Source organism: Sceloporus undulatus, chromosome 3 (genome assembly GCF_019175285.1).
Source record: "Sceloporus undulatus isolate JIND9_A2432 ecotype Alabama chromosome 3, SceUnd_v1.1, whole genome shotgun sequence".
In the NCBI taxonomy this organism is placed as follows: Eukaryota; Metazoa; Chordata; class Lepidosauria; order Squamata; family Phrynosomatidae; genus Sceloporus; species Sceloporus undulatus.
Genome location: NC_056524.1, coordinates 217457807 through 217529895, shown reverse-complemented (window position 1 = coordinate 217529895; position 72089 = coordinate 217457807). Strand labels below are relative to the sequence as shown.

General features: G+C 40.6%; 2 protein-coding genes across 4 annotated transcripts in view; one reads left to right on the top strand and one right to left on the bottom strand.

The window, feature by feature from the left end:
- The window catches only part of LOC121926427 (nuclear body protein SP140-like), a 30240-nt gene extending 16880 nt beyond the window's left edge, over positions 1-13360 (bottom strand). Inside the window, exons 1-3 of the mRNA XM_042459412.1 lie at positions 13210-13360; positions 11401-11551; positions 1421-1583 (exon numbers count right to left, since the gene is read on the bottom strand). Of these exons, the coding sequence (XP_042315346.1) occupies positions 1421-1583; positions 11401-11550 (313 nt within the window). The 5' untranslated portion in view covers position 11551; positions 13210-13360. The remainder of the gene's footprint in view (positions 1-1420; positions 1584-11400; positions 11552-13209) is intronic.
- Positions 13361-19402: 6042 nt separating this feature from the next.
- On the top strand, positions 19403-71643 carry EFHD1 (EF-hand domain family member D1). Of its 3 annotated transcripts, none has more exons than XM_042459448.1 (5): positions 26205-26775; positions 26808-27040; positions 59397-59544; positions 68063-68197; positions 69948-71643. In XM_042459448.1, the coding sequence occupies exons 1-5, from the start codon at positions 26698-26700 to the stop codon at positions 70080-70082; spliced, it is 729 nt and encodes a 242-aa protein (XP_042315382.1). In that variant the 5' UTR covers positions 26205-26697; the 3' UTR covers positions 70083-71643. The 3 variants fall into 3 exon arrangements, with proteins under 3 accessions (XP_042315381.1, XP_042315382.1, XP_042315383.1); XM_042459449.1 differs by having other exon boundaries at positions 26205-26799; positions 26835-27040; XM_042459447.1 differs by lacking the exons at positions 26205-26775; positions 26808-27040 and adding an exon at positions 19403-19419.
- Positions 71644-72089: the final 446 nt, after the last annotated feature.

Here is a 72089-nt window from a genome sequence, read left to right as displayed (position 1 = left end):
GCACTAATGATCAACTAGGGAGCTTATTGTTTGGGCAAATAAACCAGCTTACCTCTTCCGACTTGAATTCAGGATCTGGGATGCCCCCGGATGTTATCATACCTAAATCACCACCAATCTAGCTGGGATGCTGTCATCTGGCTGCATCTTGAGTCAAAGCGTGACTCAGCCAGCACTTTTTTAAGTCAGGGAGCTTCCAACGTCAAAACTTGACCAGCTGAGTGAGGCTTCGACCAGGGATGCATTTGGGTGGCGGCATCCCAGCTAGATTGGTGACAATTTAGGTATGATGACATCCAGGGGAATCCTGGATGCTGAACTGAAGCAGGAAGAGATAAATCGGCTTATTTGTCCAAGCGATAAGTTCCTAGTTTTCCTGGAAGGCCAAAATGAAAATGGAATGACAAGCTGTATTCCAGTATTCTAAAATCAAACCCAAAAAGTAGAAAGATAGCAAGGTGCCATCTACTTAATCTTTTGCCTCTCTAAACTGACAGTTGAGTTGAGAGGTATCACTCAAGGGACCAAATTTGGCTCAGATAACTCTAGTTATACGCACTTTTCATTGCAGCAGAAGACATAAGATTGTTTCCCTCTGTACAGAGTACTTTGGTGCGTTACAGACCGCCCAGAAGGGGCAGTCTCACGCCACTGCTGGTTGCTGCGTCCAGGAACCGCAGCATCCAAACTGCGCGGTTCCCGGATGCAGCAAAGAAGAAGCGCCAAAATGGCACTTCTTCTTCCGCCCCTGGATGAGATGCTGCGAGGCGCTACTCGCGCACTCGCGGTGTCACATCTGGTGTGCGATGTGCGGATGCTATGCATCCAGCATGTATAGATGGCAGTACCCGTCTGTATAGGGCGCCACCATCTTTACGCCCTCGTCACGTGCTAGGGGTGAGGCCAGTGTGGACGCTAGGTCCTCAGCCAACCCCTAGCACGTGACGGGTGCACCAGGAGAGCCCGTCTGTAACAGGCCTTTGTTATTCTTCCTTGTTGTAACAGTATTGTTTTCAATATGCTGGAAAACTGAAGGGAATACTTGAAAAGAAAAATGACATTAAATTATAGCATGACACTGTAGTCAATTCTTCCTTGAGATGACTCAGAACCAATTACACTATGGGTGCTTCCAGACAGATGGATCCTAGTGCTATCAAAAGACTTGTAAGGCCTGGGTTTGATAGTAACATGTATACAGAGTATTTCACGTGTTCAAAGGAGTCTGTATACCTTTTCTGTAGTCCATCATTAATACCTGATTCTTTTTTTAAAATGTAAAGATGCTAGGCACTGAACATTTTGCATGCAAAGCATATGCTTTCTTGCTGAGACCATTTCTCTATAAATTTTGATAATTATTTGCAATTATCTCTAAGACTAGCTTAATGGGGTGATCATAGCCAACACAACTACTTACCATTGTTCACATCATGGAATATTGTGTTTAAATCTGGATACATCTCCAAATTTTTGTTGCAGAAGATCCCTTTTAGTGGTGAGATATTGTTTGTCTTTTTAAGCAAGTCACATACTAGTTTTCCAATATTGTCTAGATTTGAAATAGATTCGTTTTGGTATTGCTAGAAGGCAAAATGCACATTATCATTATTATTATTATTATTATTATTATTATTATTAACCTTTATTTATAAAGCGCTGTAAATTTACACAGCGCTGTACATACAATCTTTTTAATTGGACAGTTCCCTGCCCTCAGGCTTACAATCTAAAAAGACATGACACAAAGGGAGTGGTAGTGGGGAAGGGGCCTTTCTAGTAGGATAATACATATAAAATACGTACATAGCAATATAGGAAATGATTCAATAAAACAGGCACCAAAAGAACATCAAATAGTAAGCGACAATTATGCAATGCCTGGGAAGGCTTCTCTGAACAGGATGGTCTTCAACTCCGTTTTGAAGCTGGTTAAAGAAGTGATGGCTCTTGCTCGTGGGGGAAGAAAGTTCCAGGAGTGAGGGGCAGCGAGTGAAAAGGGGCGAATTCGAGATGAGGCAGAGGAAATCCTGGGCTGAGACAGCAGACTTTGCACTCAAAAAATATTTTAGACTGATGGCAAAAAGCAATAATATTACCACTGGCAGCAATGGTAATAGCTTCCCATCGTGGACTATAGCAGCTTTGAGGAGTACAGCTCTTTGAGCCTTATCACACTACAAAAATGAGATAGAAGTGAGTTTCTGTTTACATCTCCTCATGCTCTCAAAGCACATCTGTTCTATTTCCGACTGAGACGATCTTAAATGTGTGCTGTTTGTCCTGCTGGAAAATCCATTCAGCAAAAGCCATACATTTACCGCCATCTCATTTTGGAGGGAGAATAGAAATACTATGACATCATACGGGGAGGTAAGAAGAAATTCGCTTCTATCTCACTGCCTCATCATTCTTTCATAATGTGACTGTTAGGACTGCAGCAGGGAAGGTTAAAAAACATTCACCTACTTCAGATGTTTCCTTCCTGTGCAGCTGTGCTTTAGGTAAGCAAACAAATGGGCCCAAAAAAGTGGGTTATGGACACTTTGGGGGCATGGCATTCAGATGATACATGCCCCCAAAGTGGCTGGAAGCTGCTCTGAAGCTATGCTGAGGCATTAGGAATTGGAATTTCCAGGAGTGGATTAAATCTGCTCCTGCCGGTGGCCTAACACTGCCTTCCACAAAGTGCAAGAGATGTGTCAAAATGAACTTGTCCAGTTAAGAATACTGCAATACTTGAAGTGATGATTGAAGATACCCTTACCAAGCCTCAACCAAGACAACGGTTCCAGAGACTATATGAAGGGATGAAGATTCTTGATGTCAGTCCAAGAAAATGAGAAGGAGATGGTTGGAAGATTTTTGCATTCTCTTTCCCCCTCCTTAGATAGATAGGGATTTTCTGCATGCAAATTCCTCTCTCTCTCTCTCTCTCTCATTCAAACTACTCCCCCTTTTAGGAGGAGCTAACACTCTAGACATTCTCTCTCGCAAAGATTTTCAACTGAGCTGAATGTTTTCCAACTTCCTCTTCTCTCAGCTTCTTTGGAAAGATGGTGAGATAAAGATTTCTTTTATGTGAAGTATTCACTAGCTAGATTAGGATATAACTTTTATGTATATATAGATTAAAGCCATTAGTAAACTTTTGTTTGAACTACAAGCTACTTGTGTTATTTCTGGAGTTAGTCTCAGTTCTTAAAAAAGCTGAGGGCCAGTACACACTGGTGGCAAAATGCTGCCCCTCTTTACTACTGAAGCAACCAAACCACGGGGCGACATTGCACAGCAAAAAAGAAGCCACCTAGAGCGGCTTCTTTTTTGTGGCATCATAAGGGCTGTGATGCAGCCCTATGACGCCGCTTCCTCTAAGAGACGTGTGGGCGCTCAGATGCCCACACATCATCTACATGCCCCCATCTGGGCGTGTAGCCACACAATAATGGCACTACCAGCATGTCATAGGACTCGGAAGTGTGCAGTTGGCCCTCGCTCCCGAGCCCTACTATTGCTGCCAGGATGCCACTTCCTGGTGGTGTGTACCACACCATAGTTAGACAAAGGCTCATTTCTGCTATTCTGCTGATTTAAAGCTAGACCCTAAAAGACTTGCTTTGACATGTTTTGATATTTTAATATTTGTGCTTCCTTACCAAAGGCTGAAGCCTTTGAAAACCTAAATTGCCTTTCAGTTCAGGATTGCTGTGGCAGCCCGCCTTAAGAACAGGCTGTCTGGTTGCTGCAGTTCTGGCCCAATTGGGGCTGAAGCAGCCTCTGGCCACTCTTTCATGCTGGTCTGCTTTACACTATGTCCAGTTAGTTAAAGATAAAGGTAAAGGTAGTCCCTTGACATGAATATCTAGGCGTAACCAACTGTAGAGGGCGGTCCTCATCTCCGTTAATAAGCTGAAGGACCAGTGTTGTCCGAGGACTGCTCCGGTGGTCATGTGGCCAGCATGACTGCACCGACTGGTGTTACCTTCCCACTAAGAAGTTGTACCTATCTATCTGCTTGCATTTGCATGCTTTCAAACTGCTAGGTTGGCAAAAACTGGGACTAGTGACATGAGCTCACCCTATCATGCAGCACTTGGGCCTCAATCTGCAAACCTTCCAATCTTACCCATACTATATTGTTGGTTCATTGAGCATTTCCTTGGTATTTTTGAAACTGTTTTCATAGATTTGAGGACTACAAAACATGTTTGTCAAAAATAAGCGGAGATTCTAAGATTGTTGAAATCCAAACACCAGATTTAGAACACTGTGGGTAATCATGGAGTCACGGAATACACAAAGCACTGATATTGCACAGAACATATGCTTCACATGTTCTTTGTACTTTAGAGTTATGTGGTGCTATTTCCAGACTCTAGCTCTATTCATAATAGCTTGAATACAGGTCAGTCTCAATTTGAGTTGTCCCTATGTTTCTCTAGAAATAAATGAGTCTCATTCACAATGCACAGCCTGCTGGAGAGGGTTGAGCAGGATAGCTGCTGCTTCTCCAGTTGTGTGTGCTCTACACCTGCTGCAGGAGATCCAGTGGGAAACATGCTGCCTCCCTCGCTCTCCTTATGCGCACTGTACACCTGGGGAGCTTGCTGGAGAACAGTTTTTACCAGTTGCTTTCTCTCTGCCTGCTCCTCTAAGGAGAAACTGTCACCTAATTGCAAGCTAGTTCACCCAAGCCAAACCCCTTGAGATCAGCAGTTGCTGCCTCTTCTGATTCCTCTGGAGAGTATCTGTACATTTCTGTAGCTTTCAAAAGGTAAGCACTGAAGTTTTGTGTTTATATCGCTTTAAAATTAGTGGTGGGTTAAATTTAGCTCGATTGGAATGCATCCTCCTTTTTCTCTGTGGAACCCTCCTTTTACGTCAGTCTCAACTTACATCGCAAATAAAGAGGTTTATCAGACGCAAGTTTTGGACCCTCAATTCCTCTAAGGAAGTGAAACGAACATTGCGAATTGACCTTATAACGCGATGTTTTACCACATCGTTTGCTTTTCCATCATTCCCCCGAAACGTGATGTTAGCGCTATACAAGGCGATTTGCGTGATGCGAAACTATGCACAGTGGATCTGTTTACTACACCAGCGCCTTCCTTTTCTTTCGAACATTTCACATCAAAATCTTTGTGCATGCTCTTTGGAGGTTTTGGTCGAATTGTGACCTTTGTCCCCCCCCCCCCCCCCATCCCTAGGATCCTATTTAGCGGATGGGAGGGGGAGAAGGAAAGAGCCAAAGGAAAAAGGGGAATCTTGATGCAAAGGGTGACAGAAGGCAAAAGGGGAAATCTGGATGGCTTTAGGACTGCAAAGGGCTGTCATAGGGAGGTGGGGGGTGGAGAAAGTGATGGAGGAGGAGGAGGAGGAGGAGGAAGGAGCCGTGGGAATAAGGGAGCCATGGAGGGCATCCTATAATGGAGCAGGAGGAGGATGAAGGAGCCAGGGCAGCTCAGAGGGAAGGAAGGAAGAGGAGGAGGAGGATTGCCCAGGGAAATAGGGCTGTGGAGAGAAGCTGGGGATGTAGGGAAATGGATGCAGCAGAAGCAGCCTCTTTTGACAATTTATGCGCGTGATTTTTTGGGTGCTTGCTTTCCTCTTGCTCCTGGAACTTAAGAGCCATTATTATTGTTGTTATTATTGTTATTGTTTGTGTTATATGCGGATGCTACAGTCAGAATGCCTGCGCTGCATTTCCCTTTTATTCCCAATTGATTGCATGGGTCACTTGGAATTGACAGGTCTCTCTCTCTCAGCCTCAGTGGAAGGCAATGGCAAAGTGTAAGCAGGAGGAAAGGGGGCAGTTCAGGTTAGGTCAGGTCAAAGGCAGGGCACGAACAGAGCTCCCATCAGGAACTTTCCTCCCTTTTTTAAAAAAATATTTTTGGCAAAATGTGCGCATGTTTTGTTTTTTCTTGAAAAATATATATATTCTTGCCCTTTGCAACATTTTCCCTTTGCTGGAAGTCAGCAAATGAAAGGGAAAGGGAACAAGCTGCCAGCCATGTTATATATAGACTTTTTTTCCTTTGAGAATCCATCCTAAAATGCGAATGTTACATTCGAATGTTACATTTGTTGCTCTTGTCAATTAGGCAATTGGCAAAACGATACATGCTTTTGCAAGGAATTCAGGGATAGCTCTGAATTGCTTTTAAATGCATAAAAGAATGCATGACAATCGCATCCTTTTCTGGCATTTACGAGGTGATGAATTTATTATTATTATTATTATTATTATTATTATATGTGCAAGAGGCATTCTGGGGTAGCAAGGAGTGGGGGATACAGGATGCATTAACTTGCATTTTGGGGTTGAAAATGGGGCCAAGGGCAAATCATATTTGACAAAATGTGCGCACTTTGGGGCATTTTGTGCCTGGCTCTTTAAAAAAAAGGAGGGGGGAAGGGAATAGCAAGTATACACTATGTCAAAATTACAAGGAAAACTTCTTGAAGATGTACTACCACTGGTACATTTCACCGAATAAATTAAACTTAATATATAAGGCAGGCAACGCAAGATGTTGGAAATGTCAGAAACCCAATGCTAATTTTTTCCACATGTGGTGGGAATGTAAATATGCTGGTCAATATTGGAAAGAAATTCACTGTGCAATGTTAGATATGTTCCAAATTCCTATTCCTTTTGATCCCCTCCTCTTTCTGCTGAACATGACTACCACAATAATGGATAAAAGTTTAGAGAAGAAATATAGAAGAATAACTCTGTATACAGTAACGTCAGCCAGAATAGTATATGCCAGTTATTGGAAAAAACCTATAATACCCACAAAAGAAGAATGGTTTCATAAACTATTAGAAGCAATGGAAATGGACATTCTAACGGCACGTTTGAAAAACACCCAAACAGAAACAATATGTGAAAGAGAAAAGGAATGGCTATGCGTGAAAAAGTATATAAAGGGGAAAATAATCTGATAATAAATATGTGCTTATGGCAGAAAGACTAGAGAAATAGCGAACACAAATAATAAAGAAAGATAAGGGTAAAATAGACTGAAAGTTTGGTATAATAGTTATTCTGAATAGGAGGAACCTGCAGAGCGCAGACTTTCTTTTTTTTTCTTTTTCGATATATCATATTGATGTTGAAATACACTTTGTTATTAGAGGAACTGGTACAACAATTGAAAATTAGAGAAGAGGAAACAAATTTATACGAGATAAACAAGAATGGTGGAGATCACTATGGAAGTGTAAAATACATGATGTAAACTTTGATGTAAGATCTAAGATATGACTAACGGATGGATGAAAGCTGATATGTTCCTTTATTGTGTTGTAATATGTTTTATGTGTATGTCTTAGTTTGTTCTGTTATATGTATTTATAATTAAAAAAAAAAAAAAAAAGGAGGGGGGAAGGGTTAGGGTTAGAAGGGGCTGGACTGGATGGCCCTTTGGCACCCCTTCCATTTCTAGGGTCCTATTTATTCCTTCAAAAAGAAGAAGGGGCTGGACTGGATGACCCTTTCGGGTCCCTTCCATCTCTCTGGCATCCTTCAAGGCAGAAGAAGGGGCTGGATTGGATGGCCCTTGGGGGTCCCTTGCATAGATTAGATTTACCTATAGGTACAAACCCCACTCCCCCCCACATATACATATACCTATACATATACATATATAACACACACACACACATATATATACACACACACATACACACACACACACACACCTACCTCTTTATAAATACAGGCAGACAAGACAGATATACATATATATACACATATATGTCAGAGACACATACTAATAAACATCTCTCTCCATATTCACAGTATCCACAATAGCTGATAACACACACGCATTTTTTATATTCACATGTATTCCTTCAGGACAGAAGAAGGGACTGGACTGGATGACCCTTTAGGGTCCCCTTCATTTATAGCATCCTATGTATTCCTCCATCACACATCAAGGCAAAACACACACATATATATGCACGTTTGCATTCGCGCAAAGAATGTATCTCTGCACATATTCACTCAGAACACACATTTATTTATATATATATTTATATATATACACTCAAAAACCCCTCCCCCGGGGTTGCCCTGAAAAAGGAAGGCCACCGGAAGGGAATGGGGTGAAAAAGCAGCTCAGCATCATGGGAACTTTGCAATCAGTAACTTTGGCGTCGAGTTGCGTTACTCTCTATCACACCAAACCATTTCGCAACGCATTAGAAAGGATAACGGGAGACAAATGCCGGACTTTCCTTTTTTCCCATAATACCCAAAAAGGGGAGGAATGACACTAAAACTACGGAAGCATTGCGCAACGGGCTCCCATAGAAATGAATGATGTCTGGAAGAACATCGCATTATCGCTTTATTGCACAATGTTGGTTGCACAAAAGTGACTCTTTGGGCAGGAAAAATCACCAAAAACTTGCGTCTGATAAACTCCTTTGTTTTTTTACTTGTTAAAAGTACTTTTTTACTGATCTGGATCAGGCCCACTGTGTGTACATAGGGAAGATAGTCTATTGGAACTACAGTGGTGAAAGCACATAATGGGGTCATTCCCACCTGGGGTATAATCCGTGTTCTGATCTGGCTCTGCTCCGCTATGTGAAGCGATTCCCAAAAGGCCCCTCGTTCTCACTATGAAAAGGGACCTTTGTAGAATCGCTTTTTTTTGCTGGGAATGCTTGTCATTCCCATTAGATGGTGCTGGGGGAGGCGGCAGCCCTTGAGCCAGTGGCCCACCCCCCAGGAACCCTTTGGAAGGCTGCGACCCTGATCGGACCCTCTCTTTCTTTCTTTCTTTCTTTCTTTCTTTCTTTCTTTCTTTCTCTCTTCCTCCCCTCCTCTCCCCTCCCTCCCTCCCTCCCTCTCCCCCATCTTTTCTTTCCTTTCTTCCTTCCTACTTTCCTTCTCTCTTTCCTTCCTGCTGCCACTGCTTGCCCAGTGCTGGCAGGGCTTCCAGTGCAACTGCTGTGCTGCCACCGCTTGCTCAATGCTGGCCAGCACGGCCGCAGCACTGGAAGCTCGACCAGCACTGGGCAAATGGTGACGGCTTTCATCTTTAATGGGAGCTTGGCTTGGGCTGCATCGGCATTGCAGAAGAGGGAGCAAAGCAAGGTTGGGGGACCCAGGAGGAGAAGGAGGAGGGTGAGAGACAATTTAAAAAATAGAAATAATAATAATAATAATAATAATAATAATAATAATAAAGCAAGTAGTTGCTTTAGCAATATATTGATTTTTCGATCAATTCTATTGCCAAAAAAAAGGGGGTGAGAGAGAATCGATTCTGATCTGCACTTATTGAGCATGCTTCAGAACCTATTCCATTTTAAAAAAAAAAAACACTTTCAAACTAGTGTCAGTAAACCCCGGGTTATTAGTACTTGCCCTGCTTCTTTCCTCCTGGAATCGATCCAATGAGAATCAGAACCAAGGTCCCAAAGTCAGATGTATGGCTGATTAGTAGCTTCCATTCAGGTCTCCCCATCTGCATCATACCCACCATGTCACCCTATAACCTTTCACAGTTAGGAACGCTGTATGTTTTCTACCACAACAAAATCCATTTACACTGTGGCCTGCTGATATACCATTACTTGCACATTAAAAAAAGTTCACAAGGGAAGGAGGCTGAAACTCCCCCTTTCCTTCTACCTTCCTTGCTCCCAATTCCTGACTCATTTCGAGAGTCAGAATTGTAAAGGAAAGTAAGGCACGAGGATGATTCAACATTAGTAACAAACACTCTGTCAGCTATTGGAATGTAAAATTTCTGGAAATTTAAACCAAGGGGCGGGGGCATATTTTTCTATGCTAGGAGTGGTAGTGGATTTTTTAAAAAATTGAAAAATGCAGTATTGGCATGGCACAGTCGTTTGAGTGTTGCATTGTGACTCTGGAGACCAGAGTTCGATTCCCAACTTGGTCATGAAACCTGTTGGGTGACATTGGGCAACCACATGCTCTCAGGCTCAGGGGAAGGCAATGGCAAACCTTTTCTGAACAAATCTTGCCAAGAAAATCCTATAATAGGGTTGCCATAAATCAGAAACGACTTGAAGGAACACAACACACACACACACACACACACACAGAGAGCATCCTTCACAGACTAAAATTAACTTTGTTAGTTTAGGAACATAAAATGAATTATATGTAACTACCGTAAGTCTGGAATACAGTTATCGTATCTAATATTAAAAGTATAGTTTAGGCAGAAATCTATTATAAATTCAATATACTATTGTTATTTTTAATATGTGTGTGTGTGTGTGTGTGAACACATGAACTATAAGGAACCTCTTTGGTTTTGCCATCTTGAGGAGCAGGCAACCACAACAAACAAAAAGAAGAACCCATAAACATGGGTAAAACTGAGAAAATGACTCTATTATTTCTCTATAGTGTCAAGCAAAAATAACACACTGATTCCTATGCCCTTCCTGGCTGATAAAACAGCCACCCCTCTGGAAGGGCATGGGAATGGAGAATGCATCAGTCATGCCAGTTCCTGGATGCTCCTTGATGTGTCAAATCTGGCCATGGCAAGCCATGCTTTGATTATATCCCATTTGGACTGCTGTAACACACTCTATGTGGAGATGCCTTTGGAAACTGCTTGGAAACTTCGGTCGGTCCAAAATGCTGCAGCCATGCCTGGTTACAGGGAGCATATAATGTCCTTGCTGTGACAAGAACAAGCTCTGGCTTCATCTCTCAAATCTGTCTCTGAGCACAATTCAAAGTGCTGTTAATGACCAATAGAGCCCTATGTCTCTTAGGTCCAGACTATCTGAAAACGCAAATCACTCTGGTCAAGTCTTCCACTCTTTGGAGGAGGACTTTCTCTCAAGTCACACCACCTTCATAGGCTCCTTTGAAGAAGACATGGAGGAAAGCCTTTTGGGTGACTGTTCCTAGTGTATGAAATTCCCCTCCATGATTAGGTTACCCTCATTTCTTATCACTGGCAGGCAAAGACCTTTAAAAAAAAAAAAACGCCCCAGCTTTTAACTGGTTGGGGCTGAAGGATGCCCAATGGGTCTAATGTATCTTATGTGTTGAATGTCTTTTTAATTTGTTTTAAATTAATGTTTTGATTGCATTGGTTGTTTAATGGGTTTTTTTAATGTACTATATATTGCTTTGGCTTTTTTGTTTCAACTTATATTGTAAGCTGCTTTGGATTCTATATTGGAAGTATATATACATTTTATTCATTATTTAAAAGAAAAATATTGCATAATACAATATCCCTATCCCTTGCCTGAGGCCTTCATGTCTCTAGCAAACACAAGATCACATCAGGTTTTGGCCCCAACAATAGCCTAGAAGAATTCCCAAAGACCAAATTGGTCTTAAAAAACCCTGAATGGACAGCCTACAATAGTCACCTCAAATTCTTCTTCACTGATTATATTCTCATTTCGTAGACTTTGGAGAAAAGGAAGTGGATTGGTGATTGCAGAAGAAATTGCCACTTCTTTGGTTCTGAAGAATTCTTCTAAATCCTCATCTCTCAAATTTTCATTTTTAGAGTCCATGCTATTAAAAAAGAGCAAAACTTGGAATAACTTCAATTCAAAAATGAAAACTTAAACAACAGTTATTGAAATAAGAATTTCTAACATTATAATCATAACCAAAATCTAGAACTAGGCACTTAAACAGAAAGAAATGTATTTCCCAAAGTGAAAAACACCAAAAGAGGTGGAGGACAGGGAGTCTTGGAGATGCCTAATCCACAAGGTTGCCATGATTTGAAGTCGACTTCAAGTGCAGTTAACAACAACAACAATGGGCTCACAAAACCACAGACCCCTAAATTCCACAGCATTGAACCAGGGCAGTTAAAGTGATGTCAAGCTATTAATTCTGCAGTGTAGACACACCCTAGATCAGTGGCTCCTAAACCTTGACTCTCCATATGTTTTGGGCTTCAGCTCCCAGAAGCACCAGCCAGCCAGCTTTGCCAAGAGCCAGGAATTCTGGGAGCTGAAGTCCAAAACATACAAAGTTTGGGAACCATTGCCCTAGATTCTCACCAAGATTGCAAAAGCTTTCATGAGCGGCACTACTGAATTTCTGAAGTGGATTTAGATGCATTATCCTCTGGTCTTTCTTGTTAAAGGCCCTCCTATCGCATGACATGAGACTAGATTCCAGTCATGAGAAGTGTATTCTATAAATATAGAGCAGATTGGGGAAGACTCTGGAACTGTAGTCCAAAACAGCAACTGTGTGGGGAAGGAAACACATAGTTCTTCTTCCTCTGATTCTCAAGCTTGGACTACACCTCCTAAAAACTCCAGGCATCATGGCCACACATTGGGGGAGTTTAAGAACAGCTGTTCTAATCCGACTCCATGGAGGAAACAATCACTAGCAAAACAACAGAACAGCAGCATGATTGTTTAGTTGTTATTTGTTGTTGCATGCCTTCAAATCGTTTCTGTCTCATGGTGACCCAAAGTTGTGTTTATCACAGGATTTTCTTGGAGAGATTTGTTCAGAGGTGGTTTGCCTTTGTCTTCCTCTGAGGTTGAGAGAGAGTGACTTGCCCAAGGTCACCCAGGCTGCATCCATACTGCCAAAATAATCCAGGTTTCTTCTGAAAACAGGCCACTGAATTAGATTTATGTTGAGGTTACACAATAATCCGTGCTCAGTCACGGAAACCTCACTGGGGCTGCACCCACACTGCAGAGATAATCCAGTTTGACAGCGCTTTAGCTGCCATGGTTCAGTGCTATGGAATTCTGAGAACTGTGAAAATTGAAAAAGCATCTGAAGAAGTAGACTGAAGTTCACAAAAGCTCACACCACCAACTTCTTTCTTTCACTTAGTCTCAAAGGTGCTAGAAGATCTCTCTACATATCTGGGAGCTGTAGTTTTTGTAAGTCATCTTCTCTGTCAGAGAGCTCTGGTGCCACAACAAACTAGAAATTCCATAGCATTGAATCACAGCAGTTAAAGTGGTCTCAAACTGGATTATTCCTGCAGTGTGTTTGGGAGCCTACTTCCTTATAGGCATGGGGTGGAGTGGAAAGCGGTGTCAAACCGGATTATTTCTGTAGTGTGGATGCAGCCCCAGATACAAAATGGTGCGCAGAGGGTACAAAGGAACAATCCATGCCCAAAGTGTCAGAAGCTCCATAAATAAAATCAATTTTTTCTTCTGTGGAAACAGTCTGACACTTACCTTTTACTTTTGCTACAACGAAAAGTCCAAGATGGATTCAGACTGATCAAAAGGACTCGATCTTTTGGAGGAAGAGTCTCTTCTATGCTTTGATTTCTGCAGTGAAGAATCGAAAGGGAAAGTAATCTTTTCTTCTTCCTGTCAGCTGGAAAGTTGGCAGGGTGCCTAGAAAGGGAGGGAGAAAGCAACTTCGCTATTTCTAAAAAAAAAAAAAAAAGGCAAAAGGGGGCAATTTGTGTTTTGAAGGAAAATCAAATAGTCAAAGACCCAAGACATCCTCTTTTTCTAGGACATACCCTACATTCAAGCCCCCTGTCCTCCATTTTGAGTATGGCTAAGAAGCAAGAATTTATATGAATGCATCTAACTCAGGGTGACCAGATGTCCTCATTTTCCTGGCCACATCCTACATTTCAGCCTCCTGTTCAGGAGGAATTCCAAAATTTCCTCCATTTTGAGCATGACTAAGAATCATGAATTTATATTTATATGAGTGTTTTTAGCACAGAGTGATCAGAGGTCTTCCTTTTCCAGGACATGCCCTTCATTTCAACCTTCCCTCTAGGAGGAATTCCAACATGTCCTCCATTTTGAGCAGGATTAAGATGCATGAATTTATATTTATGTCATTGTTTCTAGCTCAGAGTGACTAGATGTCCTAATTTTCAATGCCTTTATTGCTCACTTTAAAATGATGTCACTATTTTTGTTTCCTTAATGTTCAATTGTAAACCAGCCTGAGCGTAAAAGCTGCAAAGAACAATAGCACACATTGACAAGTTCTCCCCTTTTTTCTTCAGTTAGTAGAAAAAGGTACCTAAGAGTTTGAAACTCCTGGTCAGTTTTAACACTATAGTGGAGAGGATTTCCCTACTCTTGCAGAGGTAACAGGCAATCCTGTTAGTTAGTTCTCATATTCAGAATCTTTGTGCATGCTTCTTTGAGCTTGAGTCAAATATTGCACATCCAAAAACATTTAATTTCCATCTAAATGCAAAAGAGTCTCTGTGTGTGTCCATCCAGCTGGCAATATAGTTTTCTCCAGCATAATACAAAAACTGAGCTTGGCAGATTATCAGGGCATTTATAGTTTCAGCTATTTTTGTTGCTTTGACAATTATACCAAAACTTTTTATTAGTGGAAAAAATGCAGCTGCTGCATTGTTCACAGGGTCTGGTCATTGGGAATACATTACTCCCATGCTCTGAAATATGTAGTGGCATCCTATTTTCTCACATACAATTACCATATATACACAACTATAAATTGACCTCATGTATAAGTTGAGGGCAGGTTTGGGGAGTCAAAATTAAGGATTTTGATATGACCCATGGATAAGTCGAGGGTAAAATTTATGGGCACGGAACAAAAGATCTAAAGGATGGAACAAAGGAAAACTATGTCAAAGAACTTACCAAATTCCAGCAGGCATAACTGTTTATGATCATCCTAAAGGCCTGAGAGAATAAAGAGGAGTCAGTGGTTCCAGTGCAGACTACATTCTTGCCTTTCACCAGGGGATGGTTCCTTTTTTAAAATAAGAGTGAAAGTACAGGACTTACATTGAACCGTGGATAAGTCGATTCAGGTTCTTGGGGTCAACTTTTTAATCTAAATTTCTAGACTTATACATGAGTATATACAGTACTTGCTTTGGCCTTAACATCTGGACCCAAGAAATAACTTCCAGGCTGACAGGCTCAAACTCAGATAAGATGTAAATCTGTCCACATTCTCTGATACTGTGAGATATACAAAACAGCTTCTTAGTCTTATTCTGTCTACTCTTAAGGGCTGTGCAACCCATCTGAACTCCTGTTAGTATTATTTATTTATCTTCAACACAGAGAGGCAAATACACACATGTATTGACCAATAACAAAGGTTATTTGGGTGCTGTGGTTTACAAGGAAAAAAATAAGCATTCTATATAACATCTAAAGAAGAGCCCCCAAAACTGAATTTAGGGCCTGGGAAGGAATATTTGGCAGGAGGTGACCCTGCAAATAGCTGGAACTTAAACCATTTGGGCAATAAAGGTTACTGCTAGCACTTTAAATTGGATCCAGAAACAGCCTGGAAGACAGTGCAGATGCCAAACCCTGGAGTAATATGATCATATTAACCTGTTACTCTTAACCATCTTGCTGCCATAATTTTGAACAGCTTTGAACAGATTTCTGGACCATTTTAAAAGGTAGCCCTGCCTACAATGTTCTGCAGTTATTTAAATGAGATGTTACAAGAGCACTGAAAACTATAGCTACGCAATCTTTGCCCAGATTTTATTTTATCCTTGTACAGGACCCAAGGTGGCATACAGCCAATTAAAAATAGGATAAAGCTAAATGAGGCAGTATAGTGGTTTCAGACTACAATTCTGGGAGCCAAGGGTTCAAATCCCTGCTAAACCATAGAAACCCCCTGGATGTCCTTGGACAAATTACACAAAGGCAATGGCAAATCTTACACTATGATAGGTTCTAACCTTGGGGCAGGGTGACCAGATGTCCTCCTTTCCCCAATCATGTCCTACATTTCAACTTTCTGTCCAGGAGGAATTCCAAAATGCCTTCCATTTTGAGCATGACTAAGAAGCATAAATTTATATCTATATTTGTGGTTTTAGGCTTTATGTGGTCATGGCCTACATTTTTTTTGAAATGTCCTTCATTCTGAGGTGCCTTGTCCTTCTTGGGGGTTACGACATCTGTTCACCCTGCCTTAGGATCACAATGAGATGGCAACAAAGGCATGCAGCAACAACAGCTAAAACATTATTTGTATAAAATTTAAACGACAAACAGCAATTTGGAAAAACGCAAAGGTAAAATAATAATTTATCACACAGGGGACAACTGGAAGTAAAATGGTGATTAACCCGTGATAATGACACAATTGCGCTTATGGTTTCACATGACATCGATGTTTATCACACTATGCTCTTAAAGAGGTACTATTCCAGTGTGACTCCTCTAGCAGCCTCCTGTTGCATGCTGGGATTGGCAGTTTTAAGGAGCTGAACTTCTCTGCCTGAGAATTCTAAATACCCCTCCTTAAAACTGCCAATCCCACCATGCAACAGGAGGCAGATAGAGGAGTCACACTGGAATAGTACCTCTTTAAGAGCTCGTCTGATAAACACCATCATGTTCAAAGTGATATTATCACTATCAATAAACCATTATTATTGTGCAATTGCGCTAATGGCTTTCACACAACGTTGAGGTGAAGCGTGATTAAAGTGCCATTAACCCATGAATAAACAGGCAAGAAACAGCAGCAAATCATTCATAGGATTTTCCTGTGGATAATTTTTGCTGTTTGTGGCCTGGTTATTCCCTGGTTATTCACAGGATAATGGCTCTTGTGCTAATCTCATTTTAATGGCGTTTTTAATGTCAATTGTGTGATTTTTTCAGGTTAATAAAGTCTCAGTTTCCCCCATGTGATAAACTCCTATGAAATAGGATTAAAACATAGTTTAAAAAAAAAGATAAAAGCACAACTGTCATTAAAAGCCCATTCTGCCACATGAACTGTATGCCTAAGTCCTGGTTGAATAAAAAGGCCTTCTTCACCTGTTGGTGGAAGGAGAGGACAGAAAGGATCAACCAAACCTCCCATGGAATACAATTCAACAACCTGGGAGCATGCACTGAAAAGGCTATTCCCCATGTCCTCCTCACCAAACATTTCATTTAGTTTATTAGTCTTAGGTAGAAGGGTGACAGTGATGATGCTGGATCTAAAAGCACACTGAACTAGGAGCCTCTCCAGCAGATCCAAAGAATTCGCCCTCCATTCAATTAGGTGGACTGCCAGGAAGTGACAGTATAATCTACACTGAATATCAGTGTATTTGCCCTGTATTCAGTCCATACCTAGGCCTAGCACTTTTTCAGAATTATTATTGCCTCCCCTAGATTTGATGAAAAGTCAAATGAAGTGTCATCTGTGTACTATATATTATTTCAGTGTTATTTTTTTAAATAGACAGTAAATAGAACCAAGGATAAAAATTAAACTATGTGAAACCTTGCAACTTAACTGCAAGTAAAGCATTAGCCTCCTTGATTACTACTTTTTGGAACTGCTCATCTGAATAGGAGAAGAACCACTGCATGACAGTACAGTGGTCCCTCCACATTCACTGGGGTTAGGAGAGAAGGACCCCGTGAATACAGAAAAAACGGCAAAACACTATTATTTTTATCTAAGAGAATATCTCTTTAGGAATCTCCAGATCAACTCTGTGGTCAACATCTGCCAGAAGCTGATCACAGAATCGTGCTGGAGGACCTACAAATGCCTAGAGAAGTGTTTTCTCTAGGAACATCTAGGTTCTCCAGCACAACTCTATGGTCAACGTGTGGCAGAGTTGCACTGGAGGACCTAGAGATTCCTAGAGATAACATTTTAAATCAAAACCACAAATAATCAAATCTGTAAAAGTCAAAGCCTCAAAAGTGGAAGCTCAACTGTACTTCCAACAGCAAATGAAAGCTGCCTATTAAGGATACCATATTCCATAAGACCAAACCATTGAGAGGTCAAAAATAATTGACAAATGTCATCCCACAGGGATATAAAGAAAAGTCATGATTGAATATGCTATTAAAAATCCCAGAATGAACAAATAAATCCAAACATATGGTTGGCCATCAAAATGGCAGATAATCTGAATGTTATTTTTATGTACAAATGCATTTTACACAGGACTTTTCTAACATTTTAAATGATTATTAAGAACTCCCCATTAATTCTTGCTTATGCTCACAACAATTTTGTGCAGACAACATCCAGCAGAGGGCAGTCCTATCCTGCTTCAAATTCAGGCATAAACCTCGCAAAAATTAATGCTTTCCTGCAATTAATGTTGTATGCAGTTCTTACTTCCTGTGGCTGCCATAAATTGTGTCTGAGCTTATGAAGTTTTAACATACACATCGGAACAAAGTCTGCTTGTAGCATGTTGTGTTTCATTTTACATTTCTGTTGCTGTTTCAGCACTGACAGCTGTGTTTACATATTAGTTTGGTATTCCTTCTGCGATTTTGCTTTGGCACCCATTCAGCTTCTCACATTCACCAGAAAGCATGAGCAAGTATACTCGTTGTTTCCTACAGTAAAATAAATAGTTGGCTGTTCATAAACTTGGCCTACATACATGGTAACTTTTTTTTTGTTGTTCCAGGCTTATACCCTAGAGAAGGGAGGGAAGTATTGGCTCTAAATTTTTTAAGCGTAACATTTTCTTTTTAACTACCCTATTGTTTCCTGGCTGCACCTACAAACAATTGCTGTTATGTTTCAAGCACATTAAATAATTGGTTTGGAATCCCAAGACCATGTACTGTATTCACAAAAATCCCCTTGGAGACTCTAAGGATATGTTCCAGGGTCACCACACAAAATGAGAGCATGTAGCGTTCTTATTGCAGTGAGCTTTCAAATTGTTTGTGACTTATGGTGACCTGATGGAGAAATTATCACAGGGTTTTCTTGGCAAGATTTGCTGAAAGGTTTGCAATTGCCATCCATTGCAGTGGGTTTCCACCGCTGAGCTGGGATTTGAGTTCTGGTTTCCTGAAGTCCTAATCCAACACTCAAACTAATACACCACACTGGCTCAAATTAGTATTCTAGCAGTATTCTACCAGTCATAATTGCCATCCGGTCCTTCAAAATCACTTTAGAGCGGTACAAAAATCTCCTTTTTATCATTCTTTAACTATTCCAAATCTGTGTAAACAATAGGACAGTTAATGAAGGGGAGGAACTAATAACTTTTCTTCAGTGATCTTGTAAAAGGTCTCATCATACTGTTCAGACTCAAAAGACAATCTGCCCTGTGGTTAGGGAGAAGTGCTGGGAGTATTTCAAGCCAATTTACAGCATTGGGACAACTAAACTGGGTTATGTATTGGTAGAATTCAAAGGTATGTGGAAATCAGTTTGCAAAGAGATTTTGTACCACCTTTGAGACTAACTGAAAGAAGGTAGCATGAGCGTTCATAGACGTCAGCCTACTTCCTCAGATAACATGCTTCTCAGGAAGCAGGCTCAAGTCTGCAAAAGCTCATGCTACCAACCTCTTTCTTTCAGTTAAGCTCAAAGGTGCTACAAGATCTCTTTGGAGACTGGGTCATGTGGAGGAGTGACAGCTTCTGAGCAGTTTATGAAGGCAACACAGAAATAAAATTGAGGTAGAAATTAAAAGAAGTCATAATTAATTGATCATTTGAAATGTGAACAATTGATATATTTGCATTTGGCGGAAACAAGTTTGGAACAAACTGAACGATTACTCTGCTTTTTTGTTCTTTACACAGGCATCTGTTGACTAGCACTATCTTAAAGCCATTCCCTATTAAGAGAGGAGGAGGAATCCCTCTTCCAATATGGCAGCACCTATCAGTATTTTCCCCAAGCACTTTTATTCAATATGATTTTTAAAATTCTGCTGTTTAGCTTATTATCTATTGTTCTTTTTAATAGGGTGGTAAGGTGGCCTCAGATTCCAGTAGAATCCTAGAGGCTGGTTAGCCATCTTGTCTAGATTTCTGTAAGCAGTACAACCTACCCAGATCATAAACAATCCTGGACATTTTTTTCCAGCTGCAAAGTACAGGTAGAAAGGTGCTCAGTTAACCTGAAAGAGCTCATGCAAATAAGTATTAGGAACAAAATAGATACTGGCTCAATATAATTTGTTAAAAAGGGGTGGCAGAGCCCAAGATGACATAAAAATCTCACCTTCTGGCCTAAAGTGATAGACAGTGCAAAAATTATATTCTAACAGCACCAGTTGCATGAGCAGGAGGGCCTGGCTGTTGTTAATCTGTGGTGTCATGTGTTCCGACATGTTCAGTGGCTGTATCCTTTGCTGTTGTTTTAAATATTCCAGATAAGCCCTCCAGTGAAAAGGGGTTTAGAGCTAAGACAGAGAACTCTGACTCAAACTATTGCTTTGTTTGGCTTTTCTCATATGCTTCTTCTCCATCTTGTTGTGTGTGGGGATGACAGAATACACTACGAGCTTTTCCTGCATGCTCTGGTTAGTTCCAGAGCTAAGCTCAGGCATATCTGGAGCATGCTATTGCAGCACTGGAACATTTCTGTACTTTCTGAATTTTTCCAGAACAAAGAGCATCAGTTCTGGAGAGTAAGGAATGGTAGAAGCTTGGTAGTAACAGGTAATTTTATCTGATGAGGTAAATTGTATATGTTTCTGTACAGAGGGTGGTGCGGAGCTGTGAGGCGACTTTAATTACAGGGTGAGTTCACCAGTGAGCAGCTATGATTTCTAAAAGTGATTTTTCTCACCTTGGTTTTTAAATTTGGGATGCTGTCTTTGCAATTCTGTGCATATGTTGCCTGGAAACATTAACCAGTAAACTCAATAGGACTTACCACCAGTACACATGAATACAATTCTGCCGTAAATGCAGTCTTAAGTATCCTTGACTACTGTTTGTACTGAGACTTTAGTTTTTCAAATATAACATTCTGTCTGTGTACTTTACAGTTATTTACATCATGGAACAGATATAATGTGCTCTTACCTGTGTTTCTGGATGTACATTGCTATTTGAGTATTTAAACTTCTTGATTAACATGCTTCAGAGTTGCTGCTAGATGAAGATTGTCTTGTGGGCAATAGTTGCAGTTTTGCCCTCTACAAGTTGGTGGTTTTATTCACAGGTTCTCCCTATGCTCTTTTCCGGTTTCTTACCTTGCATATCTTCCACTCGTTCTCAGTTCTTGTTCTCTCCTGGCTCCCTCACTCCTCATCTTCAGAATTTCCTGTGACAGCTTCTTAGGGACAAAATGGGTAGAGCTCTATGCAAGCTGTAGGAGGCTAAACGTTACATGGGGCCCTTTCACAGTACACAGTTTGGGTGGTATGATTCCACTTTACCATCCTAAGTAATAGCACCATCCTAAATAATCTTGGTATTTGCATTTGCATGTTAATTGTTGTTGTGCCCTGCTTTGATCCATGTGGAGAGGTGGATAACAAATCATCATCATCATCATCATTTAGGGAAGAGTATTTAAAATTCTCAGCTAGACAGCTCTGGTGCCTCACCAAACAATAAATCCATGGATTCTGTAGTGACAGTAAAAGTGCATACCCTCCACATGCCATAGTTTGTCAGGGACAGCCCCGTTGATATTCTGTTCAGTTTCGCTCTCCTTGCCTTTTCCTTTCTGATTGATTTACTTCAGTGGCTGCAAACTGAGTGCCAAATGCTGAAGTATGCTTTATTAACTCAGCAAAAGTGAGAAGAAATGTAGGGGAAGTGGAGTCATGCCTTTCTTAAACTCAGTGCATGTATTCCCGGGGTTTCTCTTCTTAAAATAGTCATTTTGTGTGTTTTTCCACATTAATAAATTTTGCCCTCTTAGAGCCTGGCCACACCTTTCTGAGCACTCTGTGACCTACCTTGGCCAGACATTATCTAGTTTTTGTGAAATACTGGATTTTATGAAAGTGGGATCATAATGCTATAATTGTGTAGTATGAAAGTGCCCATGATTACTTAAAGTGAGTGAACATGTGTCAGTAAATTCACACAGACCTAACCTCTTTTACCCAGGTACAACTATACACTTGATTTGTACTCTGCATATAAGAGGGGTTTTGTTGCTGGATACAAATCAGGAATTATTGTAGGTACAGTATAGAGATTCTCAGAAATATCTGGAATTGTGTCTGTATAGTGTAATGCATGAACATTCCTTTTATTGCTTTGAAATAGGTAACCACATGTTGCCACACTTTTCCTTGCCACCATATCTCTCTCACATTGGAATTTGACTCCCAGGCAGAAAAAGCTTTACCAACCATGATCTAAAGATCACTCTAAGCAAGTGTCACCATTTCAGACAAAAACCAGGCACTGTGCAGAATTTAGGACAAAGGAATTCCCTTTTGATGAAGCAGTTTGGCTAGTTCCCATTTTGACCAAAAAATGCACTTAAGGAAAGGATCACAGAGTCTCTTATCGACTGATCTCTTTGGGGAAAGGGTGGGGTGAAGACATAAACAAGAGTCATGGTCACACCCACACTGAAAGAAAACCTCTGTTGGTTCCTTCTGGGAGAGAGCAAGTCAAAGCATAGTGTTGAACTTGGGACTTTGTTCTAGTTTATTTTAGACCCCAGGAGATATGTGGGAGGAGGTGTGTCCCAGTAAGTTTAAGGAGGTCCATCTCTTCTGGGATGGGCAAATGGCAAGATCATGCCTTGCATGGAGAGGAAAATCCAAACAGCTTCTCTCAGACCTATCTGAAGCAGATTATAGTAGTTTGGTTTTGCCAATTGTGGGAGGAGTATGTAAAAACTGCTTGTGAAGAATTTATAGTGGGCTCTTGGTAGGTTTGATTCCAGGTTTCCCCATGTATACCAAAATCTGTGGATGCTCAGGTTCCATTAAATACAATGGTGTTTCTTATATAAAATGGCAAAATCAAGCTTTGCATTTTGGACTTTATACATATTTTTAATATTTTCAAGCTGTGGATAGCTGAAACCTTGGATACGGAGGGCTGGGTGTAGTCCTATACTGTAGCTACCTTTATAAAATTAGGTCATTTATTGGCCCTGTCACCTCTAAATCACACATTATTATGCCCACCCCATATAGCAAAACAATTACAGCCAGCTCTCAGTATCCATGGATTCCTTATCCACGGATTCAGCCACCCATGATTTGAAAATATTTTAATATATATATAAATTTCAAAAAGCAAACCTTGATTTTGCCACGTTATAAAAGGAACACCATTTTACACCACTGTATTTAATGGGATTTGAGTATCCATAGATTTTGGTATCCAAGGGGGGGTCCTGGAACCAAACCCAAGCAGACATCAAGGGCCCACTGTATAATGCTATGATTCCATTTTAATTGCATGGCTGTTAATGGAATCCTGGGATTTGTAGTTTAGTGAGCCTTTAGAGCTCTATGACTTAAAATCCTAAATACTCTCCCATTACAAATCCTAGAATTCCATAGGATGGAACCATGACAGTTAAACTGGAATCATAGTGCTGTAAAATATGTAGTGTGAAAAGCCCCCAACACGCTACTTTCCAAAACACTTTGGAAGTTTAAAAGAAAACCCACCCTCTGTCTTTAATTAGCCTATCTACTGGTTAAAAGATAGTAGAAAATGTTAAGTTATACTTTGCTAGTTACTTTTTTTAGGTGTCAGCTTTTGGAATTCATCTTCCAGATCATTTAAGACAGCCTTTGCTTACTATAAATAACCTAAAGACACCAGATCCCATCTGTTCTTGGAAGCTAAGCAGGGTCAGCCCTGGTTAATATTTGGAAAGAAGACTCCAACAAACAGCAGGTGCTGTCAGCTATATTTCAGAGGAAGGAACTGGCAAAACCAGCTTTGAGTATTTCTTGCTAAAGAAAACGCTATGAAGGCACACACAACTACTGTTACATTATTTAATTAACCACCTGCAAGTTAGAAGGGAGCCAACGTGGTGTAGTAGTTTGAGCATTGGACTAGGTCTCTGGAGATCAGGGTTCAGATCCCCCTTCAACCATGGAAACTCACTGGGTGACCTTGGCCAAGTCACACACTCTCAGCCTCAGAAAACCTCATGCTAGCTTCACCTTAGGGTTGCCGTAAATTGGAAACAACCTGAAGGCACACATCAGCACACGGGAAAAGTGTAGTAAATGGTGTAGCTTTCAGTCAGTTCAAATGCACTCGCAAAAAAAATTGTGTCAATGATTCCAAATATACAATTTAGGAATTATTTCAGATTAATTTGTTTAATTTATAACCTGCCTTTCTCCTGCAATGGGATAATTTAATAACAGAGATTTAACAACAGTGTACAAAGCATTAACTGGAATGAATTTAGAGAGGTTATAAGTGGATCCATTGATTCAGACTACTTCATATCCTAAAGGCACCTGTCTAATCTTGGAAGCTAAGCAGGATCAGCCATCCCTGGTACGTGGATGGGAGTTTGCCAGTGAAGACCAGGTGCTGTAGGCTATATTTCAGAGGAAGGAACTGGCAAACAACCTCTGAGTACCCCTTGTCTAAGAAAACACAATGAAAATTCATGGGGTCAAGTTAAGTCCACAACCTGAAGGCATGTGGGCGAGATCATGGCTTCTAAAATTTCTGGCCAGTTGACTGGTTCTTCAGGTTAGGTAGCAGTTTCCCAATAGAATCCCCATCCACTTATTTGTAATATCAATACATCTACCTGAAAGGAGCAGAACTAACTTTGGAAGAGACCTGTGTTCAAGCTATTTGCATTAATTATAATGCCAATGGTACAAATCCTTCAGCTTCCAAAACAAATGTGCTGTTTGTCCTTATCCCAGGGCCATAATTAAGGAACAAAAAAATTATCACGTTTCAGCCTCTGGAAATAATTACAACAAACTTTCTTAAAAGTACTGCACCAACTTTGTAATTTAACTCTAAAGATAAGAGGAAGCTGTTGAACATTAAAATCTCTCCTACCAAAATCTGACATGACGCCACTGACTTCAACCAATGTTAGGCAGAGTGAAGTCGAAGGCTTTCATGGCTGGTATGCATAGTTTTTTGTGTTCTAGAAGAGTTTATTCCTGGGTATATATTCACACAGTATACACACACACACACAGACACACACAGACACACACACACACACACACACACACACACACACACACACCATTCATTTCCATGCCAGTATTCTCTGAAGATGCCAGCCACAGATGCTGGGGAAACGTCAGGAATAAACTCTTCTAGAACATGGCCACATTAGGCAGACTATTTGTGAATGTAATATAAAGATGGGGAGAGAAAGAAGGAATGGCAGAAGTACTGTAAAAGCATGGCCATTTCTTGTGCCACTTTCAGACAATGCCTATATTTTCATTTGTAAACAGGTAAGAAACTTGACTTGCCAAAGATTCAGGTCAGTTTATTCCAGGAGCTGAGGGTGGTCTCAGAGGGTTTCATGTCATTTCTGACTCACGGTGACCCTAAGGCAAATCTATAATAGGGTGGTTTTTTTGGCAAGTTTCTTCAGAGGACATTTGCCATTCCCATTCTCTGAAGCTGAGAAAATGTGAGACTTGCCCAAGGCTACCCAGTGGGTTTCCATGGCTGAGCCCGGATTTGAACCCCTGGTTGCCAAAGTCATAGTCCAGCATTCAAACTACTGTATCGTGTAAGTAGTTGTTATAAAAGAATATAAGGTTGGGTGCTTGGCTCTTACCAACTGAATGGTTATTTTATTTTCTATGGCTTGTTGCTGTTGTGTAACTTCAAGTCATTTCTGACTTATGTCAACCCCAGGGTGAACCTATAATGGGGTTTTATTGACAGTTTGTTCAGAGAGGGTTTGCGATTCCCTTCCTCTGAGGCTGAGAGTGTGTGGCCTGCCCTTGGTCACCCAGTGGGTCTCCATGACTGAGTGGGAATTCGAACCCTGATTTCCAGAGTCATTGTCCGATGCTCAAACCATTGTATCACTCTTAGTCACAGGAAATACTGAAGAGTTATAAAGGGCAATGATGCCCCTGTTCTTGTCTACTTAAATTTTAATTGGCCATTCCTTTCTCTGCCCAAGTCGCCTTAAGGGACAGGAATGTTCCTTTTCAATATCAAGAGGGAGAGCTGCATTAGTTTCTTGCATCAAAGCCACACATTCTGAAATCTTTGAAGATGAAGATCCTCACTTTGAATTCTTCAGCCATTACTGTATCTCCAGACGACAGACAAAGTAGTAAGAGCCACTGTGGGCGGCATAGTGCTCTGAGCACTTGACTACGACTCTGGAGACCAAGGTTTGATTCTCAGCTCGGCCATGAAACCCACAGGGTGACCTTGGGTGAGTCACACTCTCTCAGCCTCAGGGGAAGGCAATGGCAAACCTCTCATGATTTTCTTGGCAGGTTTCCTCAGAGGAGGCTTCCCATGGCCATCCTCTGAGGCTGAGAGAGTGTGGGACTTGCGCAAGGGATCCTGGGATTTCCTTGGCAAGTCCTCAGAGGGGGTGGCCATCTTCTTCTCTGAGGCTGAGAGAGTGTGGGACTTGCGCAAGGGATCCTGGGATTTCCTTGGCAAGTCCTCAGAGGGGGTGGCCATCTTCTTCTCTGAGGCTGAGAGAGTATGTAGTGCGTCAAGCAGGAACGCTTTATTTCATACTTCCAACACTGTGTGTGTGTTGTGTGTGCCTCCAAATCGGACTTGACAAGAGCCCTGTGTGTGTATTTGTGTGTGAAGGGGCCGAAAAGGCGTCCCTAGCGGGCGGCGTTCCCTTGCCAGTCGGAGGAGGAGGAGAGAGGCCATTCCCCGGCGCCTCCTTAACTCCGGGCCCGGCCTCCTGCTCCCTCCGCCTCCGGCCCTCCTTCCCCGCCAAAGTCCTAGAATAAAGTTCTGAGGAGCCGCCGAGTTTCCCTCAGAGAAGAAAGAGAGAGAGGAGCCGCTTTCTTTCCCCTCATGGCCTCCGCGGAGTTAGCCGAAAAGCTCCAGCGCCGCTTGCTGAGGGACGGCAGCACTTCCGAGCCCCCCCCGACGGCGACGGCGGCCAGGGGAGCCATGGCCCCGAGGCAAAGCATGCAGCGCCGGCAACGGAGGAGGAGGAGGGGAACCAGGAGGAGGAGGAGGAGCGGGCGTCGGTCAGCGCCTCCGCAGACCCCGAGCTGAGCGCCAAGCTGAGCCGCCGCCACGAGATCCACTCGGGCGCCGCCCGGCCCCGCTTCGCCCAGGTCTTCAACCCCTACACCGAGTTCAAGGAGTTCTCGCGGAGGCAGATCAAGGACATGGAGCACATGTTCCGACTGTAAGCACAGCCCCCTTCCACACTCACAACAACAACAACAACATTCATCCTCCAAAGGGGTTTCTTGCAGCAACTTTCACTGGGAGAGAGGGGTTGGGGGGAGGAGGAGGATTGGTGGACTTGAGTCTGCTCCCTCAGGTGCATGGGCTTCATGCATAATAATAATAATAATAATAATAATAATAATAATAATAATAATAATAATAATACCCAGTAATATAATATAAAACAATCCCCAGTCTAAGAGAGAGAAGTTAGTAGCAGGAGCTGTTTCCTAGACCTAAGCCTGCTTCCTGGGAGGCTTGGGGTTTGCTAGATCCAAACCAGTCCCTAATCTGAGAGAGAGAGGTTGGTAGCAGGATCTTTGGTAGACTTGAGCCCATTTCCTCGGAAGCATGGGGAAGCAGCCTACTTGAGGAAGTAGGCTCAAGTCTACCAAAGATCCTGCTACCAACTTCGCTCTTAGTCTCAAAGCTGCTGCAAGATCCTTTTGCACACTGGTTTTCCAGGCTAATACACTGCTATGGCTTTGAATTCTAATTTGCAGTGAGGTGGGATTTCCCAAATCTTATCTGGAGCTGGGTGTGCTTGTTCTGGAGCAGAATCCGGTGGCATGTGTCTTTTTAAAATGATCCAGAGTGCAACCTAGTTCTTCTAACTCCTTTTTTTTCCTAGGTCAGTGTTTCCCAGAGTGGGCAGTATGCCCAACCTGGGGCAGTGGAAAGATCCAGAGCAATGGTGAGGGGCAGCATGGGGGCTTTCAGTCAAAGTATTGTTGTGTGCAAGAAGGACAATGGGAACCACAGCCTTAAGATCATGGTGGGAATGATGGTTGCTGTTGGATTGCTGCTCCCAGGGTGACCTGGTACAAGGGGAGCAGGGATCAAGTAGATGGCTGAGGAGCAGCAACTGAGAAGCCTCTTGCCTACACTGGCCTTTGCCACTGGCACAGGTGAGAGGCTTCTTGATCACTGCTCAGACGGCTGCTTGTTTACTGTGCTGTGTAAATTTACAGCGCTTTATTTATATAATAATAATATTAATAAGGTTAATAATAATAATAATAACTGGGTGCAAAGGGAGCAACGATTGAGATTGGGGATTGTTTTGAATTTGCAGTAGAACAGTAGACCTAATATTGAGAGAATATTAGCATGGCATAGTGGTTTGAGTGTTGGGTTACAACTCTGGAGACCAGGGTTCAGTTCCCAGCTCTGCCATGAAACTTACTGGGTGAACCTGGGCAATTCACATGCTCTCAGCCTCTGGGGAAGGCCATAGCAAACCTCCTCTGTACAGATCTTGCAAAGAAAACCCCATGATAGGGTCACCGTAAACGACTTGAAGGCACAGCAGCAACAACAGCAGAGTGCTAAGACTGTCACTCAAGAGGAAGGAGGGTGGTAGCCCAAAAAAGTTTGGGGGAACACTGTTCTAGGGGATAAAACTAATGTTGATTACAGCCTAGTTTACAGCCACCTCCTAAGGGAGTTTGGCTTTTTATTTATTTATTTAGAGTATTTATATCCCGCAAGCCACAAAGGCTCTCAGACTGATTTACAGCTTGCTAATATGACTGTTCTCTGCCCCCAAGCTTACAATCTAAAAAGACATGACACGAAAGGAGAAGGAGATTAAACCCAGCAGATACTGCTAGTTCTTCTCTCCCTCCAAGGCCAGGGCAGTGGCAATTGGAATGAAGGGGGGACCTTTCATCTGCCTCTGGCAGATCTTGCTTCACGATCTTGTGCTTATTTTCTTTGATCAAGGATGGGGAAGGATGCCAGCTTTCATAAGCAGGAACTGCACTTGCATTGGGAGTATTGTGATTATTAATGTCTAGCCCAAATCCTGGTGTTCTGAGGACAGAATAAGAAGTTTTGAAATCCTCCCTCCAGAATGCTGGCCAGGTAGGTGGTGAAAACTCAGCAGTTGTTAACTGCCAGCAAGTGACCAGTGGCATCACTGGAGGGGTGTGGCCTGCACTGGGTGACACCTCAGAAAAGGGGTGACACCCAGTCAGCCCTTCTGCTACAGAGTGAGAAGAGGGGATCATGCCCCAGCGGTCTTCACAGTGGCTTCCTTCTGAGAAGGAGGTGTCTGCCACAGTGAAGGAGAGGGCGAGCATGCCCACTTGGTCACTGCTGCCCACTTGGGTGATTCCCCCCCATGGGTGACAGCTTTGAGTTACGGCAGTGAGAGACAGTGTCTTCCTGTTATCAACAGCCCTACTCAGGTTCTGCAAACCCAGGGCTGTGGATTCCACATTACACTGTTGTAGAGCAATATTCAACTTTAACTGCCATGGCACCATCCTATGGGATTCTGGAGTTTGTCGTTTAATGAGGCTCAAGGGCCCTCTGGCTGAGAATCCTAAATGCCACTTCCTAAACTGCAAATCCCAGGATTCCACAGGATGTTGCCATGGCAGTTAAAGTGGAATATAGCATTATAACAGTGTAATGTAATACAGAGAGTCTGTGCACCTGTAATGTGGTCTTCCTCTTTTCCTGCTACCTTCTACCTTACCAAGCATTAATGTATCTTCTCAGTGAGTCATGTCTTCTCATGATATGGCCAAAGCAAGACAGTCTCAATTTACGATAGTCATTTTGGCTTCTATGGAGAGTTCAGGCTTTATTTGCCCCAGGGCTTATTTATTGGTCTTTTTGACAGTCCATGGTATCTGCAGAACACCCCAAAGCAATCTTGTACTGTAATCTAAAACATGATCTATCAGGAAGCAACTTGTGTTGGATTCAGTGGGATTTAGTTCATAGTAGGAACCAATACTATACTATAGTGGCTTGAGCACTCCAGAGAACAGAGTTCAAATCCCTGCTGTGCCATGAAACCCATTGGGCAAGTCACACTCTCTTATCCCCAGCGTGAAGGCAATGGCAAACCCCTTCTGAAGAAACTTTCCAAAAAACCACCTGTGAGACAATGTAATCATAAGTCAGAAATGACTTGAAGACACACAACAACAAGATATGGATAGGATTTTATGGCAGGTTTTTTTTTTTGTATCACTATTCCTCAAATGCTTTTATGAAGGAATGTGAAAGGGTACCATTGTAGATGCTTTTGTATGCTTATTTGGAAATAAGAAACACTGTTCTAGTAGAGCTTACTCTTGAGTAAGTATGAAAGGAATTGTTGCATAAAATTTGGAACTGCTTCTGTAGAATAAGTGTAAAGCTAGGTTTCTTAAGCACAAGTTCTTGAATTTTATCTCTTTCCAGGAGAAGCTTATTTCTTTGTTAGGTTGCTTTTTACAAAGCCAATTTAGGATATTATTCTAATCTGCTCATTCTGAAAACATGAGATTTTAAAAATGCCCAAGGGAAAAGATTGGTAGTATTCATGTGTCTGAACGTCTTTCTTTTACTAAGCTTTGCGCACATACTCTAATGAATGGGAAAAGGTGAGACTGGATTTGTACTTTTTTGATTTTTTTTAAAAAAAGTTTACATTCACTTGATAAATTAAAAACAACTTGTAGCTTTCAACAAGCAGAAATATATCACCTTGTAAATCTCACCTCTTGTAAAATATGTCATTGTGTGCCTTTAAGTCATTTCTGACTTATGGTGACCTAGAGCGAACCTGTCACAGGGTTTATTGACAAAATTTATTCAAAGGGGATTTGCCTTTGCCTTCTTCTGAGGCTGAAATAGTCAATTTGCCCAAGGTCATCCAGTGGGCATCCATGGCCAAGAAGGGATTCAAACTCTGGTATCCAGAATCATAATCCAGAGTCAAACCACTACACCACGTTGGCTTTAGAGGTTTACTTTCCTATGTATGTAGGCTTGCAGCAGTTTATGCTTGGTTCGTAATATTCAAAAACTCACACTGCAACAAAAACCCTGACCTTCCCCATCTTTGCAAAGTCAACTACAGTTATATTTAGCATGTTCTTTTTAAGTCATGAAAGATGACTGTTTCTCACGTGTTCCAAAGTTGCTAAACCGGCAATAGAAAAGAGATGTTCGAGCTGCCTTCTTTTAAAACTAGTCCTATGCATTGACTGCAGGAAGACACTGTGGATGCTTAAAGCTGCAGCCTAAATCAAAATTGTAGTCTTATGCACAGCTGATGAGGAAGGGGAGAAAAGCCAGCATGGTATAGTGTTTTGAGCATTGAACGATGACTCTAGAGACCAGGGATCAAATCCCCACTCAGCCATGGAATTGCACTGGGATACCTGGAGGAAGTCACACACTCTTAGCCTCTGAGGATGGCAGTGATAAACTCCTTCTGAAGAAACTTGCTAAGAAAACTCTATGATAGGTTTGCCATAAGTTGGTAATTACTTGAAGGCACACAGCAACAACAACAACATACAGAATTGATCCAAGTGAGGATTTGCTTTTAGGTAAGCATGGAAAAGATTGTGAGGGTCTTCTGATACTCTATGAGTGTACAGGTGTTTTTCTTAGCTGAAATAATGCACATTGAATCTATCTCCTTAATTCAGAACAGGGCTGATATGAACTAGGGCTATGCTGGTTAAAACTCATTCACTGGTGCAGGCCTTATGTAAGATATTTATATAAACCTTAATTTTTTCAGGTATTTCATTTGCTAATACTGTTGTTTCTGGCTGATGTTGATCTCATAAACATTTGCTTCTAAGAGACTGAAAAACCAATTTCCTTGTCTAATGAGTGTGACAACTATAATAATGTCATATTTATGTAGTGTTGCAACCAAGGCCCTGTGGCCTTGCTTTCTCCTTGACTTGTTGCATTTAGGCGATTTCCTTTAAGGAGTTGAGGACTGAGTCCTAGAGTTGATCACCGAACCTGATCAAGGCCTAGCCACAGAAAACAACCTGTGAAACTGAGAGAGAGTTAAAAAAAAAAGTTTATATTCCAATTCCCTAGAAACAAGGGACTGAAATTGATTGTGCATCCTCTATAAACCAGCTGCACAAAACATTGCATTTAAAATGAAGCTGCCCCTTCTTGAATGGGAAGAGAGACAGAAAGCTCTGTTTATGTCTCTCAGTTGAAGATATGAAAAATAGAACAAATGAAGCAGTAAGGGGGCCACAACCCAGTAAAAAAGAACGGGAATACATAGCTATGCTAAATGAATTCAGGTTTCTAGGGCCTAATGAACTACTGTACATCCAAGGGTATTAAAGGTGCAGATGTAATCTCAAAATTACTACCAGTAGTCTTGAAGGATTCTGGAAGAACATAAGAGTACACCCCCCTACTGGAGGTGCACTTGTGTTTTCCCCATCTTCAAAAAGGGGAAGAAAGAGGATGCCAGCATCTACCAACCGATCAGTATGATGTCAATACCAGGAAAGATGTAGAATACATTATTAAACAGTCAGTCTGTGATCACTTAGAATAGAATGTTGTGATTACTAAGAGTAAGCCTGAGTTTCTCAAAAACATGTTAGACCAAACCAATCTTCTCTCTCTCTCTCTCTTTTAGTATAAGCTTGGTAAATCAAGTGAAAACTGTAGATGTAATAGATCTTGATTTCAGTAAGATTTTTGACAAGATCACCCATGATATTCTTGCAGATAATCAGGTAACATGGGCTAGAAGACAGTGTTATTAGGTGGACTTGTAACTGATTGACTAACCAAACCCGAAGAGTACTCACCAAAGGTTTCTCTTCATCTTGGGGAGAAGTCACTAGTAGGGTGCCTCAGGGTTCTATCCTGGGCCCAGTGTTGTTCAGCTTTTTCAATATAAATAAACCCAAAGTACTACATTTATGTTGGAAAAATAAAATGCACAAATAAAGGATAGCTGAAACCTGGCTTGATAGTGGTGCTTGTGAAACATGTTTAGGGGTCTTGTTGTTAACTCCCCTTGAGTAAAATTTGATTTATGGTGACACCATGAATGAGAGACATCCAAGCCCCTCTGTCCTCACTTGCTCTGCTCAGATCCTGCAAGTGCTGGTCCATGGCCTTCTTGATTGAATCTGCATCTAATATGTTGCCTTCTTCTCTTTCTGCTGCCTCCCACTTTTCCTAGCATTATTGTCTTTTCCAGTGAATCATGTCTTATTCACCGCTATGATCATTGCGGAATAGCGGTCTATAAATAAAATGTATTATTATTATGTGGCTAATGTACGGTAGCCTCAGTTTGGTCATTTTGGTTTTCAGGGATAGCTCAGGCCTGATCTGCTGTAGTACTCATTTCTTTGACTTTAGTACACCACAAACTGAATATGAATCAACAGTGTGATGTGGTAACCAAAAAAAGCCAATGCCATTTTAGACTGCATCAACAGGAGGATAGTGTCCAGACTGAGAGAAGTAATTCTATTCTGCTTTGGCCAGACCTTACCTGAGTATCTGGTTCAGGACCCCACAGTTCAAGAAGGATGTTGATAAATTGGAATATGTTCAGAGAAAGGTGATCAAGATGATCAAAGGTCTGGAAATCAAGCCCTATGAGAAATGACTTAAGGAGCTGGAGAAGAGAAAACTGAGAGGTGATATGATAGCTATCTTTAAATATCTGAAGGGATGTCATGTAGAAGATGGAGCAAGCTTGTTTTCTTTTGCTTCAAACACGAACCAATGGATTGAGTTTACAAGAAAAGAGATTCCACCTAAACACCAGGAAACACTTATCTTACTGTAATAACTGTTTGACAGTAGAATGGGCTGTCTTGGAGGATGGTAGACTCTCCATATTTGTAAATCTTTAAGCAGAGATTCATTGGGCATTTTGAAGACTGCTTTAGTTCTGTAGTCCTGCATGACAAGGGCTGGAATAGACTGCCCTTTCAGTCCCTTCCAGCTCTCTGATTTTATGAGCTAGAATGGTGTCACTTTTTTGCCCATGATATCTGAGTGTGTAATTTGCTAATTTTCACTGTAATATAATGTCAAGATCTGCTTCAAAGGTTATGACTTTATAGTCTTAATGCGGGAGGGAAATTAAGGGATGCATAATTGACAGTGTTATGTAATGCAGAATCATGCAATGTTTCACCCTCCACATGTTCTCAAACTATAACTTCCAACAGCCTTAGTCCAGAGCTTAGAATTTTACCTCTTAAAAGAAACTAATTGCACTGCTCATTACTTTGACAGTAATGAAGTCATTCATTACTGTTAAGCAGTCCAGAAAATAACTTGCTGGATTACCCATTATTAACACAGTACAATAACGTCAAAAATTCACAAAACAGCAACACTTTTACTGAATAACCAAAATGCACAAAATGTATTATCATTATCAACATGTTACTGTTACTCTTGTACCATTGAAAAATGTACAGGGAAATGCTTTTTGGTCACCCTCCATCATTATAATTCTGAGTGAACTACCCTGTGTGGATTCCTTCTACTCAGGCTCAGTGTACCAGACCATGTTCACGCCACACATATACAGTGCGCCCGCAGCATACACGGATGAAATATATGCTGCTTTGGAAGAAACAATGACGCGCACGCCCATAGTGTGCATGTGCCACCGGCGCCACGCACTGCTGCAAACACAAGCCCCATTACTTGCAATTGGGGTCGAGCATATGCAGTTTTTCTTTTATGCAGGGGGGTCCAGAACCGATCCCCTGCGTAAAACAAGGGTGCACTGTACATTGATTGGGTGCACAGGAACAGTCACTTAGGAACTCCTCTTCCTTTCCTTTTGCCCTGTCCTCCAAACAAAAATGTTCTGAATCTCATGCCTGAGCTGGTTTCAAAGATCCCCACTGTATCCTGCCCCAAAAACCCTCTTACACAGATCACAGCAATCCAGCCAGTCCAAGTACACACCTTGCACCATTGTATAAAGCAGCCAGACTAGCAAAACAGCCCTTCTCACAGCACTCATGCTGACTCTCTTTGTAGCAGCAGCAACCTCATATTTTTTCACATTCTAACTGACTGGAGTTTCTAGTATAGTTTATGTTTTCAACATGTTTTCTCCTCCCCTTCTTTCCTTGTCACTGGCCCCTCTGCTCCTCACTAGCCTGCACCACATCCCATAAAGAGGCAGCACTCCCTCTACCCTCTCCCTTTAGTTGTGCTATATCAGAATATTTAGGTTGAATGAGGTTGAAAACCCATTTTCTCTGTTTCTCCTACTCTTCAAGTATTTCTACTGAGCCTGTAGTAATTTTGTGCAAATTATGAACTAGGAAATGTTTAAACCATGTTTGTGTGCTAGGACACACAGACAACAATGGATGGCCTTCAGGATAGCACCTGAAACATGGCTTGAAAAAAATGTTCTGGAGGTTGGTATTCTTTATTTGTCCTTCTTGTCTGTGAACAATTTCTTTGACTTGGGATAATAAGAACATAAGAGCAAATACCCCTAGGCTGTGTAGTCTAGCATTCTGTTTCTTACAGTGGTCAAGGAGATGCCCTTGGGAAGCACATTAGCAGGACAAAAAAGACAATAGTTCTTGCCCACTGTTGTTTTTCAACTCATGCTTTCTCTGATTCTGGCCTGGAGGGTATCCATACCACTTTCTTTATCTTCCCTGAAGCAAGGTCATCAGGTCTGAGCACAGTTCATAGTTTAGTTGTGCCTTTTCTCACCCATCTTCATTGAATATCCAGTTTTATTGGGTGACCTTGGGCATGTCTGTGCCTTTCTGTGCTTGCTCCATGTTGTTGTTGTTGTTGTTGTTGTTGTTGTTGTATGTCTTCAGGTTGTATTGACTTAGGGCAACCCTAAGGCAAATGTATAACAGGGTTTTCTTGACAAGATTTATTCAGGAGTTTGCCTTCCTCTGAGGCTGAGTGTAACTTCCTCAAGATCATCTAGTGGGTTTCCATGGCTGAATGGGGATTTGAATCCTGGTAGTGTCAGTCTTCAAACCACTGTACTATGCTGACTCTTCTTTTATGACCCTGCTATCTCACATTTTTTAAAGTAAGGGATGGATACCATGCTCCAGATGTTAGATTTCCACTCCCAATCTTCCCTTCTCATTTGCTATTAGCTAAGGATGATGGGAGTCACAGTCCAACAGCATCTACAGGGTCATACATGTTGGCTTGAATCTGTTGTGTCAATCTAAATTTCATGAGACTAGTTTGATTGTTTTTTTTTAATACCAGAGGGATTAGTATATGTGAAGGAGTATATGTGATTAGTATATCTCCTCACATTTCCACTCGTACCCTCAGTTCTGGTAATCAAGGTCTGTCCGAGCCTAGGATCTCCACTGCCTTGTCCCAAATTCGCCCCTTCTCACTTGCTGCCCCTCACTCCTGGAACCTTCTTCCCCCACGAACACTGGTCATCACTTCTTTAACAGTTTCAAAACTGAGTTGAAGACTATATTGTTCAGGGAAGTGTTCCCAGGCATTGTGTGATTGTTTATCCGATTGTTATCTGATATTTGATTTGATATTTGATACTTGATGTTTTTAATTTGTAGCCTGCTTATTTTTATCTAATTCTATCTTGTATCATTATCTGTTGTTTTATATGTATTTTGTAGAATGTACCCCATTGACAGGTTTCATTTTTATTGATTTTATTGTTTGTATGTACAGCACTCTGTAAATCTACAGTGCTATATAAATAAAATATAATAGCAACAGCAACAACAACAACAATAAAGGAGGCTTCTTCCTGTCACAGTAGGGACATTTCCCGGGGCAGATAAACTGCTGATGTAACTTGGTTTATTCAGCCCCAGTTAAGCATAACAGTTTATGTTCACAATCACCTTTACCTTAGACTACAACAGTTTTTAAACAAAAGAGGGCATGGTTTCTAATTGGAGTGGGAGCAGGTGGGCTGGAATTTTTTAAAAAGACAAATAGGTTCAGGAGGAAAAGAACAGTAATCGGTGTCTTTCTGATCAAATAACACATAGAAAACAAAGCAATTGCTGTTCAGCATGGGGATTCTGCAAAAGGATTTTAGCCAGTTTTGTTGGAAAATTTGACATATACCCAGATGGAATTTTAGCTAAAAACTTATCCAACTTCAATGTCCAGTAACCAGGGACGTAGCCAAGGGGGGGGGGATCTGGGGGTCCGGACCCCCTCCCTTCCATTAGAAAAATGAATGGTGTGTGCTGCTGCGCCGCCGCACTCAAGCCCCATTATAATGGTGGCACTTAGTCTGGACCCCCCCCTTCCTAAAATCCTAGCTACGTCCCTGCAGTAACCACTCCAATCCCCCCCTTTTAATGATGTCCATATTAATTTGTTTTGCATTATAAATCTGTGTTTAAAAGTTTGAAATGAGATTCATGGAGCCACATCAATGCTCTTTCAGGCTCAGTATCTTCTCTGTGAACTTAATTTCATGACCATCTCTCTATGTTTTAAAATAATTTAAAATAAATAATTGAGAGGAGATGCCACTAACAGAATAGCAAGAGGTCATATGTGGGGATGATGAGTTTTCAGGACCATCATGAATCACAAACGAATAAATTTTGTGTCCCTTACCCATATTAGTTTGGTCAATAGATGTCAATATTCACATTCATTCATTTTGCCCTTTTTTGAACCCAACTTGACTGTTGGCCAGATACTAGTAAATTTCAAAGGCCAGTTCTATATTGTGCATTGTATTTTCATTTGCAGACTGCATGCTCCTATCATTTGTCTCTCTCCATTTCTAATATTACTTGTAACTCACTGGAGCAGTTTCAGATCTTGGCCATGATCAGGAGATGTAGCTATGAGATGTAGCTATGATAATCTCCCATCCAACACCCACTAAAGTCACCTTTTCTCAGCAGCATCCCTCTGCCAAATCCAGCCATTTCCTGGTAAGTAGAGAGTGAGGGAGAGCAGCAGAAAAGTGTTCAGCTGCTTTTCTATAGTTGGATACACAGCAACAGGAATCCACAGAGATCTCTGGGAATCCTCTGAAAGTCCCTGTGGATGATGACATTACTCTGTGCCCAGCTATATAAAAATAACTGGATGCTTGCCTGCTGTTCCCTTCGTCTCCACCGTCCAGGAAATGGCCAGATTTGGAGGGCTGCAGCTGAGAAACAACAAATTGGGGAGATTTTGATGACCAGTAAAGATTCAGATCTCTGCAGCATCCCAAAAAGTGAGTTACAGGGGTGTAAGTTTGATTTATATCTTTGTAATTCACCAATAGGATGCCATGTTGTGCATTTTGCTTTTTCTCCAATGGACCATTTTGGCTCTCAGGAATTAAATGAGCTGCTTATGGGTTATTGTTCATCAGTTTTTGTGCACAGTCACGTTGAACAGATGTGCCTGTTCGTATTCCTTCGTCTTCAGGTTCTAGGGGAAACTTTTGTGGATTCAGATCATTATATGGAGTGGGGTAAGGATTGGAGATTGATGTGGTAGCAAGATTTCAGTTGGGTGTCCTTGTTTTTGAGTGAGGTTCTGCTTAAGGGCTGAGGAGACTGTAGTCCTCAAAATGTTGGACACTCATTCCATTGGTCCTAGTTAGACTGCCCCACTGTGAAATGTGGTGGAACTAGTTCATCTACCATACATCTGGAGAGCTGAGGTTTGCTTAGCCCAATTTTATTTCTTCTTTACATATGATGGGTATTTTGCATTCATACAGTCCTGCCTATTATAGCTGATGGTTGCAGCCCTATGTGGATTGAGCCCTAGGTCATAACTGAGTGCCAAAGTATGCATAGACATGGTGATTTTTCTGTGAGTCCCAAAAGCTGATAGTTTGAGCAAAACGCTGAGAATTTGTGCTCTTCATAATTAAAACAAATTAGCAAGTTATGTATTTTGTTTTCAAGAAAAGATTCCTGTGGTTAGAAAAATGGGCTTCTATTCACTATAAATCTCCTTATCATGCAGTCCTTTTATGCACAACCTGCCTCTGCTTCATATCTCCTGTCATACTTTCCTCTCCATTTCCTCCTTGCCAGAACAACTCCATAATATTTGTATTAAGCAGTTTTATGTGGGTTGACAATGAATAGTTCCTATAACGAACCTTTTCTTTTCTACTTACAGAACTTGTGGGTATGTCTAGTGGGCAATTATAGATCTCCTTCTCTTCTCTTTTTTGAACAACACAACTGGTACTGATGGCAGAGTGAATGAATTTTAGGAAAATCTGTTAATGATACATACTTAAATGCAGAAGCAAATAATACCAAAGATGTGATCTAGTGCATTTCTGAATGGCCATTTCTTTCTGTTCTGTTCTGCTTCTTTTGAGCCACAGCAAGAGTGACAGGAAGCTGAATTACAGATTGGTACTTGCTTTCAGACTTGCAAGTCTAGGTTTATGTTATGGCTTTCAGTGATATTATTTAATCATATTGTTCCAGAGTACCAGTGACAGTGGCCATGGCTATAAATGTTGTAATACACCCAATCATGCCCAAAATGCTGTATGTAACGGCTGTACTTTGATCAGATGACCAAAGGCCTGTCTGGTCCAACACTTTATTCCCATGGTGGTTTGCAAGATGCTTATAGGAAGCCCACAAAGAGGACATGAGTATTTGTTCAATTGTCTTCCCCAGCAATGAGCATTCAGAGAAAAACTGGTGGCAATAAATATTTTGGTCTTCTTAAACTGAAAGCTTAACTGGTACTTTTATAAGCACAAGATAGGCCTTTGCCTCCACACTTGTCAGTGTAGAACTACATACTAGTTTGTTGTTAACTGCCATTGAGTTGACTTTGACTCATGGCGATCCTATGAATGAGAGACCAAGTCCTCTATTTTCAACCACTCTGCTCAGATCTTGCAGACTCAGGGCTGTGGCTTCCTTGTGTGAGTCTGTCCATTTGGAATGTGGTCATCTGAGGTCATTATTTTTGTTTTCTTAATGTTCAGCTGGAGACTTGCCTTTACACCTTTGTCCTTGTCTTTCTTCAGTAATCATTCAAAGTCTTTTCTATTTTCTGCTAGTAGTATGTTGTGATCTGCATATCTTAAACTGTTGATATTCCTTCCTCCAATTTTCACTCCTCCTTCCTCCCAGTCTAATCCTACTTTAATTAAGATATGTTCAGCATACAAGATAAACAGATAGGGTGATAAAACGCAGCCTTACCAGACTTCCTTGCCAATTAACAGCCATTCCATTTCTCAGTATTCTAAAAGTAGTCTCTTGTCTTGAGTACAGGTTATGCATCAGGACTAACAAATGTTGTGGCATAACCATTTCTTGATAAGCGACCCATAGTTTTTCATGATCTGTAAGGTCAAAGGCTATAATCTAGCTGGAGGTTGTTTTTTTTTAAATGATGTGCTTCATTAATCAGCATATGTTTGCAATATGATCCCTAGTGCCTTTTCCTTTCCTGAACCCAGCTTGGACATTTGGCAATTCTCACTCCATATATGGTAAAAGTCTTTGTTATTGAATTTTGAACATTGCTTTGCTTTCATGGGAAATTAATGCATTTTAATTTTAATTAATGCAAATTAATGTGGTTACTTCATTCTCTGCTGATCCCTTTTTGGGGGATTGGAATATATATTGGACAGTTCCAATCTGTGGGCCATTGTTTTGTTTTCCATATTTGTTGACAGAGTTTAGTTAGAACTAGAGTAGATTCTAGAAGAAGAGAACAGATTATGGAAATTGAAGAAAGTACAGAGATGCTTAACATGAACGTTTGTTCATCCTGGGGTTGAAGATGGGGGAATAATGTGTGAAGTAAGAGAGATAATGGCTGGTCAGCTGAGAAAGTTAGGCAGGATGATTGGAATTCGTAATGAGCATGCATGGAATAAATTTCTAGGAAATGGAGGAAGAGAGAGAGAGAGTTACGTATTATGCACAACTGAATTGACAATATGAATTTGTAATTCCTAGTTCCACTTTCCAATTCAGAATTTCAATTATTTTTATTTTTTGACAGAGGAAATAGAAAGAGAGAATGGCATGGAGAGTTGATGACAACATAGAGGTTTGAAGCATCTCCATGGCTGCATTAAAATGTGTGCAACATTGTATTTATGTGTATTTCATAGCTAAGGTGTTTGCTTCTTCATTGTGCAGGAGACATGCATGTAATCTTTATGAGGTCTGTATGTAACTTAAAATGGGTATGTGTATTCACTATTATACATAGGATGTAGAAGTATCCATAAAGAAAGGTTTACAAAAGATGGAACATCTGATAATCACTGTTTGTGTGTGTGTGTGTGTGCACACATACACATTTTTTTTCTGATTTCAGTTTTAATTGATTTACTTGGAAAAGGTACTGATAAATATGCAAATGCTAACCAAAGCAGAATCTGTTCAATTAGCTTAATATTTATTTCTCTCCAGGTGTTAGCCTGGGAAAGCAATGTTATGTATTTTTTAAAATTTTTCTAATTTATATTCTGTCTTTATACCTAGAGCTGAGACCCAGACAGTTCACAAAATTACAATAAATATAAGTAAAAATGAAAGCAGATGATCATTAAAATGTAATTAACTGATCTGTTAATTAAAAAGCAATCTAAAGCATCCACTAAAAATATAAAAGTGTAAAAAATATAAAAGCCAATTAAAAACACTGTTGAAAAAGCCCTTTAAAACTTTACATTGCTAAAAGTCTAATGGAATAATAATAATAAGAAGTTGTTCTTGCTTGCTGGTGGAAACACAGCAAGTATGGTATTAGTCTAGCTTTCCTAGGAAGGGAGTTCAAGACCCTGGGAGCATTGGGAGCATTCCTCCCATGGGGAGGAACCACTACTGTGCTCCTACTAGACATGCCTCTGAGGGATGATAGGATTGAGAGAAGGGGATCATCAGAAGGTATCAGAGGCTGAACTAGCTCATATGGGAGAATATAATGCACATATTTTGCTGACTCATTTATTCACAAGCAAATCACCCCGCAATATTAATATTTCAGAATATGAATATATGTTTTTCCAATGCAGTCCAGATGTTAGATTATATCAATGGGCATAACTGATCTGTAACTGCCAGTGGAAATCATAGAAACAGGTTTAGCATGAATGATTTTATAAGTTTTAGGCCTCTTGCTTGTCTGCCAAAAAATTGTGTTGTTCCTGATGGTTTCCAACTTCGTAATTAGGACAAGAGGCTACAGTTAGAACAAAATACGGAGAAACAGAATGGTTCCCAATTGGCAAAGGGGTCAGGCAAGGCTGCATTATTTCACCCTATTTGTTCAGCTTGTATGCAGAAATATCCTATGAAGAACAGGCAGAGACAAGATATAAGAAATAATAATAATAATAATAATAATAATAATAATTGGAAAAAAGAGGAGTAAAAATAGGAAGAAGAAATATTAACAATCTAAGATATGTGGATGATACCATACTGGTAGCAGAAAACATTATGAACTTGGAACAATTATTAAACAAGGTCAAGAAGAAAGTGTTGAATATAAAGAAAATAAAAATAAGGACCATGGAGGATGTACATAAATTCACCCTAGATAATGAGGGAAACGAAATAGTAAAAGTGTTTCCTTACCTTGGATCAAACGCTGATTTGAATGGAGACTGCAGCCAAGAAATCAGAATAAGACTAGGCATGGGAAGGGCAGCCATGAAAGATCCTAAAGTGTAAAGCTAAACAACTGATTCCCCCTCTCAGCTGGCTGAGTATTGTTCTTTTTAATCCTGTGTATTGGTTTTATGGATTGTAATGTATTTTATTGATATTCTGTATGCCGCTTTGATCACATTGGAAAAGCGGGGTAAAAATAAACTATTATTATTATTATTATTATTATTATTATTAATTAATTAATTAAAGTTAGAATTGTCCAGATGTGAGAGCTGGACAGTGAAGAAAGTCAGTCAATGAGAAGAAAATTGATTCATTTGAGATGTAGTGTTGGAGAAGAGTGCTAAGGATACCGTGGATAGCCAAAAAGATCATTGAATGGGTCTTTGAACAGATCAAGGCTGAAATCTACTTGGAAGCCAAGTTGACCAAACTGAGGCTGTTGTACTTTCACCACATCATGACAAGGCATGACTCATTACAAAAGGCAATAATTCTAGGAATGGTGGAGAGAAGTAGAAGAAGTGGAGTAGAGAGTCATGGAGATATCTGATCCACAGGAGAGAGCAGTGGAGGACAGGGAGTCTTGGAGATGTTTCATCCACAGGGTCGCCATGAGTTGGGGCTGACTCGAGAACAGCTAACAGCGACAATAATCTTCCCTTCTTTCAGTGGAAATAAAGGAGCAGAGACAAAGTATTTTCTATGAGAGCAACCAGAATAAGGCTAAGTGAAATAAACTCTCCGTTTTAGTGTGAGGTATAAATATTGCAAAGAAATCTGAATGTTCTTTTCAGAATTGTCAGGATTTTATGGCAGAGTAAGCAGGCCTCCCTTCTGACACAGTACTTGTTCTTAACTATCTTGACATGAAACCAAGCACACAATTAAATGGGGACTTTGAAACTGAATCCCACCCCCAGTTGCATTGGTGCATATTTTTAAAGCAACACTTAGTCTTTTCATTCTCTCTTTGGCTATGATCCAGCCTCTGGTGCTATTACTTGTCTCTGTTTCTCTACCATTCAGACAGCTGCCTTTGTACCCTTCCAATCAACTGGCTGTGTAGTATAAAGTTCCCTGTAACTCTTTTAATCTGGCAAAAAAAAAAAAAAAAATCCCAACCAAAAAGGGATTTTAAAACTTCTTCTCCACCCACAGCTACCAACAGATTGGCACATATAATAGTTGGAAAGGAACTGTTTGTATAAGGCTACTTCTCCTGTGGAAGATGTGAGATACTGTATTTATTTTAATTACGCCAGCATCTGAAAATAATCTGTGTGTTCTGTTGGTGTGAGTTGCATACTCCTTCACAGATTATAGATGTTAGCGCACAGATGTTGGAAAAAAACGATACCTCCTTGAAATCACCTAAACAGCAGGGTGGGGGATTCTGGGAATTGTAATACAAAAAGCAACATTTGCAATGACTGAGTCTATGGACACAGAGAAATAAGTGGTGTGGGGTAAGCAACAATTTTTTTTATAAACCATCTAAAAGGTTGAAACAAAGTTTGTATAAACCATCTAAATCTTATTACTACTGCCACCCAATGTTTCTCTTTTGATAGAACAGCCCTCTTTAATTATATAGAGAATGTGCCAGATCTAAAGTTCCAAAGCCTTTTTTCAGCACTATTGCATGCCAGGAAGGGAGCAATGGTATGATGCTGTAATCAGTCACCCTCTCCTGTCAGCCTGTTGGAGAGAAGGAAGTTGTAGCAGGACCTTGAAACACTTCCAGATGTTTTGCAAGTACTGAAAAATAGGCAAAGGCCCCACTGTGGAGAAGTTTCCATTTCTGTGTTAGCAAATATATAAGATTGTAAGCAAAACTCCAGCGTGATGAAGCTTGCTGACTATTTTTTGTTAGCTCTATAAAGCTGTTGACAGCCAGTGCGGTGGTTTGAATGTTGGAGTAGGACTTGGGAGACCAGGCTTTGGATCCCCACTCAGCCATGGAAACCCGCTGGGTGACCCTGTGTAAGGCAGACACTCTTAGCCTCAGAAGATGGCAAAGGCAAGCCCCCTTTGAATAAATGTTGATGAGAAGACCACATGAGAGGTTCACCATAAATAAAAAAGGACTTGAAGGCATACAGCAACAATAAATCTGTTGCCTGACTGTGAGTTTTTGAATCTTTCCCCTAATATGGCAGCATGGCTAGCTAGGTTTTTTGAAATTCCTCAGATGGTACTCTCTTCTAAAGTTAATCAGCCATACATTAATTGGGAATGGGCTACTCCCACCCTGATTGAGTCTGCTCTGCAAAGAAAATAAATCTGTAGGTAGGCACTTTTGTGTTTACTTGGCTTTTTGGCCTCAACATATAAAATATTCCTTCTGTTGTACTCACAAATTTAGGGCATTCTGCATCTGAAGTAGACTCGCCCTCCACAGAAGCTCTAGAACCATAACATGTGTTAGTCTTACTTGTACAAAGTGTTACAGACCTCCCAAACTACAACAAACACTGCAGTAGAGCATTTAGTATTTGGATGAAATGTTGTCAAATATACATTTTGCAATTTGTACCTTTTAAAAAATAGGATTAGAGTTTAGCTTGCGATAGCTACAGTATAAAATTATTTAATAATCCATTCAGAGAATATGAGTTGGTTTCTATCGTTCCTCATTCTTTGAAATGTCTTTATCTTGGTGGTTATTAATCCCTTTGAAATAGACACAATGGCCCATGACTCAGTTATGTTCTGTGTATTTCCCAGAATTAGAATTTGGGAGGCACTGTTCCTCAAGTTAGAGTTTCAGGACACTGTTCTGGGAGGAACTTATTTTCCCAGATGTTAACCACTCAGATCTTTGGTTCTATCTTCGAAGATGGTACTGGATTTTCTGCTCCCATCATCTCCAGAAAATATGGCCAATAGTTTGGGGCAGAGGCATTAGTGTTGTAGGCCAGCAACAACTGAAGCACCACACGTTCTAAAAATAACACAGCTTGATGAAGTGGACAGTTTGGCTAAGCCTTTAAGATATAATAGAGCAGGGTTGATTGTATGGGTCCAGGGACATTTAATCCCTTGCTGTACCAGGAAGAGAAGGAGGCTATAGTGTACCCTCTGCTGAAGGGGACTTTTATAGATCAAGAGGTATGTGAGAACTACTACCCTATTACATACTTGAGCGTGTAGTGGCTGGGCAACTTTGAGGAAACTAGCTAGTTGGACCCATGAAAAACAACAACCTTGCTGATCTCCTTACATCTTTCTGTGGCTTTTGATACCACAGATATCCTACTTGACTGGCTCTGCCAGATGGGAGTGCCAGGGGGGCAGCATTATGTTCAGTGGTTCCAATCCTCTTTATAGGGTCAATTCCAGAGAGTGGCATTGGGAGGATTATGTTTAGCTTTATAGCCACTGAACTATGGCGTGCCCAAGGATTCATTCTTTTCTCATGTGCTGTACAATATCTATATAACATCACTAGTGAGGGTGGGGGTCATCAAGAGTTTTGCGGCTGGATGCCATCAATATGCTGATGATAGCTTAACTGCTCCTTGTCCAAGACAGTTGAGGCTATACAGGTGCTGGATCAGTGCCTGGATGCTGTAATGGGCTGGAAGCGGACCAGTAAACTGAAACTGAATCCTGATAAGATGGAGGCTCTGTATAGTGATGGTTCTCTAGTTTGGGAACTGGGTAAGCTACCTGCCTTGAATGGGGTTGCAATATTCCTGAGGAAGGAGATGTGTAGCATGGGAGTGTTCTTAGATCCATTTTTGTCACTGGAGGCCTCCATGACTCAGAGTATTTGGGGCCAACTTGGCTGGCTGACCAGTCATGGCCTTTCCAGGTGCTGGACATGTGGAGTAACTTAGTCACAGTAGTCCATGCACTCACACTATCTAGATTAGACTACTACAATTGCACTCTATATGGGGCTGTCCTTGAAGGCTATTCAGAAGCAGCAACTAGGGATCAGTGCAGTGGCTAACCTGCTGACTGAAACACTGTACATAAACTGTATAGCACTGGCTTTGAAGCTTAGAGAAATGCACATCAAGTTTGAATTCATGGGTAATGTCATTCAAAGACCTAAACTGTTTGAGATACTTGAAGCAGCACCTTGTTAATGAATGCCTTAGTCCATATTTTAGAAGATGCCAATATACACTGTATTGCTGTCACCACACCCCATAGTGGTTTTAAATGATTTTTGCATATGATGCATTTGTCTATAATTAAAGGGCACTCATGCTTTTAGAAAATATGTTGTCTTGAAAATAGAGAATGAAGAACGAGGGGAGGGAGGGATTCTGTATCTTCTAGTTTGTATGGGGAACCTCTTTGAACCAGAAGGCTCCATTCCATAGTACCTATCCTTTCAGGGGCCTAATGCCAGCAGTGAGTGAGTCTAAAGCAGTGTACCTACATCCACCCACATTAAATTTACATATTTAAATATAGCCCAGCAGGTAGTCTAGTTACACCAAACACTGGAATGTATTTTCTTTCCTGCCACATTAGGTGTTCCTTCCTGCCCAGAATTTGACAGTATCAAATTCAGCCTTGCTACTCAGTCTCCAGAAGTGACACCACTGTCACTTTCTTTTCTTCCTTTGTTTTTTCTGTTCTATTTAACAATCAATAATTTAGCAAAATAATTCCAAATTAGTGGCCACCCCCCATCTCTTCCTCTCATACTCTTCTGGTCACTTTCTCCAGCTTTTTCTTCTTCTGCTGCTGCTGCTTTCCTTCCTTCCTTCCTTCTTTCTTTCTAAAACAGATTGGATGCTTTCTCTTCCTTTTCATTTGCAGGCCTGCTATTATACAAGAAAGCACTGGCAGAGCCAACTCTAGCTTCACTATCATCTCTAGATAAATGAAGCAACTGGAGCAGGAGCTAGTTTGGATGGTATTTGTACAAATAGCCAATTGGATTGGCAAAGCAGGGACACAACACTTTGCTTTGCCAGTCTAGTCACCATCCAAGTCAGCCATGCTCACAGTGGAAGTAACCCTGCTTTCTTCACGGCTAGTATGGACATTTATCAGGCAGGCATGTGAATGAGGGACAGAGCGCTGTGCTTCAGCAGCCCCCCCATATCCAGTGCCCCTGGTTCAGTTGACAAGGCAACAAGGATAGGTTGTATTAGATAAAATATGAGAGGCTGGTTTTTGACGGAAAATTACAAGAGAGCACAGACATTAACCCAGACCTAACTGTTGGTTAAAATTAGCATCTCGCTTAGATCTACTGTACAACATTGCCTTTGTTACTTACATCAACAGCAGTCAGTAACCAATAGGAATTTCTAAAACAAATGCCTCCTTCTGGAACAGATGTCTGCTGATACTTAGAAACCATACGCTGGGGAATTCTTTAGGAGGGTGTGTAGGAGGAATGAGTCTTGGATGCCTACTTTAAGATAAAGGTTCTGTTCTTGACAAGTGTGATTTATAATTGTGATTTATTATTGTTTTCTATGGTTTTATGCCACCTTTCTTCCAAGTAATGGAAGACAGTATACATTCTCTCCTCACATTTTATCTTCATAATCCTGTGGGGAATATTTGTCTGATTTGGTCACCCATTGAGTCTTGTTGCTAAAGGTGGGGATGTGTGTTACCCATGATCTTGGTCTGTTGCTCCATTCAATGTAAAATACTAATGCTGTCTGTGTCATATCACATGAAACTTTCCACAAAAAATGGCTAAAACTGATTTCAATGTTGCAACTGTCTTTATGTGGCATACTAGTTTTGTGCAGTCATTGGAACTGAGGAGCAGCTCACTGTGTAGAGTTGTAACCACATATGTACGTATCCACAGGGCCTCTATTTGGCATCTCTTTTGAGTGGAGTGTTATTGTGCTAGATTCTAGTATTTCTGTGATGTAATCAGTTGGCTGATTCAAAATAATAAAATATCTAAAACCATTGTATTCTATTATTCCTGGAAGCTTTGAATGAAATTCTGCAGAGTATTGTGGCATGGTGATACTTTTTGATTTGGACAAATGATCAGTGTGCATCCATCCATCTAGAGAGACAAATATGAAAATTTGTCTGGAAAGTCTGCCTTCAGACCTTGTATGTATTTACTAGTCCCTGCAAAACAACTTCCATTAGTGTATTTTCAGCAAGATGGTTGATAGGAAAGAGATGTACATGCCTCTTTTAAAAATGAAATCTACTATTTACTTGCTAGGAGTGAGTCACTTGTCAATTGACACTGAAATAATGGCCTAATTTCTGTGTTTCGTTGTTTTGATATTGTTTGTTAATCTAGATTGTTAATGTATTATCTGATTTATAGTTTTGACAGGGTTATTGTTGTATTTTAATGAGATAATATTGTTGCATTTTAATGAAATAATTAGTATATTATTTTTATCTGATGGCTTTTTAGATTGTACGTCATTAATCGTTTATGTTAATTTTATGATGTCTGTAAAGTGCCATGTAGATTTATGGTACTATATAAATAAACATTATTATTATTATTATTATTATTATTATTATTAATGTTGTAGGTATATAGCATAAGCATTTGGCATGCAGAACTATGCCACATCTCCTGTCTTTCCATACATCATACTGAAGGCATCTTTAGGGACTTTCCAGGGCTGCTCTGGAGGTCTAGATGATGTTGTGTATCTGGCTGCAAGGATATCAGATGCTTCACAGATGTCACCTGCTTTCTATTAGTCACTATGTGGCCGTGTTGAAGGCAGGCAACATGAAAAAGTTGAGTTTACAAGTACAAAAGTTTTGTTCATTGTGTGCAAGGTGATAGAAGATTCTGCAACATCCAAAAACTTGGGTGGACTTACATCTGTATGATTCATTAACAGGATGCCAGTTGATACATAGTGAAGTGACTGCAGTCATATATTTTGATGCCAAGACTATCCTTGTGTTGGTGGCTTTCTTCTGCACTGTCATTTTAGGATTATTAAAGTATCTTCCTCAACCATCACATTTACTAGACTCATAGTTTGTGAAGTAGGACTTGATACTTGGCCTCTGTGCCTTCAGCAACAGTAGGCAAAATACTGTACCGTACATAACTATGTGTTCATAGAATTGGGAACCCAATCCTTCTTTGTATATTCAGTAAATGCATAGATATTTGCATTAACATCACCTGAGAGCAAATGCCAGGGACTGTCACCTTGCTCCCTAATCCTATAGAAGTCTGGACATGTACTCTTAGGATGAGACCTGACCTTCTTTGCTCTGATCGTTATCATAATCACATCTTAAAGCATGACCTGCCTTTTATAGCTGCAGTGGACAAGATCCAGTTATGTATTTTTCCTGTATCCTGCTACAGCTTTCAACAGAATCAAGAGGGAAATCTCTCTCCCCATTGCCCTGCATGCTGTTGCCCTCTTTATATGCTTTAGCAACCTGCATTGGAGGGCTATTTATGTATTTATTGTTTAATATCATATTGAATTTGAGGCTGTTACTTAACATAAAACCTGAGAACGACAGTTGAGTCAATATTATTAATGGACATTTAAATGTTTAACATTGGAGACATGAATAATTGATTATAATAATTTGGAATTTAGTAGTGTTTTGTTAAATCATTGTTACCTTACAGTTTTTTGTAAGTCTTCATTTGTACTAAGTGAGAATTTTAAATTCTTAACCTTTTTGTTGTACTAATCAATTCATGAAGTAGTTTGGATTACTTGGAGAACTGAGCCAAATGAGTAACTAAATCTGAATCCAGACAAAATGGAGGTACTCACAGTAAAGGCCCCTATCCAGGTTTTGTGATACATTTACCAGTCCTAGATGAGGTCACACTCCCCTTAAAGAACTGTGACCGCAGTCTGGGAGTGCTCCTAGACTCGTTGCTCCAGATGACAAATCAGGTAAATGTGATGGTCAGAAGTGCTTGTGATTTGGCTGATAAGCTAGCTGCGTCCTTTCATGGAACCAAGAGACCTGGAAATTGTGGTACATGCACTGGTAACCTCACGATTCAACTTCTGCAATGCGCCTTGTGCCTAGTACGGAAACTTCAGTTAGTTCAGAATATGGCAGCCAGGCTGGTCACTGGAAAAACCAGAAGTGACCATATAACACCTATTTTAAAATTGCTCCACTGGCTGCCCATTGGTTTCCGGACGCAGTACGTGTTGGTTATGACCTTTAAAGCCCTACATGGCTTGGGTCCAACCTATCTACGGGACTGCCTCCTTCCGTACAATCTGCCCCACTCACTCAGGTCCTCTAGGAGTAGGGTTGCCATTAGTCCGGACCTCCAAACCTGGACAAATGTAGGACAAAATTTTCAAATGTAGGACCTTTTTTTGGGGGGGGGGTCCTACATTTGAAAAAGAGCCTCGCTGAGGGGAGGATTCCTTCTCCGCCTGGGCTCCGTTCTCAGCAAGGACGGAGCCCAGGCGGAGAAGGAATCCTCCCCTCAGGGAGGCTTTTTTTCCCCCGCCTGGGCTCCGTTTTTGCCGGCGGAGCTCAGGCGGGGAAAGAAGTCTGGCCTCGGTCTTTCCCTCCCTCGGCTCCAGCGGAGCCAAAGAGGGGAGGGAAGCCCACCGCCAAAGGAGAGAGGCCTACAGAGGCCTCTCTCTTTCCCCCGCCACCGCTGTTGCACACTTTGCAACAAAGCCCGGGGGCGGGGGAAATCCCGGGGGCGGGGCCAACCCGGGGTGGGACCGTGCGGACCCGCCCAAAACCAGGAAAGTCCCGCCCACAGGCGGGATATGGCAAGCCTATCTAGGAGGAATCTGTTACAGGTTGACTGCAACCACCCAGAGGACCTTTTCTTCAACCACTCCCGTAATATGGAAAGGCCTGCTAGAGGAGATCCGTCATAAAAAGGCTGTCAAGACAGATCTCTTCCGGCAGGCCTTTTCTGAATAGCTAACCCGGCCATCAACTGAATCTATCACTTCACTGATTATGCCGTAGCTCTATCTGCATGTTCTTATTTATTTTAATGGATGATTTTAATTGTTAATTTGTTTAATTAATGTTTTAGGGGAGGAAGGGAATTGCTGGGATGTTGGATTTTGTATGGTTTTTTAATTGTAACCTGCCTCGATTATCATTTGACAGAGAAGCGGGGCATAAATAAAGATTATTTATTATTATTATTATTATTATTATTATTATTATTAACTTGTTCTTACAGTTCAAAAAGCCACATATAAAACTAATGTCTAAAACAAAATCCAGTTTGAGAGTGCTTTAACTGGCCTAGCTCAGTGCTAGATAATCCTGAGAATTGTAGTTTGTGGTGGCACCAGAGGTCTCTGATAGAGAAGGCTAAATGTCTCACAAAATTACAGTTCCCAGAATTCTGTAGCATTAAGCCAGGACAGTTAAAGTTGTCTCAAATTGGATTATTTTTACAGCACAGAAAGCTGACAACACAGACAACACAGAATGCCTAAAATTGAAATTAATTGCCATTTCAGGGAAAAAAAGATCCTGCTGTTATAGTTGTAGAGTATTTCAACACAGGTATTTAATCTTTTACAATTCTCTATTTAATGCCCTTATTGAGAGATCTTACACAACCATTAGAACATTGGTTCCCAACCTTCCTAATGCTGCGACCCTTTAATATAGTTCCTCATGTTGTGGTGACCCAAAACCATGAAATTATTTTTGTTGCTACTTCATAACTGTAATTAAATATGTGTTTTCCAATGGGCTTAGCGACCCCCATGAAAGGGTCATTCGACCCCCCCCAAAGGGGTCCTGACCCACAGGTTGGGAACCACTGCATTAGAAGAAGCATCTTGGGGCTCTTTGTAAAGTAAGCTGGGTTTCTTTGTGGGGCTCTCATTCAATGTAAATATCAATAGCACCTTCCTTTCAGTGCTCTCTTCTCCTTTCCAAAGGAAGGGAAGGACACCTGGAAAAAAAAAACAGTTTGGCAACTTGAACTAGTTTTTTGTGGGTTTTTCGGGCTATGTGGCCATTTTCTAGAAGAGTTGATTCCTGACGGCCAGCATCTGTGGCTGACATCTTCAGAGAACTAGTTTATGTTCACCCATTTCTGGAACCTTTATGCAGATATTCAGCCAAATCGCTTGACTTTTTTCAGTCAACACCATTAGTAGCCTGATGAGCTAGGCCAAACACTATATTTTCTCATAATGTAATACAGTGCGCTTGCGTCATACGCAGGGAGAAGGGGGTGTCCCATAGGGAACAATGGGGTGTGCGCCCATGGGGCGTGTGCGTGCCGCTGCACCGCCATGTGCACAAGCCCCATTCATTTAAACGAGGCTCAAGCATAGGCAGAATTTACTTTATGCGGGAGAGTCCGGAAGAGATCCCCGCATAAAGTAAGGGCGCACTGTATTTTGCTATCTGTTGACTAATACAAGTTCAATTTCCCTTATCCAAAATGCTTGGGATCAGAAGTGTTTGGGATTTTGTAATACCTGTATTTGCATAGACTTGCATATCTTGGAGATGGGACCCATGTCTAAACAAAATTCTTTTATGTTTCATATACACCTTATACATATAGCCTGAGGGTAATTTTATGCACAATATGTTTAATAATATTGTGCATGAAACAATGTTTGTGTACACTTGAATCATTAGAAAGCAACGGTGTAATTAGCTTGTTGTCCCTTCCAGCTCTGAGATTCTATGATTGTACTTCAGCCACCTGTTAATTTTTTTGGGGGGAGGGGGGGTTGGAGTTTTTTGGATTTTGGATTTCTGGATGAGGGAGACTCAACTTGTTTCTTTGTATGGATCTGTAAATCAGAGGATGGGCATATGGTATTAGTAGTGGAGAGATGCTTTCCTTTTGGCTTTCAGATCTCATCACTTATAGTAAATTGTTTGAGGGATCATGTGTCTTACATATCATATTGACAATAGTGCTTTTTTCCTCTTAATTCTGGATCTTTCCCCATAAACAGATTTAGTCAGATCCTTCCAAAGAAGTCACCCACAAAGCACATAGGTTAAGAACTCATTGGCGAGATATAGACCGCCATATAGTACGTATAGAATACGTACAACATGGCGGCGCCCCTTCCACATGGGGGCCGCCATATTTACGTACTGGACACATAGCGTCCAGACGTGTCGTGATGCCTATGATGTTGCGAATGCGCCAGCGGCGCCTCGTGACGTCATAAAGGCACCGCAAAAAGAAGCTCCAAAATGGAGCTTCTTTTTTGCTCCGCGCGGGAGCCGTGCAGTTTGGCTGCTGCGGCTCCCTCGCGGAGCAAATGGCGCCGGTGGGAGACCGCCGCAAAGTGGCGGTCTATATCCCGCCATTGTCACTTATGAATCTGTGATACTTTTTAATACTAAACCCAACAAAAGTGGCACTAATATTATGCATATCATGATACTGTTGTACTTATTCCAACATAGCAGATGACTGGAATTTAGAGGTACTGGCTCCTTTGTATGGTTGCAGTCATATGTTGTTGTTGTTATTGTTGTGTGCCTTCAAGTCATTTTAGACGTATGGTGACCCTATCGCAGGCTTTTCCTAGCAAGATATGTTCAGAGGAGATTTCCCATGGCCTTTCCCTGAGGCTGAGAGCATGTGACATGTCCAAGGTCATCCAGTGGGTTTTAGGGCCAAACTGGGAATCAAAACCTGGTCTTCAGAGTCATAGTCCAATAGTCAAACAACCATACCATGCTGGCTCATATACCTATTGAAAATTTAAAGTATGGTGCAGTGTGTTTACCATTATTGTTTCTTTAAAGGTAAATGTTTCCTCTTGATGTGAATGTCTGAACACTGTTACCTTCCCACCAAAGTGATGCCTATTTATCTACTTGTATTTGTATGCTTTCGAACTGCCAACCTTAAGATCGTCCCAAGTTGGTGTCTTAACCACTAAGCCACCATGTCCCATTGTTTCTTTGCCACTCTTCAAAAAGGTTTCCCAGGCATCTTATAAAAACTGTATAAGAAAACCAAAATGCAGTTTATTTTCTATAAGTTACATTCTTAAAGCATAGTATAAAAAGCAGCATAATATCACAAGTACAGATAAAACAGATTGTATTGTATCAAAAGGCCTAGGTGAATAAAAAAAAAATCAAGACACACAGGTCCTTTCTCCAGTAACCACCCATCACATTTCAGACGGTGATGGTACCTGGAGAAGGGCCTTAGGTAAAGAAATAGTCATTTTAGGTACCCTGTTCCCAAGCCATAAAAGCTTTCAAGCTCAAAACCAGGACTTTGAATTAAGCCTGCCAATGGACCAGGAGCCAGTGCATTTGATGAAACACTGTGCTGCTCCTGTAGAATGGCTGAGTGAGCACAGGCCTTTAGAACAACAACTCCAGTTTGTGGGGAATGCTGCAGTCCAGCTATATGATGCAACTTTCAGTCTCTGCTGGAATTTGTATTAAGCTTTCTGGTCTGGAAAAACAAGTTTGTCTTTCTTGTTCCACACCCACTGACTGCATTTCTTTTCTTTTTTGGAAATGCTGCATCTCAGGAGAAGAAACATTATCTCCTTCTAATTCCCTTCTGTATTGCTGAACTGTTTCATCTGCTGCCTGGCTCTTGCTGAATTGAGGACAGATTGAGTATTCCATGGCCTCTTTGCTTTTTGAGGCAGCACAACTTTGGGAAGCTGCGTTTTGAAGGCTGGCACTAGCACACACTGAACATCTATTGTGCTGCTGGGATAGGGCATGGCTTTGCCATTTCAGCCCACTGCTGGCAAGACCCAGTTTCTCACAATCCTGGCTTTGTATTGCCTCTGTCCTGGAATGACGGATACGTGAGGCTTGCTTCGATGGCTATGGATCGAGTACAGTATGTTAACCCCTGTGGAGTTGCTATTCCTCTTGAAAAGCAGATTTGCAGTTCATGCAGCACTCCAAAGACCTCTTTTCCCCTTTCCCAGTGACAGCTCTTTAGACATTACCTTATTATCCTTTGTACAAATAATTTTGACTTGGAGAGGGAAAATTAGGTTTCCTTGTTTTATAATAACCTAGTTCTCTGCTACAGCCTGCCCTTGAACACAGGCGTTGTCTTACTTAAATTCCCTCATCAGCATAGGGGCATTATGTTAAGGAAAAAAAGTATTTAAATTTTATTTTTCTCTGTTGTGAGCATCAGTTCCTGATTGTGGCGATGTCCTTATTTTACATGTCCTGTTTCAATGGGTGGAACATGTATAAGTACACAGTTTTGAGAACATTTAACCTTGGCATTAGTGAGTCTTAGTAGATTTATCCTACTAACTCATATTCCTACAAATTTGATTTTTCACTATTGATGAAAAATGTCCCTGTGAAAATTCATGCTAGAAAAAAAGTAAGGTGGAATACAACTGAGATAGTATATGTGTGCCAAATCAGCTAAGAGCCTTATAATAAATAATAAATAATAAATTTATTATTTTTATACCGCCCTTCCATAGATCAGGGCAGTTCACAGCAAATATCAATAAAACAATTAAGAATACATAAAAACACCCCTCTCTCACTGACCCCTCCCCCTGGTAAAACGCCACCACCAGTGCAAGGGACAGTCCTCCGCAGTTCTGGGGAGCTTCTTCCCAGGTGACATGGGGGGGGGCAGCAGCAGAAGTAGTCCTCCACCAGCTCTCAGGCAGTCCCCGATGTTGCTGGGTCTGCCTGATGGCTCCCTTTGAGGCCGAGATGACAGTTGAAGAGGGAGGGGCCTCTTCCTTCAGGCAGTCCCCGATGTTGCTGGGTCTGCCTGATGGCTCCCTCTGAGGCCGAGATGACAGTTGAAGAGGGAGGGGCTTCTTCCTTCAGGAAATGTGCCATGAGAAAGTCTGTTACAAGATCTCTGCTTTAGCGAGTGACGAACTCATATGGCCCAAATTGGGCACCTTGGGAAAAGGGCTCTGTCAACACTTCAAGTTTCATGGTAAAAGTCTTTTCAGAAAACTCTCCTATCTAGGATTGAGAGAGTAGCAACACTGATCTGAAGGTTGCAGTTTAAAAATTGTGACCCTTTCATTATCCTAAAATGTACTGCTGTAGCAAGTAGATGAAAGATCAATAAGAGTACTTGTATTCCACAACAAATATGCTTTTTATCCTTCTTCCTTTCAGTTGGTAACATAACTTCATTTGTGTCTGATGGGTCTCTGTCCCTAGACCCCCTCCCCCCAGTTTATCTACATATACATCCTCTGCCATTCCTAATTACTCCCTTTTGGCTCTGCTTTATTCCACATCACTCTTTATCTACAAAAATGGTTTTTGTCTTTATGGATTAATTTTTTAAAGTAAGTAACAGTAAGTTGGGGAGGGTGACTAAGGAGTGTTAAGCATTCGAGGGGAACAGAAAACTTAGCAAGCATTCACTTTTTTTTCTATTGAGAAGGAATCATAGATAGGTGAAGTGCTCTTTTGTTATAACTGGAACTAAACAATCTAGTTTTAGATTCCTGCTGCCAACTAGTTTGGGTGTGTGTGTGTGTGTGTGTGTGTGTAAGAATGATGAGTGATGAACATGGTTCTTCATTATCATTTTTTAATTGCAAGTCAACCAAAGATTTTAAGATAGGCTCTTCAAAAACAAATGTCTTCTTAGCTCTTTTTTTTTAAAAAAAAGAAGTTGGGTTTTAGACATCTTTGGCATAAATAAGTCTGATAAATTTTTCACCATTTGTACTCTTTGTTTCTTCTTCTTGATTGCATATGTAGTAAGAACAGATGGCTTACCTATAACTGTGGTGCTTTAAGTCATCTGTGAACTCAATATATGGGTCGTTCTGCGTCTGTGCAGCCTGTTATCTGAAACTTCTGGAGTTTTGGTAGTAACCTTACCCTCTATTCTACCTGTGCTATGGATGGTTCCTGCTTAGATTTTCTCGGTTTATGTCCACTGTAGTGGAATCAAACAGTAAGGAGAAGAATGATGGTGGGGTGGAAGCTTGTGTGACTTTACAGATGGCTACTTGAATAACACACTCCTTGCAAAGAGATTCCCATCAGAAATGCACATGCAGCTGAATCTGCTCTGGTAAAACGACTCCAAACTTGTGTGGGCAAAGGCTTCTTAGCCATCTAGAGGATGAGAATAATACAGGTACCCTTGGTTAACAAAGCAGATGTGCTTGTGAGCATCACTTCTTTAACAGAAAATATGGTATTGGAGGTAGAAATAACATGGAAAGAATAGGGTTATGTTCCTACTACAAAAACAGGGCAAGCAGTTCAGCATGTTTCAGCAACCTTTTTATTCAAGTCTTTCAAATATGAAACAACCAGGTTAGCTAAACCTTGCAAACAGAAACATTTTGAACTTTGTAAAGACCACTTGAAGGCTTCTTCCGAAATGCACCCAGGGATGACTTTTTGTTTTAGCAACTTTTCTTATGATTTTCATTTTGGTGGCCAGACATACAGATCTTTGTTCTTAATGAGTTGAAACAGGCTAATCTTGTTCTCCTTTTCTTTGCTTTTTTGCAGTTCACACATACTCAGTAAGAAATCTTGGAGACAGTTCCTTTTTAGTTTTTTTGCTGTAGACAGTAGGATCAGCTAGAATAAAATCACACTGTTTCCCAGTTTAAGATTTATTCAATTCTTTACTGCAGACATGTTGCTGCAGCCTGATCCTAAATGTGTTTCTCCAGCCTTCCTTTACCATCTTCCCAATGCCAATGCTGCTGAAAAAATCTCCCATTTAGATGGAGGATAAGGAGGAAATGGGCACATAAAAGCACTCTGTAAAAAGGAACTGTTTGTCAGAGGCTTTGTTTGCCTGAAGTATGCCTGAATTGCTTTTAACCCATTTTGAAATGTTTTGAGAAGAGGCCTGATAGCATTTCCTCCTAGTCCTAGGGCAAACAATAGCCTCTGAGACTTCCTAAATTACCTAGGATAATTGATGTAAAAGGCTACTGCTCTTCTGACATCTTGGAAGTATGATGAATGTGTTTCTTTATTCACCTCATGACTTGAGGCAGCTATGAGTCTTTCTCAGTGCATATACAACATGAAAACAAATGATAACAACCACAATATACTTCTCTAATAGTATGTTTTCTGTAGCAAATACCACTCAAGAAATCTTCCCATTGCTTTCTCAAATGCTCTGTATTGTGTCCTTTATTCAGAGTGGTTCTTCCTTGATGTTTGAAGAAGCATTACAATTGGTCAGAATAGTCCCACAAGAACTTTTGTGCTATGTAAAGGATATAAATGCTGTCCAAAGTGAGTTTTATTCCCCATTTCAAAGGGATAGTACAATATAGGGAAAGAGAGGTATGGTTTATTTATCAATGAGCAGAAGTGAATGAACTTTATTTTCTGTGTGAAGCAGAATGTTTACTGTAGTTTACATGCTGTCTCAAATCTGTTGAACCTATCCACGTAACCATTTACTTTTTGCTCCATGGTTCTAGCTTCAGGTTTGCTCATATTATGCAATGTACTGAAGCAACTTTCTTCTGGTAGTATTGAAAGTGTTTGTGAGATAAAGAATCATAGAATCGTAGAGTTGGAAGAGACCGCAAGGGCCATCCAGTCCAACCCCTGCCATGCAGGAAATCACAATCAAAGCATCCCCGACAGATGGCCATCTAGCCTCTGTTTGAAGACCTCTAAGGAAGGAGACTCCACTACACTCCGAAGGAGTTTGTTCCACTGTCGAACAGCCCTTACTGTCAGGAAGTTTTGAGGTGGAATCTCTTTTCCTGTAGCTTGCATCCATTGCTCCAGCTCCTAGTCTCTGAAGCAGCAGAAAACAAGCATGCCCTCTCCTCAATATGACATCCCTTCAAGGAATTGTTGTAGTATTTATTTATTTATTTATTTCCGCCCCTTTCCCAAAACTGGGAATTGTCATCCCATATGACAATATAGTTTAAAGTGTTGAGCATAGCTTGAACTATGATGTTAAGGACCAATGAATCATCCCATAAACTAAAAGCCAGTCAACAGAGCCCTCTGACATCTTTATTATTTTCTTCCTCTTAGGTATGACTCGGGGAAAGATGGGTACATTGACCTTATGGAATTGAAGCTGATGATGGAGAAGCTTGGTGCACCTCAGACTCATCTGGGTCTAAAGAACATGATCAAGGAAGTGGATGAGGACTTTGATGGCAAACTGAGCTTTCGTGAGGTAAACATCAGCAGAAAATAAAATGCAGAATCAAATGTGGAACTTTGCTAACCCATCTATTTTGTCCATTCTCTGTGCGTGTCTGACTACGTTTTTTAAACACATGCACTCTTAAGTATTTTTGTTTTACCTGAACAAAAAACTTCAGCTTGTGAAATAGCTCAAGGTATGAATGAAATATGAAAAATGGGATTTTAGCAATACATTTATATTCTTACAGGAAGGTGCTTTTAATACAGGATGATATGATCCCTCAAAGTTCTGTCCGGCAGCCCTGCCCCACTGTTAATGCTGAGTGTCAGCTAAGGCGGTTTAGTGAACGTTGTCCAAAGTACACAACTTTAGTTTAGGTACTGTGGCATAGTTCTAGGAAAGAGAGAAATCCTGGAGAAAGCAGATGCCTCTTCCACACGTCCTATTCATATGTTCATAAGCATCCCATTAGGACTTGAAAGTCTGAAGTTATATTCACTTTTAAACATAATTTTCATCCTAGATTTCCCTTGTATGATTATACTGCGGACTAAGATAACCTGAGCCTGCTCTGTTGTTTCATAGCAGGAGAAGGAGTCTGTTCAAAAGTACTTTAGTACCGTGCTCAGAGGTGATTTAGAATCATGCATTATTACCAATGCATGGTTTGTTACCAAATCCAATTATCTCTATAGCTGTGTAAACAGGCTAGAACCTGTACTTGATGTGACTGTTTAAATGTCCTGTTTAGTACTTATAAATGTTCATGGCTAGATGTTTACATAAAAGCTAGGTAGTCTTCTGGTATGAAATTGAGGGGGTTGTATCTTTAAATGCAGCATAAAAATAATTTTAAATGAATTAATAATGAGGACCAAGGCGAAAGTAATGGCAAATGGTGTACAACTATCTCTTGGTTTGTTTTTTTACTTTGCTCAGGAGAAGTCTTCAAAGCAGATGTTTTGGAGTGTCCTTTTTCTATTCTGCGCATTGTTGATGTGTTCCTTCAAATAGTTTCTAACTTATGGTGACCATAAGGTGAACCTGTCACAGGGTTTTCTTGGCAAGTTTGTTCAGAGGGAGTTTGCCGTTGTCATCCTCTGAGACTGAGCAAGTGTGACTTGCTCAAACTCACCCAGTGGGTTCTAATGGTAGAGCCAGGATTTAAACCCTGCTTTCCAGAGTCATAGTCCTGTAAGCACTACACCACACTGGCTCCTACACTAGTGCATTACCACTTAGAAAGAAAGGTCCTGGCCACTATTGTCCATGTTTTACTAACTTCTAAAATTGATTCAATGATTACCAGCCTCCTTGGAAAACTCAACTGGTGAAGAATATAGCAGCTAAGCAGTTGATTATGGCTGACAGATATTGATGTATTACACTTGTATTAAGTAAGCTTTATTGGCTTCCAGTTCATAACCACAATTTAAAATGCTCCTCTTGATTTCTAAGTGCTGCTTTTCCCCCCATGAGCTCAAGGCAACATACATAGATCTCTTTCTTTCTACTTTATCCTATTACTCTGAAATATGTCAGGCTAAGAATGACAGGCATAAAGTTACCCAGTGTGTTCAGGAGGATGTAGAATTTGGATCTCCCTAGCCCAGCATTCCCACCAACTACACCAGTATAACAGTATAAACAGACCAGTATCAGAAGCTCTTGCCTGGGCGCCCTTGCTTGTAGCAATTTGGTAGCTAACATGCCAATTGGGGAACTTCCTTCCATAAGAGACTCACCTAGTGTTTTCATTATTAAGTTATTATATAGGACAGTGTCCTGTTTACATGTGCTTTCCATAGGTAAATGAATTGATTGTATTTGGTAGTGTGTGAGAGAATAAGGAAACTGCTGAACATACTGTAATTTCTACTTTTATGGCTGTTTATGTATAGCCACATGCTTTCTCACTTTAACCATACTTTTATGTTTTTATTGTACTGATAAGAGCTACCTAAATGTGAAGTCTATTGGAGATGTATTTCAAAGGCAGCATACTGAGTGGAGTACTACTAGATGGTTATTACCACCCAAGCAGTGGAAAAAAAGGCCAGTTATTTCAAGCAGTGGGAACCTTTACTGTGGAACAGTGGCTCTTCCAGCCTTTAAAACATTCCCAGAAAACTACTTCCTAACTAGGACATTATGGTATGGTCATCCCTCTCCTAATAAGACCCAGAGACCTCTCCCATGGTTTCTTTATAACTTACTGTGAATACTGTGTTTTTATGGTATTTTTCTTGACTTTCACCAAAAACAAATAGAGTAGAACGATTTTATCCAACTCTTCTTCTCTTATTCCCACCAATCACATTTAACAGATGCTTGGAACCAAGTTGTAGCAATCATTCTCTTTTACTCTTTCTTCCCCTCTTTTGTTCTGATATTACCAGCTGTTCTTTGAAGCTGAAGCAAAGGCTGTTCTTTCTTGGAGACTGCTTTTACTCCAGAGGAGGATAAGGAGCCCTGGTTTAGTTTTGGTTTGGCATGGATCAATAAACTGCCATCCAAGAACATGTCCTCTCTCATTTATGGATGTCTGAATTTTCCACTAGAAGGGGTCCTTAGTTCTTAATTTCCCCCACTGATGTCTCTTCTCCTGCACCCTATTGTGCCAAGTTTCTTCATATGATGCACGCAGCGACAGAGACAAAGCTATGTCAAGGTCAAGCATGAAATTGTGATCAATTTGTAGGATCTTTAAGGAAGCTATAAAGAACTAAAGCGGAAAGAGAAGGAAGATCAAGTGACCTTTAGTTATACTCTTTTCTCATTTGTGACCTTACTGCTAGTTAAGTATGCTTTTGCTTGTTCCCACCAGCTTGTACTCCTAACACAAACAATTGATTAACTTTAAAGATAGTTCTCTGCAGCATAGTAAATGTTATCTCTGGAGCTTCCCTTCCTCTGCCAACTAACAGCAACTTAACCAGTTTCAGCCAGGTTTTTAAAATATCAACAAGATTTGCTCAATAAGTCTTAAAGAGACAGTATATTATTCATACATTGCTGTAACCTGATATCAAGTTGCATTCAGATTTTCTGCTTATTACTTGCGGACCTTGATTTTGTTTTTACCTAGTTCTTACCAGAAAGTTCATTTTAATTTTTGAGAACAGTGCTATACTTCATCATGGAAAATGGAATAGAAATTACTTTAAATAAGTAAATAAAGAAGACAGTAAAAAGTACATTTTTTATTTCTTAGTGGAGTAGTACTGTGAGTTCTGAGAGTGAGCAAATAAACCAGGCCTAGAGACTTTCTTTGTAAGAAAACAACTTATTTCCCCTATCTTGAGCTCATGAATTGGCTTCAAAATAATGAATTGCTTGACATATAACATTTGAGGAAATTAAACTGCTTTTTCTGCATTTTAAAAATATGCATCAGGAAGAGGATGAAAGATATGATTTTGTGCTGATCTGAGAAGTCTATAAAAGGCTACAAAACTGCTCCACAGAGAAACCATCATATTATTCATACTGGAACCAACTGTAAGTTTATCCTAGACATAAGCAATTTGTACATGCTTGTGTTCTACCATCTGCACTGTAGTAGTTTAGCCACTAGCAACTGTAGGACAAGCTCATATTCTTCTGATTTCTAAATTGCTTCCAACTATGTTCCATCCCCACTTCATAGTAGAGAAAAAGAACTAACAGGAGTTCCCTAGTGTGGTGAAATAACTCTGGAACTTGTACAGCCCTTTCCTGTTGTATCAGTTACTTATTCCTGCTTGTCTTGACAAAGGACCATTTTAATGAAGTTAATTTTGTACTTTTGGCATTTTGAGTCCATCAATACATCACCAATTGCCTCCAAACCAGTGCACTCTACATTTCAAAGTGAATAAAGTGAATTTAAAGCCATGTGGCTGCTATTAACTTTCCTTCAACCAGAACAGTGATTAGTGCTTTTTCATATTTGCTGTTAAATATCTTGCTTGCTTGTTTATTTATTTATTTATTTATTTAGGGGAGTTACCTTAAAAAACTTGTGTCATTGAGGCTCATAAGATAGTGTCTGATCATCAGAATTCCATGGTGAATCTGCCATTAAGCACTGTAATATATGTTAACATTGTTTTATCATAATTCTCCAAAATTTTGTGACTATACTGGAAGAGAATATGATTTTATTCTATGGGTATTTGAAGAGCATAGATTGGTTGTATAGTTTGTAAAACCCTAAATTATATTCTTGAGCACATTCATGTCTTGTTAATTCTGTCCTGAATTATTGTGAGGATCTCTCCAAAAGCCACGTGGATTATGTGAATATGCTGAAATCTCTTGCCACTCATACACAGAGTCCCTTCTGTCCTTGTGCACAGAGATGATCTGGATTTGGCAACTTGTATCTATGACCTGTTCCCAGCTGTTTGGTGAGTCATTCCCACATGCTTTTTATTGGCTGGGTCAGCTGGTACAACAGCATATTTCCCTACTTGCCCAGCCAAATGGGGGAATTTGCTCACTTCTGAAGACTGAATTATTTTTCCACTCCTCTGCATCTGTCTTTCACAATATGCTTACCTGGTCTGAACTGGCAGACTCAAATCTGCAAAAGCCCAAGTTACCAACTTCTCTCTTTCAGTTAATCTCAGTGGTGGTACAAGATCCCTTTGCATATTAGATGAGAATGTTTTTGGGTATCAAGGGCTTCCTGCTGGTAGTGAATTTATGAAGAAGGTGGTGTTGGAACTGGGGGAAGGAATGACTGATACTGATATGGACCAAGCTTCAGGAAGTATTAAGTTTGTGGGACTGGACATACTGGAATTATAGCTTACATTTTATATGGTGTGATGGGTATGTAGGGCTTGACTGGGATGTTTTCAGTTAGCTGGACTTTTAATTATTTCTCTGTGCAAATCTACCAGTTCACAAAGCCCTTCTCCTTTTTTACATAAGGGCACTCACATGGACAAGCATGTGCTATGCTTCTTTCAATATGGTAGCTGTTTCTTCATTAATTGGATAAGAGACCATTGAAATTGGGGCACTCCATAGCTCAGTGGTAAAGAATGTGTTTTGAAAAAAGAAATGTATGTATGGCTTTATATCTAACAAATACCAAAAAAGATCACAGAAGGTTTATGTGGAGACGGAGGTTTCTTTAGGCAGCCAGGCTGTCTTTAAAACCAATACTTCAGTGTGAATCAGCACAGCTGCTTTAGACTGACATTCCTTTGACTGGTCAGCAGTCTAGTTGTGACATTTTGAATGAGCTGTAGTTTCTGAAAACTCTTTAAAGATAGCTTCACATACAATGTTTGGGTGAGATGTCAGTGCAAAGCAATCTGTGACTAGGGAGGGCTGCAGTTGTGTGACGGATTTTTGTCATATAGACCTTTTGGCCTCCAAGGACAAGGTTGGATTTAAAAGCACCCCTGACTGCAAAGTTGAGCCTTAAGAAAGAAGTGCACAGAATTGAACTTGGCTTTCTTGACCAGACAAAGCACCCACTGACAACAAAACCATTATGTCTGGGCTGAACGTTATGGGTCGGTGTTCATTTGATCTATTAGCAGTTGGAAATAGCGATTCAGTACATTTACAGCTTCACCTGAAATTGATGAAAAGGAAAATGAGGAACAAAATGGAACCCTATGGCAATCCTTCTGCTGATGAAATTGGATTTCAAATTTGATGTTAGATTTCATGTTTGAAACTTTGGATTTTAATTTCCAAAAGACGCACACATAATCATTGTGTTCATAATTATCGATAACAAAATTTTATTTTTTTCCTGCCTCTCCTCAAGGTGGGGGTACATGTTAAAATACAAAACAATTAAAAACACATAAATGAACAGTTAAAACACAATACTATAAAATCATTAAAATGCACTCATAAACATTCATATACAGATTAAAAAGTCATGATCTGAAATTGACTGGATAGGCCTGCAGGAAGAGATGTGTCTTTAATGCTGTTTCAAATACTGTCAGCATTTTTAGCTGTTCTGTCTCATTCCACAGTCTGGGGGTAGCAGATGAAAAAGTCCTCTGAGAAACTGTTGCCAGTCTAGTCCTTGCTGGTTGGAGCAAACATTTCCCAAATGATCTGACTGTACAGGGTGGATTGTACGGGAGAAGGCAATCCTGTAGGTAACCTGGACCCAAACCATGTAGGACTCTAAAGGTGTAACCAAAACTTTATAGTTTGCTCAGAAATTAATTGGCAGCTAATGGAGTGATTTTAAGATTGGTGTAACGTGATCACTCTGATGAATCCGTAATCAGTCTGGCTGCCATATTCTGAACCAGCTGGAATTTCTGGACTTGGTACAAAGGTAGCCCAAGGTATAACACATTGCAGAAGTCCAGTCTTAAGGTTACCAGCACACCTACTACATCTTTAGGTCCTCTGATTCTAGAAAGGGGTGCAGTCGGCATATCAGCTGAAGCTGATAACAGGCCCTCCTGACCCTTGCATCTAGCTGAGCTGACATTTAGAGGGACGGATCCAGGAGCACCCCCATACTGTGAACACAGTCTTTCAGGGGGAGTGTGACCCCATTCAGAACTGGTTGACACACCTCCAGTTCTGGATTAGGGCCCTTGATAGTAAGCAACTCTGTCTTGTCTGGATTCAGTTTCAATTTGTTTTCTTTACCCAACCCATTCCCTCTTCCAAGCATTCATTTAGAGGATACTTAGGCCTGTTACAGGCCCCATACAGACAGGCCAAAATAAGTCTGCTTCGGGTCACTTTGGAGGTATGCTGTTTCAATGATGCATGCGTACTAAGAGTCCTGAAGCCGTGCCAAAGCCATGATCCAGTCCTAAGGACTAGAGCGCAGCTTTGGCACAGCTTCTGGACTCTTAGGACGCATGCATCATTGAAACAGCATACCTCCAAAGTGACTCAAAGCAGCTTTATTTTGGCCTGTCTGTATGGGGCCACAGACTGCCAAAATAAAGCTGCTTCGGGTCTCTTTGGAGGTATGCTGTTTAAATGATGCATGCATCCTAAGAATCCGGAAGCTGCACCAAAGCTGCACTCCAGTGCTTAGGAATGGAGTGTGGCTTTGGCGCGACCTCCGGACTCTTAGGACCCATGCATCATTTAAATAGCATACCTCCAAAGAGACCCGAAGCAGCTTTATTTTGGCAGTCTGTAACAGGCCATAGTACCCTTAGCTGAAGCTGTTTTTGAAGGCATGGAGAAGTATATTTGGGTGCCATTAGCTAACTGATAACATTCCGCCCCATGCCTAAGGATGATCTCTCCAGTAGTTTCTGTAGATATTGGATAGTTTTGGGGATAGAATGGCACCTTGAATCCCTTCTGAATTTTGCTACCTGATTTTTAGCCATTTGCCCATCTGCTTCATTCACTCCAATAAAGTAACGCTGGTCAGGCACTTCTAACTTAGAAGTGAATGTGTTGTTTTTACAGAGTTAGTGAAGCATTTACAGAAATTGCTGCCATGCTGATAATGCACTCAGGAAACTACCAATATCAATCTGCTTCCAAGGATCTATCATTTTCATTAGTGTCCTGCTTTTGCAGACAAAAGCCACAGTGATTTGACTATGAATTTTAAAACTATATTGTGGCAGCTTTATTCTCAAGCCATAATAAGATTACAAAACCTAGAACAAGACCTGCAAGGTCTAGTGAGCAATTTTGAAATAGATTATAGACAGTACTTAGGTATGCAGACCAATGGTCTGTCTTGACAGGAGATGGCTTCATAATTGTTTACAGTTTTCCAGCTGCAGGAAAGTTTAAGTTATGTGCCTTGCATCAGGAGTCGAATGATACTCTCGAAGAGGAATTCAGATATAGGGTGTGTTAGCCAAGTCAAAGAGCCTCTCCCTATCTCCACCCTTTCCCAGTTTTCACTCTCTCTGTGAGTAATGGCCACATCATGACAATGCCTTTATTAGAGATGTGTTGAGATTAAGAATGTGATTCAGTACAAGTTCTGCACTGTCACAGCAAAACTTGCAGGCAGTTGGTGAATAAACATATTATGTGTGTGGCTTGAAAATAGCCAGCAGTTTCATTATATTCCCTCACTTATTCCCAGGGGATTTTGGGAGTCTTTCAATTTCTGTTTCAAATGCCATATTAGTGAGCAGCTGGGGAGAAAACGTGGGAACAAAAGGTTCTGCCAGATGCCTAATTTCCTGGATGTAGTTTCTAGCATGCTGAGACTCTGCTGTCCTCTAGTGAAAGAATATGATCTGTGTACATGGAATGAACAGTGACATCAATACTAAGTGTATACGGGTAAACTTAAATGACTTGTAAGTAGCACTTGCTATAATTACTTCTCTGATTTGTAGACACACCTCTCCTGGTTCCTTGTTGGTAAAAATAAAATAAAAGATTGGGAGATCAAACCATGAATCCTCTGCATTTCATCAGTTTTGGCTTAAATAAGTATATTTCTGGCTCAGTAGAGAATGGAATGCTATTCTGCTGCAACTCCCCATTATAAAAGTGTAAGCTCATACTATATTAAACTTTTTTCTGTTACCTTTTCCAAATAATTATTTTTCACACTTTCTCTTTTCTTTAGTTCCTATTAATTTTTCACAAAGCTGCAGCTGGGGAGCTCGAAGAAGACAGTGGTTTGATGGCTTTGGCTAAACTCTCTGAAATAGATGTTGCCCTTGAGGGAGTAAAAGGAGCCAAGAATTTCTTTGAAGCAAAGGTATGAACAAGAGCTTTGAATCTTGTGACAGTGGGAGAAGAGAGTATATAACGGCTGGAAAGTTCTGCTGGTACAACTCCATAGGATTGTTGAGAGGTGGCACACTTGAGGGGGCAAGAAGTGGAGCTGTGCCCGAATGCCTCACTGGGAGCATTCTTGATCGTAGTGCTGCCAGGGAACCCACATGGAGCTGCTTGCTACTTATACAAGCTCATTAAAAGCATATTTGGCATTGCAACTAGCAGTTGCAGTAATGTAATGCATGGCACTTCTGGAGCATAATGCTCCACAAATCAACACTCTTCTGGCCTTAGACTGTAATCTCAAATAGTTTTCTAATGAAATAAGCACCACTGAACACAGTGAGACTTACTTATGAATTAGCATGTGCATAGAAGAAAGAGTCTGGCTTTCTACAAATTATTATGCTTTCCTTGAACTAATGGGTCTGTCAGATGAAACACAAATCCATTTCACAGGGCGTGTTCAGAAGTACATAATACATGATCATTTTATATATATATATATATATATATATATATATATATTCAATTGGACACTCCTTTCTTCGAGATCAAGTTCAGGATAAATGTGTTCTATGTGTTTGTGACAGAGTCTAGCTGTATGCAACTCTGCATATAATCAGTAACATTATAAACTCCTCTCACCAAGTATTTTTTTTTAAAGTGACCTATTTTACATTTTAATTGGAAAAAGCCCTTTACACTGTGAAAGGAAATGTGCTGTAATGCTGGTTTTTCTTCTACTGGTAACTTGTTGTGAGGATTTCTGAATGAAGTTGTAATGTTAGGCCTTCAGTGTAATATGGGCGGAATACATACCTCCATTTTGTAGCGTGGTGGCAGCAGCAGTAGGGTTAGGGAGCACGCACCATTCACACGCTCCCTAACCCTAGTACGTACTGGGAGTGAAAAATGGTGGTGCCCTGTCTACATGGGCAGCACCATTTTGACGTGACGGATGCCTAGCGTCCGCATGTCCCGGCATGCTTGTGATGCAGCAAGTGTGCAATTGGCGCATTGTGGTATCAAAAGCGTGCTGCGAGATGAACCCGCTTTTTGTGCGGTTTGGCCACTGCGGCTCCCTCACGGAGCAAACCAGGGCGGCGGGAGACCGCCCTTTTTGAGCGGTCTGTATCCCACATGGTTAGCATCTGCAGGACTTTTAAAACATTGTAGTCTTGGAGAAATAATAGAAGTTGCTAATAATAATACTGGGTTATGATAATGTCATCTGTATGTAGGTGATGCAATGTGTATACAGTGGTGCCTCGGGTTACGAAATTAATTCGTTCCGCGGCCGCTTTCGTAACCCGAAAAGCCTTCGTAAGCCGAATTGCCATAGGCGCTAATGGGGGAAAGCCGCGATTCCGTGCGAAAAAGCCGAAAAAAGCACCAAAAGTTTTTTCGTAACCCGAAAAAACATTCGTAACCCGGAACAATGATTCCCTATGGGATTTTTTCGTATCCCGAAAATTTCGTAACCTGGGTATTTCGTATCCCGAGGTACCACTGTACTTTATACCAGTCCAGGCCAAGAGATCAGGACCATCAGCGTGTACATCAGCTTTAAACCAAGCTGATGGTACTAATCTTTTTGCTTGAAATATTATTATGTATTATGTTTATACTCTGCCTTTTCTACTGATAGCTCAGGACAGCTAATGAGGAAATGTATCTTTCATCTCCTGATCCTTGCCTTGTGTTACCTATCTACTGCTGTATTTTAGGTTCAAGCTTTGTCTTGTGCCAGCAAGTTTGAAGCAGAAATAAAAGCAGAGCAAGATGAGCGAAAGCGTGAGGAAGAGGAAAGAAAGCACCGCAGAGCAGCATTCCGAGAACTCAAGTCAGCATTCAGTCAATAACTGGGACAATCTGTCTGTCACTTGTGACTGGAGTACATTCTTAAAAATCTTGCCTTTGGCTAGCCATTCACCTGCAGAGGAAACAAAACTGATTTGAATCTATTTGCCAAAAAACAAACAAAAATTCTCCTAACTAAAAGCTGGAGGATATGCCATTTATAGTGGTATTCAGATTGATGCGAATACTAAAGAGTGGCCAAGGTGACCCTTTCATTTTAGTGGGCATTGGTTTGGGGAAATCAAATTCCTTAATTTTAAGCCTCCAGAAAGAATGTAGGAGCATCTGAGAAGTAACAGGATCCTGACCAATTGCATTTTGAGGTTACAATTTTTTTCTGTCATTCTGAATGTCTCTGTCTATATAATTTTCTTTTAACTTTCCATTCTGTATACCTTTTTGCCTCTTCCTAATTTTCACAAAACTAATTTCTTGCTTCCCAACAAACAGGGTATTCTTATGGGCACACATCATAACCTTTTCATTCATACAGAAATGTCCCAGTGGCTAGTTGCCCCCCTTTGTGCTTCTTACCCTAGAAAAAACTGTTCCCAGTAATGGATCAGTTAGTAGATATTGGCAAGGCATGAATGGCAGACACTTCCTCTCATGAAAGGAGTTTTTTGCCAATTTTTTCCACTAGCCTTACGATTACTGCAGCTTTTCTTTAATCCCCAGCAACAGATTTTCAGGGGATACAAGGGCCAGAAGATGCAAAGAGGTGTTAGGAAAGCCATGTTGCATGGACAGTATTCTACTTACACTATCTAAACCCAGGCCTGTCAAATATTTGTCACATATATTTTGCTCAAAGGCATTGAAGTCAATGTTCAGTTTTTCCCTTTCCATGTATACACAAGTGGCCATATTCTAAAGAAACAGTGCTACTAATGGTACTGTCTATTTCTCAGGCCACATTCCATGCTTCTGCATGAGTTCATAGCTCATTTCTTTCTTTTTTTTATCTATTGGGTTTTAAGAAGCAAGAAAACATCCATCAATAAGTCATTTAGGGATATGTATAATACGTTTTGGGGACAAATTATCTTTCTGTCTTGTAAATCTTCTTCTTGTGGACATACGTGGGAAGGCAGCAACTTCTGTAGTCACCACTTACATAAAACTGCCACTTTCATCGGTTTCTGCTTGCAAGGAGAAATACATTCCAAATACAGATTATGGCATGTTATACTGTTCAACAAGCTTGTATTATATTCACAGTTTACACTTATGTATATATTTCACATACTTAGAAAACAAGAATGCCCTCCTGTGTTCAGATCACAAACCAGATATCTTCTTTATTTTGACTTCTTTTTTTAGCTTTTTACACTGTGACACTAAACTGTGAGTCCTGAATAATTAAAGGGAGCCCATTTAATAATGGGTGGGAGAATTGCTAACCAATTAAAACTGTATTTTCAAATCCTCAGATTATATTTGATAAGAATCCCATGTTTTAGCTAAAAATATTTATAATAAATGTTTTTATACATTACAAAGTTGGAATTATTATTTCTTTTCTCTTGCTTAGTTGTGGAAATAAAACTTTTTAAAACTTGACTGAGGCTAACTTGATTTTCTTTGTTCTGTTTCAGAGTAAAGGGGTGGTTGGCTGCACTTCTACTGTGGAAAAATCTTTCTGCGCTTTATCCCAATGTCAGAAGTTTTAGGTTATTGAATATAGAATGTTTGCTGTAATACTGATTGGGGTACTTACTCAAAAGCTGATATGGTTAATTTTCACTGATCCAAGATTCCACCAACCAGCTCTCTCTTGTTTTTATAAGTGCCAATCTTAGGTTTAAAATCTTAGGTCTAGTTATTTGTAATTTTTTACATTGCCGGTAAAAAAATGATATAATGGGATTTGAATCAGTTTTCTACTTGTAGAACCATTTGAAATTTTTTAGGTAAGGTGTAGAGAGACTGTTTTTGTATGAATTCTTATTTTGACAAAATACTTTGCTAACTGTTTTTTTTTAAAGTATAATTTCCTTAAGGAATGC

Bases quoted from the DNA above. Each gene is read 5' to 3' on its own strand.
- EFHD1 (XM_042459448.1), top strand. From the start codon at position 26,698: ATGGCCTCCGCGGAGTTAGCCGAAAAGCTCCAGCGCCGCTTGCTGAGG. The intron at 59,545-68,062 runs GTAAACATCAGC...TCTTTTCTTTAG, and splicing joins GCAAACTGAGCTTTCGTGAG to TTCCTATTAATTTTTCACAA. The intron at 68,198-69,947 runs GTATGAACAAGA...GCTGTATTTTAG, and splicing joins AGAATTTCTTTGAAGCAAAG to GTTCAAGCTTTGTCTTGTGC.